Source organism: Bubalus bubalis, chromosome 9 (genome assembly GCF_019923935.1).
Source record: "Bubalus bubalis isolate 160015118507 breed Murrah chromosome 9, NDDB_SH_1, whole genome shotgun sequence".
Classification (NCBI taxonomy): domain Eukaryota; kingdom Metazoa; phylum Chordata; class Mammalia; order Artiodactyla; family Bovidae; genus Bubalus; species Bubalus bubalis.
In genome coordinates, this window is record NC_059165.1 from 10,809,992 (window position 1) to 10,882,080 (window position 72,089).

General features: G+C 37.7%; 1 protein-coding gene across 3 annotated transcripts; it reads right to left on the reverse strand.

Moving 5' to 3' along the window:
- Positions 1 to 14,618: 14,618 nt before the first annotated feature.
- On the reverse strand, positions 14,619 to 39,768 carry FAM174A (family with sequence similarity 174 member A). Of its 3 annotated transcripts, XM_025292190.3 has the most exons (4): positions 39,150 to 39,768; positions 29,366 to 29,500; positions 25,607 to 25,715; positions 14,619 to 15,172 (listed from the first exon to the last, which is right to left on the reverse strand). In XM_025292190.3, the coding sequence occupies exons 1-4, from the start codon at positions 39,590 to 39,592 to the stop codon at positions 15,128 to 15,130; spliced, it is 732 nt and encodes a 243-aa protein (XP_025147975.3). In that variant the 5' UTR covers positions 39,593 to 39,768; the 3' UTR covers positions 14,619 to 15,127. The 3 variants fall into 3 exon arrangements, with proteins under 3 accessions (XP_025147975.3, XP_025147976.3, XP_025147977.3); XM_025292191.3 differs by lacking the exon at positions 25,607 to 25,715 and having other exon boundaries at positions 39,150 to 39,754; XM_025292192.3 differs by lacking the exons at positions 14,619 to 15,172; positions 25,607 to 25,715 and having other exon boundaries at positions 29,362 to 29,500; positions 39,150 to 39,765.
- Between the last annotated feature and the right edge of the window lie 32,321 nt (positions 39,769 to 72,089).

Below are 72,089 nucleotides of genomic sequence, written 5' to 3' on the forward strand. Positions count from 1 at the left end.
TTCCTGACTCAGGGATCGAACCCAGGTTTCCCACGTTGGAGGCAGACGCTTTAACCTCTGAGCCACCAGGGAAGCCCAACTATAACATAAACAGCATAATGCCTAGATAATGGTCATTCCCCATTGCCTTTCAAACAGAAGTCTATTTATTATTACTGTTATTATTATTATCACCATACTATTCATGAGCAAGCAATTTAGGAGAGGCTGACTCAGCCCCCAGATGTAGGTTCTGGTTAGACTAAGCCACTGTGTTTCACCATTCCTCTTGCTAAGCAGTGGCTGAAGCTTGAAAATAGGACAGAATTTTGTCCAGTGAAAGAAAGTTTTCTAAGTGGTTTCCAGAAACAGTTCCTTTACTCTTTAAAAGAAATAGTGGTGCTATGGTCCGTCGTTTTTTTTGCCTAGATTGTCTGCATATGGCTCCTAGAACTGTGGCAGGCATTTTCCAACCGTGAGGGAAGCTAGTCATAGAAAATGCCAACATTTTGAGACTGGACAGAGGAAGTTGAATTAACTTTTGTTACCATAAACCACTGATTTAATCAACATTGTGACAATGCAATGTTGGGACTTTTTAACTGAGAAAATGAATCTTACTTTTTTTTTTTTTGAATTTTGTCTTGTTTGTGGTCAAACAGATTCTGAGAATTCTGAGATACTGTTAAGTAACCACATATCTGGATTCCCTTTTAAACTGTGATCAATAACTTTGAACAGACCTTATAAACTACTGAGAACTGAGCAATATCATATCCTTCCTAGAAATTTTGCTGTTCTACTGGCTCAAAATGTTATTTTATACCATTTCACCTCCCCCTTTTTCAAAGATTTCCTTATCATTTTCTTAGCTCCATCCTTACTGATCATTTTCTCAATATCAAATGTGAAATCTCTACTTTCTTGTTAATAATTTTTTGATCCCATCAGTGTTTACATCCAACTTCCCTCTTGTTATGTCTAAAGAAACCATTGTGTTCCCATAAAGTATCAAGTCTTCCCCTTGAATTCAAGATCCCCATCATGCTTGCTTTCCAAAAGATTTGATTCCTTCTCTGGGTTCCATGTCTTCACTGGGTTTTCTCTGTTGTAACTACATCTCAAATTCAGGCTTAAACTTACATTTTCTGGCTTTTATCTCCATCATTCAAATGAGACTAATCTGGTAAGGCCACCAATAAATTTCATGTTTCTAAACTCAATATATGTTTTGGTGTCATGTTATTAAAACATTCAGCAGGATCTGATTCAGTTAAACTACTCCACTTCATCTTTCCTAAAATATTTTCCATTTTCCTTTCTCAGCCTTGGTGTCATTGACTCATAGTCTTTCTCCTTTATTTTCTTTTAAAACATTCTTGTGTGTATCTTTCTCCACTAAACTGTTGTTGAAGTTTCTCTGAGCTCAGTCTGGGTCTCTCTACCCTTCTCCATCTGTACACTCTCCCTAGGTGACTGGTGACTCCACCCAACTCCAGAGCTTTTTTCCAAAATCAAACATTACTTGAACAGAAACATGCCTACATGTTTTATGCAGTCTGTAATCTAATAACTCAAGAGCACATGTAACAGAATTCTTCACAAAGTTTGTACACTGAGGTTCCTCAGACAGTGATCTCACAACTTTTCTTCTCTAAATCTATAAAATTTCCCTAGGTAATTTCATTTTGCATCGCATGATAAATGTTGTCTTTATGCACATTATATGATGCACATTATATAATGCACATTTTTGTCTTCATCCAAGAGTCATGGATTTAGATATCATTGTATTTCAGAAATGTGTTAGTTGCTCAGTCATGTCCAACTTTTTGCAACCCCGTGGCCTGTACATAGTCCACCAGGTTCCTCTGTCTATGGGATTCTCCAGATAAGAATACTGGAGTGGGTTGCCATTTCCTTCTTCAGGGGATCTTTCTGACGCAAGGATTGAACCTGGGTCTCCTGCATTGCAGACAAATTCTTTACCATCTGAGCCACCATGGAAGCCCTTCATTTTGGCAATACTCAAATGCATATTTTACTGCCTCTGTGTTCCTGACCCAGACCCACCTGTCTGTTTGAGATCCTTACTTGCTCATCTCATTGAAATATTAAAGTTAACAAGTTAATGAAAGTACTGATTTGTTGGTCATCCCCCTAAAATAGTTACTTCAAGCCTTAGTTCAGTTCAGTTCAGTCACTCAGTCGTGTCTGACTCTGCAACCCCATGGACAGCAGCACACCAGGCCTCCCTGTCCATCACCAACTCCTGGAGTTTACTCAAACTCATGTCCATTGAGTTGGTGATGCCATCCAACCATCTCATCCTCTGTTGTCCCTTTCTCCTCCCACCTTCAATCTTTCCCAGCATCAGGGTCTTTTCCAATGAGTTAGTTCTTTGCATCAGGTGACCAAAATATTGGAGTTTCAGGATGGACTGGTCGGATCTCCTTGCAGTCCAAGGGATTCTCAAGAGTCTTCTCCAACACCACAGTTCAAAAGCATCAATTCTTTGGGACTCAGCTTTCTTTATGGTTAAACTCTCACACCCATACATGACTACTGGAAAAACCATAGCCTTGACTAAACAGACCTTTGTTGGCAAAGTAATGTCTCTGCTTTTTAATATGCTGTCTAGGTTAGTCATAACTTTCCTTCCAAAGAGTAAGCATCTTTTAATTTCAAGCCTCACCTCTTTCTAATTTCCCCTATCTCAGAATACTACAACTGACCCAATCACTAAGGCAAAAAACCTGGGAGTCATTTTGACTTCACCTTTTTCTTTATCTCTCTCATCTAATCCAGGAATAGGTCCAGCTGGTTTGAATGTCTAAATTGTATCAAACATCCTTTACTTAATCCATTTCATCTCTCACCACCTTAGATCCCATAACCACCTACTTATTTCAAAAGCCTCCTAACTAGTTTCTCAGATTTTCTCTTAGCTCACTCCAGTCTAGTTTCTGTCTAAGAGCCAGAGGGATCTTTTTAAACACAAATTAGATTAGACAACATCTCTACTTTAAAAACCTTTCCATAGCTTCCCATTTGCATTTCAGTTATAATAAAACCCAAACTTCTTGCCAGGCCTTTATAGCTCTGCAAAATCTGGCCCATGTTGGCTTTCTAACTTTGCACTAGTCTCTTCTAACTCACTAAACCCCAGGCAGCCTGGTGTTCTCTGTTTCTATAATGGTTCAAATTAGTTTCCATTTAGGGAATTTGAGATTGCCATTCCCTGGAATGCTTTCCCACTGGTTTTTCACACATCTGTCTCTTTTCATTCCTCTAGGTCCCTTTTTAAATGTACCCTCTTTGGGATGCATTTCTTAAATTCCATGCTAAGTAGCTTACCCTGCCCCTACCAAAACTTTCCTAACACAACTTCTTTCTCAGGGTTTATCACAATCAGTAACCATTCTACCCACACTTGTGTACTGGTTTATTGTGTTTCTCTTGCTGTGCTGTGCTTAGTCACTCAGTTGTGTCTGACTCTTTGCGACCACATGGACTGTAGCCTGTCAGGCTCCTCTGTCCATGGGATTCTCCAGACATGAATACTGGAGTGGGGAGCCATGGCCTCCTCCAGGGGACCTTCCCAACCCAGGGATCAAACCCAGGTTTCCTGTATTGTGGGTGGATTCTTTACCCTTTACTGTCTGAGCCTGTCTCCCTTATTGGAGTATAAACTCTATGTGAGTGAAGATCCTATCAGTCTTTTCACCTTTAGGCAGAGTGACTAGCACATACTAAGTGCTTAACAAAATTTTGTAGAATTAGTGACTAAACATAAAGACTCAATAACGTTATTCATGGCCTAAAGAGAAACATGAGGTGATAAACATTTTACAGAAGACCTTTAGACCTCTCCCAGAAAAATCCTGAGATACTTTCTCATTTGTAAATCTTAGGCTTTCATGCAACTTTAAAAATATTTTAATACTCAGAATTACTTATAGTTAAGTCATGTCTCATTTCAAAAAGAAACTTCAAAACCCTGAGGCAGCTTCTCAAAATAAATATAGCAAAACTTTAAAACTGAATAAAAACTAAGTTAGGAGATTTCTTCAAAGTGGAAATAATATATAATAGCAATGACTGTTACTACTATTAAGAATTATAACTATTAGAATTGACTTCATGTAGATACTATGTTAATAACTACTTGCACTCTCCTATTAATAAATTGTTGTCACACTATGCTTATAATATGATATTATTCTCCTAGTGTTTCAAAATAGGGATACTAAGGTTTATAAAAAGTCACACCCAAGACCACACAGCTAGTGGCAGAGGGAAGCCACTGAGGTCTGAGCGCTGAACCTGCCATGTTAGATTTGTCACTCTGCTATGCTGCTTTTATAGGAAGAAGAATACAATAAAAAAAAAAAAACAAGTGTGGCTGATTCTATATATCCACTTGCATCCCCTTTTGCTTGATGTTCTATAAATTGAGGCTGTAAAGCTAAAGACTACAATCCCCAGACTGCTTTGCAACACCAAGCAGAAGTTTGGCAATAGAAAGAAGCCAAATGAGTCAGCCTCTGTGTAGGGAGATCTGATCTTCTGGCATGTATAACCAGAGAGAGCTGTTATTCTGGGGCAGCTGTAGCAGTTTCTGTTTTCAAGTGCCTAGTGTTACAAGTGTTAGGTGACAAGCCATGGGAGCAGTAATGTTTCTCTGTGAACTATTTTTTCCCTGGTTCTTCTGGGGTTTTTGTGAACTAACTGTAGCTAATTAAATTATTTAAAACACATTGTTCTGCACGTAAGCACTGCATTTAATACAGTAATTGTTACCAGATCACAAACTGGAACTAAAATATGGACTTGACTTAATGGAGAAAGTGGAAAGAGGAAAAGTCAAGTCTTAGAGGCTTGACACTGGAAAACTGGTCACACTTTATATACAATGGAAAATATTTGGTCAGATCATTATCTGATAAATTAGTTGAGCCAAACTACCCTCTGACTGATACTGAATGTTGGGAGCAGTGGGGACTGGTCAGAATGTTGGCTAGTGCTAACTCTATAGCCACCTTTAGGAAAAGTCTACAACAGCCAGATGAACCCAGATGGAAAGTAGATAGCTTGGGAGCACAGATAGGGGGAAAGGCCACTTTAGTAAGAGAAACACTCTCTCCCTACAGTGAAACATCTATATTGCGTGAGAATCCTCCAATTTGGCACCTCAGAAGGCTAAACAAACAAACGTATCTTATACCCTAAACAGAAGCCATTGCAAAGGCAGCAAAGCAGCAATAAAACTGGTAGGCAGCCAGGCAAATGGAACAGTATGAAGGCAAAAATGAGATAAGGATTTGGCCTTGGCCCAACCAGGTAGCACAGCTGGTAAAGAATCCGCCTGCAGTGCAGGAGACACTGGTTAAATTCCTGGGTTGGGAAGGTCTGCAGGAGAAGGGATAGGCTACCCACTCCAGTGTCCTTGGGCTTCCCTGGTACCTCAGCTGGTAAAGAATCCACCTGCAACATAGGAGACACCAGTCCAATCCCTGGATTGGGAAGATCCCCTGGAGAAGGGAAAGGCTACCACTCCAGTATTCTGGCCTGAAGAATGTCATGGACAGACGAGTCTGGCAGGCTACAGTACATGGGGTCACAAAGAGTTGGCCACAACTGAATGACTCTCATAGTTTAAATATATTAAATTACCTCAAGGGAATGGCCATTAAGTTAAGGGAGGAAGAGCGTGCAGAATGTAAGGGCTAGTCAGTAAAGAGGCTATTCAAAGTTAAAAGGCTACTCAGTAAAGAGAAAATTCAAGGTTAAAAACTTGGACTAGGTAATATCTTTGAAAGTGAAAGCTGTTCAGTCATGTCCGACTCTTTGTGACTCCATGGACTATATAGTCCATGGAATTCTCCAGGCCAGAACACTGGAGTGGGTAGCCTTTCCCTTCTCCAGGGGCTCTTCCAAACACAGGCATAGAACTCCGGTCTCCTGCACTACAGGCGGATTCTTTACCAGCTGAGCCACCAGGGAAGCCCAAGGTAATATCTTTGGTTACAGTTATATCTGTAGGATACTGACTGACACAGGTAATCTGCTAACATTCTGACAATAGAGTAAGTGATCAAACACCCAGTCTGGATTGCAAAGTCTTGCGACTGTCATTGCGCCACTAAAAAAGGTATGAAACAATTTCCAGTCTCCATAAACTCACGGTAATAGGCAATTGCTTTTGAAAAGTACAACAGCCTGAAGTACCAGATCTGACAGCATCTCAGGGAGCAGAGCCAGTGACCATAAAAAGAGAATGAGACCAAGACTGGCCAACCCAGAGCTTCTACTCTGCTGCTAGTTCAAGGAGTCCTTGTTGTTCCTATCAGCTAGGTTTGAAAGTTATTATGGGTATTACTTCTTGTATTTTATTAATCCTTTCTTTGCAAATGGAAGATTTCATTACAGTTCATCTATATTTTCTTCAACATTGTGCATATTTTGGGGACAATTTACCTTTTAGTGTAATAATTACCACACAAGCAGGAATTGCGTGTGGTCCTAATGGTGAAATTACCTGTCATCAAGATTACACATCTTGAACTTTGAGCTGGATGCAGCAACTAGAAGAGAATTTGGGATGTCTCCATTGGATTACAGGTGGTTCTATTCAAGATAAGTGTTAGTCACTAGGTTGTGCCCGACTCTACATAATCCAATGGACTGTAGCTGGCCAGGCTCCTCTGTCCATGGAACTCTTCAGGGAAGAATACTGGAGTAGATTGCCATTCCCTTCTCCAGGGGATCTTCCTGACCCAGGGATCAAACCTGGCACTCCTTACTTTGCAGGCAGATTCTTTACCATCTGAGCCACCAGGGAAATCCTTCTTCCTCATTGTATCTCCTGTTTGAGTTTGCAATGAATCCTGGAAAAAAAAAAAAAAAAAAAAAAAAACCACGAAAAAAAACAACCCTAAACACATTTTCTAGTGTCTGCACTATACCCGTACCAAACACTGAAACAATTCCAACCAATGAGCAAAATTAACGTGTGTTAAGGACTTCTGGGAATTTTTATTTTTCTGATGACATAGATAATCTCTAAAGATGGCCATCATAAATTCTTTCCTTTTCTTTACATGCATGCTCCTTCATATATCAAGGGGTGAAGTCTAATTCTTTTTTTCATGAATCTGGGATTGACTTAGTGACTGATTTGACTGATAGGATATAGCAGGAGTGATGTCAGGAATTTTTGAAACTAGGTCATATGAAACCTTTTAGTTGGACAAAGTTTAGTGACATGCTACGGTAATGTAGAAAATGGTCCTAATGAATTGATAAATCGGGCAAATGAGATTTCCAAGCAGAATGTTGAACGTGCTGATTGGTTTCTGTTAGATGCATAAGATAAGATACAGAGAAAGAATGAGCTTAAAAAAAATATTCAGTGTTTCATAGATGAATTTAGAGGGAAGAGAGGTAGGATTTACTGGGCTCAAAAATAGAACTGTTTATCATCTCCAGTCTTTGCAAGCAGCAAGAGGCTTCTCAAAATAAGAAATGTCCTCAGGGCAAAACTCAAATCCAGAATATTTCCAATAACACGTGGCAGGAGGATAAAGTTCGGTTCAATGGTGTCTTTAGAACTCCCTTTACTGATACTTCAGAAACATTTCTGGTAGGGCCTCAACCAAGACAGAAAGACTCCTATGATATCAAATATCAAAGTGTCTTGTAGACTTTGCTAACTAGAAAATAGGATTCCTAATAATATTAAGGATATAATTCCATAGCATCAAGTCTTTCAGCCTAAAACAAAAGAAAAAAATTGTGGGGATGGCTTTTGTCTGATGGAGTGAACACCCAACAAAATTGGCCTAAAAGGGATAGAAGCGACTCAAACTAATAGAGAGCCCTTGGGGTCTCCAACCTTCCAAAGGCAGAAAGTAGGCTGAGAAAGCTACTCAGCAGCAAACACAGGCCAGTTCTAAATGAAAAGGGAAGCATTAGAGAGCAGAGTCAAAACCTGGAAGGCAGGCCCAAGTGACACAGAAACTTTTCCTTGGGAAGCAGGACTCAGCCCAATTGAGGAACAGGTAGATTTCAGACTTCTTGCGGATGAGTGACTGCAGTGTGCCTCCTGTGAGACTCCACCCTCTTAAAACTGGAGTCGTTGTTTGCTTTGCAAATTTCCTACCTTTGAAACAACACTGTAACATAAGTGTGTTGAACAGATAACTTACTGAGTTTACTGAGCAGATAGCTTATCTCTTTAGTTCAAAGATCTTCCATTAGAGAGAAATCATGCTCAAGAAACTGCATTTGAGAAATTGGACCCTCATCATCCCATGCTCATCCTTTAAAGGATGACTCCTACACTATAAACCGGTGTCATAATGGAATACAATTTAGGACATATGGAAGAGGAATCAGTCTATTCTGCATGCAGGACAAACATGCATATTGATAGCCGGAAATGTGGTGGGCAGTCTTCAGAAATGTTCACCACAGATCTCTTGTCTCCATGCCCGCACAGGCTGTAATTTCCTTCCCTTGAATCTGAGTACACCTTAGTTCTTTTCTTGACCACTAGAATATGTGTCAGAAGCAATATTCAAAAACATCTGAGACCAGGTTATTAAAAGTCTTTGCTTCGGTCATTTTCATCAATTACTCTTGGGACATTCCATCTCAGAACCCATCTGCCAGGCTATGAGAAAGTGTAGGCATTTCAGCTGAGTTCCCAGCCAACGGGCAGCATCAACTCAGCCACGTGAGTGAGTCACCTTGGACTCTTGAGCCCAGGGAAGCCTTTGGTTGTCCACAGCACCAACCCGCCTGACTGCAATCACTCGGGAGATCCCAAGTGAGGATAGTCAGTTGAGCTTAGGCAATATACAGTGATGATATAAATTGTTTCAAGCTGCTCAGTTTGGAGGAGGCTTGATGTGAAATAATAGATGGCAGGAACATCTGTTATCAGGACCGACCATGTTTCTTCTGGTCGTTTCCTCCTTCCTTTTGCAAACAAAGGCATGACGCCTGCAGCTGGAACAATCTTAAACCCATGAAGGAAATATCGAAACATTTTTAGAGACCTTGGCCCTGAATTCCTTGATCTATAAATGAAGCACTGGGAACCATGAACTTCCTGACTTCAAGATATTAGGAAAAAGAATCTCCTAACTCGGTGTTTAGCCACACACAATCACATAAACAAACTGACACTCCAGGGATGAGATGAATATGCAAAATGATACCATAAAGTGCTGTACTTCACTAAACTGGGGCTACCAGTTCTGCTTTGAGTGTTGCGGGTTAACAAAAAGCACCAGTCATATAGTTAGAAAATTGCCCCAGTATATAAAATAAAAAATCAAACTAGCCATTCAATGGAAGCCCAAACATTTCTGATACAAAGTTCAAGCAAATATCTCTCATATAGATTCCTGTTAAAAAAAAAAAGATATGGTGTTAGGCAGTATATAACTTACTCATTGTTAACAAGTTAAATATATTATCTTTTACAGCTATATATTTTTATAAGATCTCTCTCATAATGCCAGACAGTCCAAAGCAATTCTACAAAATGAAGAACAATTAAGTCCAGTTTTACAGTTGTTGGCAGTCTGAATTAATCCAAGAATAAAATTCAGAATTTAAAGGGGTTGTTAGGGATTTCTACTAACAATCTTTATAAACACTTTGATACTAAGCTGTTGATAAACCAATCGGATAAAATTCAGCAGTGTTAAGTACTGAATATAATTAAAGATAGACACAAATGCTGATATGGAGATAGAGTGAACCATTTCTTATGGAAACTGAAGAGACTAATTAGGATATGTACCTGGATGGAAGGCTGATCAAATCTGGAGATTGGCTGAGGTAGTAATACAGTAACAGAATAAGAGTTTTCTCTTAGAACATTTCTGTTCATTTCACAATAAAGATGGCAAACTGATATATTAATGATCAGGCCCATAGCGTATTATTGTTGTTCAGTCGCTCAATGTTGATTTGGATACAAGAGGTGAAGGAAACGCTAAGGTTGATTTTCCCTTTGTTCTCTGTACTAGCAACAGGGTGACACTGGGTGACATTTATGGCGCCCTTATAGCAAAACTACATAATTTCAGAGCATAGATGTGAAGCAATTAAATCATAGTGTGACCTTATTTTCCTACCTTTTGTTTACCTGTGCCTGTTTCCTCACCTCCCCAAATTTATCTTTTTATTGTATATACATTTATAAACTACCTTTCTTTGGAAACAAACTGAGATTTACATTAATAAAAATACATTTCCTAAACTCATATTCAGTAGGCCATTCTGCTACTTTACAGTTGTTTGACTTGGAGCAAATTCTTCAATTTTTCTAAGCCTTAGTATACTCATCTGCAAAATGAAGACAATAATCTGAAAGTTATTATTAAGAGTGAATGAATTAACAAATCTAAAGCATTTAGCACATTAGCATTCAGTTAGTCTGAACTATTAGTTATATGCGGAGAATAAGAAACTGTGGAAAAAGAAATATGGAAGATAACTAAGCTGAGGAAAATGATGGAGCCAAAATCCAGTACAAATCTGTTCGTCTCTGAAGCTAATCACGATATGGTTAATCTTCAGAGGATCTCAATCTGTTACAACAGACTCATTTGTGGAGCTTCTCACTGTACAGATATTTAGGCCACTCTGCATGTCCATATAACACAAATTCTTGAGGGTCAGAACAACACGTCACATATATTTATTAAAAATTTCCATAGCCTAGGAACTGTCACACTTTTTGCAGAAAAGAAATCTTGCTTTTGAATACGTCTATGAAGAGTTCCTAGTTCCTGCTAGTAATTTTGACTTTCGGGTTCCCAGGTATATTTGATTTTTATATCATGCATATCATAAATGAGTTAAAAGTAAATAAAACTGTGAGCAGATATCCAGTGTGGGTTTTTTTTTTTCCCCTGGAAATAATGTTAAGTACCTTGATAGGCAACTAGTTCAGGAGCAATAAAGATTGGACCCTTGTGGATGCTAGAAATAAGTTTATAAACCTATCTTTATTTGTCAAAAGTCTATTTTACCATAGAGTTGAGAAAGAAAAAGAAAAAAAAATCTCAAAACTATGGTAATTTGTGAAATTAAATTCACTTATCTATATCTGGAAAATAGAACAATGAAATCCATTACAGAAGATGAGCCAGAGAATTGGGTTGGTTACTTTTTTGGAGACTAGCTTGCCATATTCCAATAAAGAATAATTATCAGCAGAAATGACACAGTTTGTCTTCTCTGAAAGACTACACCTATTGATTTTACCTTAGATTTTAGGATTTGTTCAATCCAGGCATGGTGTAACGCAAATTTGACAAACCAAGGGCAAAAAATTAAAGGTCTCATGTGTCTTGCATAGAAGTAAGTACATCTGCAGGCTTTTTGAACCTCCCTGACTACATTGGTGCTTGTTCACCTAAAATTTAGCTCAATTGTCCATAAGAAGCTATTAGCCCATGAGAAGCCTACCGGGTAAAATAAAAGTGGAATTTTAGGGCAGGAGATCAGACCCTGCATAGATGAACAGTAACAATAGAATCAGTGGGAAATAAACATAAGACAAGCAGATAAGAGCTAAAGTCTGAAGCTGAAAGATTGCCATCCTTCCCATTTGGAGTTAAAGGATTAAAAACAAAATGAAACCACCACTACCACCAAAACAGTATAATCACTCTAAAGAATCTTAGGCCAGGGGGTGAGCAGAGTTAAAGGAAAAAATAAGTTCCTAATCCTTTTAGAGTAATTAAAATAGGTGTGGGGCCAGGTTGCCCTAAAAGGACCCTGAGATTAAGAGGAATAACTATCAGAGATGTTTGCTTACTTTGCTTCAAATGCCTATTTGAGAAAAACTGAGAAACTTTGACTTATCCCTGATGACATGTCATGAGTACTGAAGGAACCTGTATAATCAGAATGGAGAGAAATCCAAGTAAAAACACATATATTTAAGAGTTAGATGAAAAATAGAGCCGGAAACCTTTCTAGAGACCCTATACTGTGTCTTTATAATAGGATCCTGTAATGAAATACACAGCATCCCTGGCTTTTCAAACAGCCAGACATAGAGGTTTGGGCAAAGATCCCTCTTCCATCTTCTTCCTTCTGCTTTTACCTTTTGCCTTGTATCATGCCATTAATATGGGCAGGCAAAATATGTTGGAAACTGTGGATTTATAAAACATTCAACTTCTGATGTAGGGACTGATGTGAAATTAAAGGAATTATCAAACCTCTATCTTAGTAAGAATCTATCAAGCATAGCATCTGTACTGAGAATCATTTTTGCTGGATTCTTGTAAGTCACTGAAGATAAAGCTGTTTATGAATGCCATCCTTGAAAACCCTGGGAAAGCTTAAGGAGTATCAGGGAAAAAAAAATTCCTATCACACATTTATGAAATGGATTGTTTTACTATATTCATCCCTTCAGTAGTTTTCCTTACAAGTTCTTTTATCTTCCAACATGACAGAAACAAACTGTTCTTCCTTTACTGTTTTACTTTAAAAAGTACATTAGATAAACTTATGTTGAATAAGCAAAAATGAACAGAACTACAACGAAAAGCGCAAAAAAGAAGGAAAAAGAGAACAGATAATAAAAGGTAGTAGATTATATCCTTGGTAAACAACTAAACTCCAGAACTAGAGAGAAGCTGACAAGGTGTAGGTTGAGTATTCAGGCCAAGGATTTGATTACATAGTAGTGTTTACTTATCTAATAATTATGAGAAATCAGGCAAAAAGTGATGTGCTTTTCCAGCCACATGTAGTGGCTGGTCAGGCTTCCAGATCAAGGGTGGAACATCTGTAAGCTACTCCAAACCTGTTCTTTTTCTCCACTTACTTCCCTCCTGAGCTATGAATGCAATTACACCAGTTTCCACTGATCTCTAATTCTTAGGTCAGGCTCTTTCTAATAAGACAGCCAAAGGAAGTACAAAAGGGAAAGGAGAATAGCTAACATGTTTTCAAACACCAGCTACTTTACAGTGTGCATTTAGTTTTGTAGGTGAAAATCTTAACCATATTATCACCATGATTGCTACACATCTAATGAAAATTTATGTACATTGTGTGCTAAATAAAATTTGGTGTACTATCTGGCACTTGAATCAAAGTAACTTATTATGATGCTTAAATAGTAGATTTGCAATTTAAGAATGACTATATGAAAGGAATGAAATACGAGCATTTTTAACAAACATGTCAGAATTTCATACTCAGATAAAAGATATCCTTTTTAAAGTAGTGACCTAGAGAAACTGTGTATTTCTAATAAAGTTGCTGCCACATATTAAAACATTTGGTAACATCCCCTTTAACGCCAACTTAGAGATCATGTATAACGATTATCATTGCTTTATCTTAATAGCTAGTTTTCTTATTTTCTGATAGATTTGATTCTTACTTCCATTTAGTTTTAATGCAAAAATCAGTTTATAAATAACAAGTATTAAATGAATTAACACTATTTCTAAGACACTACAGTAAATGATTTTCAAATATCACAAAATGTTAGGTATGATCTGGTTTTAATAACATTTTTAAATGATGAAGCTTCATATAAGAAATCTGGAGGCTTGGTTTCTTTCGGAAAATAAAACTAAAGTATTTATCAACACTGTGTAAATAGTTCCTCATAATAACTATTAGTGGGAGCTGAACAAAGGCTGATCCCTTTAGAACAGGAAATACATTTTCTCTTTAGTCTTTGTTTACATAATATACAGAATATACTGACATCAGGGGGACTTGGCTCACTGTGGTAAGCCTGTTAGCATATAGGAGAAACTAATTTGGCATTTTAAGTGGTCAAATACTCCAAGTTACCTCATTGCTAGAGGATTACCTGTCCTTGCCTTGCTGAACTCTAGAGAGGCTTCAGGGTTTGTTTTGGAATAAAATGTAGATGGAAATGAAATATACAACTTCAGGGCAGATGCTTATGAACTAGCATGCAGTTCACCGCATCTGGACATTTAGCTATGAGGCAATATTCCAAGCTGAGGTTTCTTCATCAGCTCGGCCCTGGAGAAAACACTATGAAGAGCAGAATCACCGTCCATAACAAATGGGCAGTGTGAGTGAGAGAGAAATCTCTGCTGTAACCCACCGTGATCTGGGGACCATCTGTTACTACTCTATCAACCAGCCTGTCCTGACACACACATTTAAATTACCTTCACGGCCCCTCTAGGAAAAGGAGTCTGTGACCCATACTTTCCCTGTCAGTTCTCCTCTAGTTTTTAGAATGTGAAAAACTGAAGCTCAGTAGGGTTAATTACATGTTCAGAAGACAATGAGGTCAGTCTCTGTATCTAGGTCTGACTCCAAAGTCTATGCACATACTTCAATTCCTTCCTCTTCTACGTCATAACGTGATGGGAACGTTTCCACTGGTACTTCTCTCACAATACTGTAAACAAATTAAATGGCTTTGAAATTCACTGGTTTCTGAAATATCTAATCAACGTGGTATCATAACAAGGAAGTTGTTAAAATACAATAACTTTTGACAGATTTTTAAAGAAATCATATAAAATACATATGCTAATATATAGATCTATAGCTTTGGGTTTACTGTATAAACACATCTTGTTTATACCACATTCAAAGAATTTTAAATAGTATTTATTGTTTTACACACAACACAGACACTTTTATATTTAAAAAACTCAAACTCAAGATAATAAATTTGGCTTCTTTTCCCCACAAAAACGGGAAATACATCTTGATAAAGTTACACACCAGTTGGTTGTTGGGATTTATAGTTCCAGGAAAAAAAAAACAACCCTTAACCAGCCAAAAAATAAATTATATATATATACACATATATAAATAAAATGAACTGATTAGTACATAAGCAGTTTACAATAATAAGGTAAATAAGAAAGATAAATTGATCAGAAAACACACTGCTTTAAAGTAATTTTCAGATCTCTTATAGTACAATTTACTCCCAACAACTCTGAGCCCATTAAGAGCACTTCTATACAGAGAAAAACTAACAAATGATACACATTTATTGCAACAACAAATTGAAGGTTATCATAATATATGTAACTTAAATACCCCCCAATTGATAAAGTGGCTTTTTATTCCTTAAACATAGACATTCTGCTCTTCATTGTAGAAGATGAAGTTTTCTTATCAAAAGGCACATTCTTATCTGCAAGAAAAAAAAAAAAACTATAAATGCCTATCCTGGAACAAATTCAAATACACTTGAAAATATCCCCAAAGACTTGGAGTGCCAGAAGATAATGAAAGTATTTAATTTAAGGAAATTATAATGAAGGGCACTAATAAAACAGTTACTTTGTCTACACTAATTATATCAGATACTATTCTTTAAATTATACTTCTAACTTTTTCAAACGAATTTTATACATAGAACAACTCTGACAAGTATACAATGTAATTATTTGTTTATAGTTTCTGTAAACACAATCCTTAACAGATCCTATTTCTAAACCTTCAGAAAGTAGCATTAATTGAAGCTGCAGGCCTGGAAGTATATTCAATGAAACAATCAAAAAATGCTTTTAATATTTATAATACAGTTATAAAATTTTTCCATACAGAAGATAAGGTTTTCTATAAATTATATGATGTGGCAAATATGCCTATTTTCTTACCTTATTGACTAGTTTATGGTAATATGAGGTTATATTTTCATCACACATATTTATACACCTTAATTCTATTTATACATCAGGCTTTACTGCTACTTAATCTAAACCACAGATGCTAAGGAACTTCTGCTAGTAAGAGCCACTACAACCAAAAGCATTTAATCCAACCAAAAGCAAAGGTATGCAGATTTTACTAACTTAATAAGTTGTCCTTTATAATCATCATTAACATATAGAACTTCATTGGAGATACCTATGAGAACGAGTAATACTCTCTTCCAACTTAATGTTTTATCTAAATTATAATAAGCAATCTACAATAGATCTCTAAATTATTATGTTGTTATAAGCTAAGGAAATTCCAATATATTTTGAGGGTAAATTTAAGCTTTTTAAAAAATACATATTGAAGGTTAATAAAAAACCTGCTACTCATGAACAATAATTGCCCAGAATTCATGCATTCATTCAGGGTCCCCTGCAAAACCAATTCTCTATTGCCAGCTGCCAAGTTTAACCTTCAGAAAATACTTTGAATAGTCAGAGTGACATATTTTCATTGTCTGCTCAATATCTATTATCTCCTCTTTGCTAATAAAAATACTGATTTATTTTTGTGAGCTAAGTAGGGTGACAATATGCTGGAAGGAGGGAAGGTTCTGAGAAATTCTGATTTCCTGATAAAAGGACAGATGTGACTTGGGTCTTGCCTCTCACTGTCTTCTTTTCTGGTATACAGATGTGATGGCTGAAACTGCAGCAGCCATATAACTAGGATAAAGCTTTAGGTAAACCACATACATGTAGACCCTGTCATCAAACTGCCATTGAACAGATGCCAGCAGCCAACTTCTGCAGGCTTCTCATGATATGAGAAAAACTTGAGTCTCTGTGATTCTAGATTCTCCATTACTTATATTAAAAAACAGTAAAACTAATAGAAGTAGAGAAGAGACTGGTGGTTACCAGGACTGAGGGAAGAGGGAAATGAGGAATTGCTACTCAAAGGCTATGGAGTTTCAATTATGCAAGATGAATATGTTCCAGAGATGTTAGATGTCCATCAGCAGATGAATGGATAAGAAAGCTATGGTACATATACACAATGGAGTATTACTCAGCCATTAAAAGAATACATTTGAATCAGTTCTAATGAGGTGGATGAAACTGGAGCCTATTATACAGAGTGAAGTAAGCCAGAAAGAAAAACACCAATACAGTATACTAACGCATATATATGGAATTTAGAAAGATGGTAACAATAACCCTGTGTACGAGACAGCAAACGAGACACTGATGTATAGAACAGTCTTATGGACTCTGTGGGAGAGGGAGAGGGTGGGAAGATTTGGGAGAATGGCATTGAAACATGTAAAATATCATGTATGAAACGAGTTGCCAGTCCAGGTTCGATGCATGATACTGGATGCTTGGGGCTGGTGCACTGGGACGACCCAGAGGGATGGTATGGGGAGGGAGGTGGGAGGAGGGTTCAGGATGGGGAACACATGTATACCTGTGGTGAATTCATTTTGATATTTGGCAAAACTAATACAATTATGTAAAGTTTAAAAATAAAATAAAATAAAATAAAAAAAAATTGAACCTAAGGTTAACAATACTGTATTCTGTGCCTAAACATTTTAGAGAGCAGATCTCATTTTAAGCATTTTTAAGCATTCTTACACATGCTTTTCTATGAAGTAAAGCAAATGTGTAGTAATAATACATTTTATGGAAATCTCAGTTTGGGTATTTTTCAAGCTTCAAGAACGTTCTGTCTCTGTAAACATTATGCAATGATATAGTATAAAAAAAGACATTTTCAAGGACAACCTAAGAGCTAACTCAGAAAATCCTAAACTATCAAAACAGCTATTAAACCAAATCAAGTTGGAAAGGGAAAACTGTCCTACTGTAGTCAAGAATATTGTTATTCCTTCTTCATTTAAATACACTTGCAAATATTAGATTCCTGGAGTTTTTTTTTTTTTTTCCTCCCTGGTCCTTTTTAAAGAAGATACAATGTCTTTGGATTGTACAGAATGAACACTATCTGAGAATGCTCAGGAAGGTTAATGCCTTAATAATTGTGTTTAGGACTTTTTCTTCATAAACTTGAGATCCTTGTCCCTTTACTGTCCTGCAACCCAACTCATATAAGTCAGCCTTCTGGGTGGCAAGCTCTGCCTGCATTGCCCATCCAGCCCAGCATATACCTTAGAGAGTCTGCGACCCAGACTATCACAGCTGAACACAAATCCTGAACCAAGGCAGTAAGCAAGCATTTTATTAAACAGATCAACTGTTGTATGAACAGAAACTTGTGATTCAGCTATTCTATAAGAGTTTCCATTTGACAGAATTACTTTAGATCAGTCTAGCACTTGTTCTAGCTCTGTACTGTCTAAAACAATAGCAATCTGGCAATTAAAGTTAAAATTTCAATCAGTTAAAACCCAATAAAATTAATAATGGACATGAGTTTGGTAAACTCCGGAAGTTGGCGATGGACAGGGAGGCCTGGTGTGCTCCGGCTCATGGGGTCACAAAGAGTTGGACACAACTGAGTGACTGAACTGAACTGAAAATTAAAAATTCAGTTCCTGGGTCACGCTAGTCAACTTTCAAATTTCTGAAAAGCCACATAAGGCTAGTGTGGCTACCAAATTAGACAGGGCACCTCTAGACCACGTCAAGAGATGAGAAAACAGCATTACCAAACAGTGTTTAATGTTACATAATCATTTAATAATATTCACATTTTTCATGTTCTTTACCAATAAAGACATTGTGATGATAACTGGAGCAAGGCAAAATTTCTTTCTAAGGCTCAGTGTCCACAGAAAAGTAAAACATTGAGAAGAACCCCCTAAACCCTACAACAGACATTCTCTTTAACTGTTTAAATAATAACAAAGACAGCATAGTTCCCTTAAAGTGGATAAGGTACAGACTATCCTACTAGTAACACACACTGGACATCCTCAAATACCAATTTCTAGCTAAAATAAGCATTAGTACTTTGACAGATTCCTATACATACTCTATTTACTTTGAATAACCTTAAGTGTTTATTCTGATAAAATGTTATGCTCCACGTTGAAAGCAGTGATTTAGAAATTAGAATTATTTATTATAAATTATTATTTGCAAATTGATAACTGTTTGAATAAGATCTTCTTAAATGAGAGCTTCTGGTCAACACACTTAGATCTGTTTCCTGATTCTGATATGCTGATGTTAATAACCAGAAAATATTCTGTGGCCAAGTAACACTGAGCACAAATGTAACAAACACATATAATACAGTATTAAATTTAATGACACAGAAGAGAGGAGCTAAGAAGCAAATTTAGAGTTTTTAAAATTATATACATGGCAGAAATTACTAGAATAGCCTTGAAGTGACAGAAGTACTAGCTTTTAAAAGCTGCCAACCAAGATGGTCAAAATGTCCTTTAGTGTACACCATTATAAAATAATAATAATAACTTTTCTCTTTAGCAGAAATCAAACAGAATAACAAGGTATTATTTCCACTTGTTTTGTGTTATGAAGTAATGTTTAAAACTACATTTTTGAGACTGGTTATGAGTATTTATTTCCAACATGCTTGTAAGAAAATGAAAGGTAAGTTTTGGTTAATACATAGTCATCTCTGATTTCTCATCATATTTCTATCAGAGAGAGCTAAAATGTCCTACACAATTGTTAAAACATAGGTATGTGGTTTAGTTTTATAATTCCTTTGAGTAAAATGTTTCACTAACCAAAAGAAATTATGTCTAATATACAAATAGATGTAATAGGATAACAACAGCAAATTCAAGAGAAATTATATTAACTAAACAGCTTGAGCTATGTTTTCCCACATATGTACAAATTTTCCCAATTTAATCATATTAACCTCAAAGCTTAAATTAGCAGACCTAGTGGTAATGATGGTTAACTCCCTAATATCCATTCAACCCCAGATGATAATTCTGAACTAATTATGGTATTTTCATTTTTCTTGCCACAGTTCAATTTAGCAATGATCACATAACCAATGATACAAAAAACAAAAATAAAATTCTGTTAAACAGAGTTTCTGGGGAAACTTTTCTCATTCCTAAGGAAAGAGACACAAGATAGTTGGTACCTAACTTTCACTGAAAATTACTATTCAGGGCATGATTATAGGAACTGCTGGCACCATCCTATTATTGGTCTAAAAATGAAACTCACACATGAAGACAGTCAGAATTAGGAGGATCAGGGGGAATAGAAGCCAGAGCCCTGATGTACTGTTCTTGGAGTTGGCCCTGCCTGATCTATCTTATTACATGAAAAAATAAACTTCTCTCAGGAGATTTAGATTAAACCATATAGTAGCAGTTCCATATAGCTCAATCTAATGCAAAGAAATGGTAAAAATTATTACTCCAAATTTTAACCACCAACAATCATTATTAAAATCTTTATATATTAAAAGCCACACCCATTTGTAGTCACTCAGGAAGAACTGACTACAAAAGGCTAGTTTCATACTGTGATTAAATCATAAGTAAAGAAATTAATCTACCTTTCTGAAAATGACTTGTTTCTTGTTATTTTGTAGACAGAGTTTAGAAAATAAAGGTGAAGGAATTTTAGAAAGCACTTAAACAATGAAGGAAGCATCAGTAAGAGATGCTCCAACAAGAATCACCAGCAGTTTTATTGCAGACTAATATGATTCTGTGTTGCAAATAACAAAGCAGGCAAATAATATTTATATTTCTCATTTTAGGGGTCCCATTTGATCGCTTCTCGGCCTTTTCACTAAGATCAAGTATAGGGGTCCCCATGTGAAAAACAAAAAAATAATACTGTGTGCTAGTATAGAGGACGGAATGAACAGACTTTAGAATTATTTTCATTATGGGTATAAATCATATAAATATTTAAAAAATGGAATGAGGATTGCAGTAGGAAGAGAAGCCTAGATTATTTAAACTCTCCAAGCCTCAGTTTTCCTATAATGAAGTCAAAGCAATACAAACTACTTTGCAACACAGTCTCAATGAATTCATCGTATACGTAAGGAGCTTAGTACAGCATCTGGTACATCCTGCACTAAGGTAGGCGTTTACTATTAAGTGATTATTATACCTATTATAGTTCTGCTACTCTACTCTCAGTTAGAACTGGACATGGAACAACAGGCTGGTTCCAAATAGGAAAAGGAGTATGTCAAAGCTGTATATTGTCACCCTGCTTATTTAACTTACATGCAGAGTACATCATGAGAAACGTTGGGCTGGAAGAAGCACAAGCTGGAATCAAGACTGCTGGGAGAAATATCAATAACCTCAGATATGCAGATGACACCACCCTTATGGCAGAAAGTGAAGAGGAACTCAAAAGCCTCTTGATGAAAGTGAAAGTGGAGCGTGAAAAAGTTGGCTTAAAGCTTAACATTCAGAAAACGAAGATCATGGCATCTGGTCCCATTACGTCATGGGAAATAGATGGAGAAACAGTGGAAACAGTGTCAGACTTTATTTTTCTGGGCTCCAAAATCACTGCAGATGGTGACTGCAGCCATGAAATTAAAAGACGCTTACTCCTTGGAAGGAAAGTTATGACCAACCTAGATAGCATATTCAAAAGCAGAGACATTACTTTGCCAACAAACGTCCGTCTAGTCAAGGCTATGGTTTTTCCAGTGGTCATGTATGGATGTGAGAGTTGGACTGTGAAGAAGGCTGAGAGCTGAAGAACTGATGCTTTTGAACTGTGGTGTTGGAGAAGACTCTTGAGAGTCCCTTGGACTGCAAGGAGATCCAACCAGTCCATTCTGAAGGAGATCAGCCCTGGGATTTCTTTGGAAGGAATGATGCTAAAGCTGAAACTCCAGTACTTTGGCCACCTCATGCGAAGAGTTGATTCATTGGAAAAGAGTCTGATGCTGGGAGGGATTGAGGGCAGGAGGAGACGGGGACAACAGAGGATGAGATGGCTGAATGGTATCACTGACTCGATGGACATGAGTCTGAGTGAACTCCGGGAGTTGGAGATGGACAGGGAGGCCTGGCGTGCCGCAATTTATGGGGTTGCAAAGAGTTGGACACGACTGAGCGACTGAACTGAACTCTATACTCTCTCCAGTTTTTCTCCTGGCTCAGTTACAAGATCCGTGCCTGATCTTTTCCCTCTGAAGACATTCTCTCTACCACTACCATTCATTCCCTTGGATTTTCTACTATTTATATGACTGCTCTGGGAAGCCCTTAGTAAAAATCCTCTTTGAGGGTCTACAAAGACCTTGTGATACACTCTCCATATAAGTGTTGATTTTTCCCTTTAAAAATAATGCATTATCATGGCATTAACCATGATTATCAGCCATTACTAAAGTGAGTCACAGTGGGATCTATACAGAACAGTCCCCACTTAGGACAGTTTGACTTAACAAGTCTTTGATTTTATGATGATGTGAAAACAATATGGATTCAGTTGAAGCCATACTCCTAATTTTGAATTGAAGATGATCCAACAAGATCTTTTCTCAGGCTAGCACGACCTCCTTTGTGATGCTGGGCAGTGGCAGGGAACCAGGGTTCCCAGTAAGCCATGAGATCATGAGGGTAAACAAATGATACACTTAAAACCATTCTGTACTCATACAACCAAACTTTAAGTGTAGCATTCAACAAATTACATGTGGCATTCAACACTTCACTATAAAATAGATTTGTGTTAGTTGATTTTGCCCAACTATAGGCTAATATCAGTGCTCTGGCTAATATAAGTGCTCTAAGCATGTTTAAGGTAGGCTGTGCTAAATGCTGATGTTCAGGTTAGGTGTATTAATGCATCTTCAATTTATGATATTGTCAACTTATGATGGCTTTGTCCAGACATAACTCCATAGTAAGTTGAAGGAGATCTTTTCCATGAGATAAACTGGAAATGTTGAATAAATTGATGGCATAATGCATGTTTAATATCTGACACCAACACTGGAGGGCTCCCCAGGTGTCTCAGTGGGTAAAGAATCTGCCTGCAATGCAGGAGACACAGGGGATGTGGGTTTGATTCCTGGGTCGGGAAGATCCCCTGGAGGAGGGCCTACCACCCCACTCCAGGTATTCCTGCCTGGAGAATCTCATAGATTTTGGCGGACTATAGAGAAGCCTGTCAGGCTACAGTCCCATAACATCAAAAAGAGTTGGACACAACTGAAGCAACTGATCATGTATGCATGTGCCAACATTTGAAAACCAGAGAAAGTCCTACCTATTAAATCTACTTCAAATGAACTAACAGAGTTTTTACTCTATATCTCATCAGAAAATAATCTCTATGTTACAGAAGGTAATAGAAATACAAACACACCTCTACCTACATGTTTTTGAAATTTCTGTCCAGTAGGAGAAAAGAAATGAGTCTACCTTCCTCAAAGTGAGAGACAGAAAGAGATCCATGTTTGCATAGACTTTGGGAAAAAAAATCACAGCAGATATCTAAAATCAGTGTAGGTATTATTTAACATTGTTTGAAGAAGAAAATAAAAGGAGAAAAAAAAATAGCCTTTGCTTCTTGGCACCCTGAAGTATGCATCCATCTCATTGCTCACTTCAAAAGGTACAAAAGCAGGTTGGGCCTAGAGAAGAGCCTTTCCTCTGGTTTTAGCAAGGCTGAAAAATGATAATCAGGAAACCCAACTCTAGTTCAGACTTCTTTGTTCTTTATTCCTGGCCTATGGATGTATATCTATTGTTAACTGCATGAGGCTGGGTATTTTATCCATTTTTGTTCACCGCTATCCCCAGAGCTTAGTGGAATGCTTCGGGATACATGGCAGACAGTTTATCATTGCTTTTAATAAAGAGATGAATCCATCTAATTTATTACGTCCTCTAGGATATCACAGGCACCTCCAATATTCATGGTTAAAACTGACTCCACACTCTTTGACAAAAATCCCACTCCTATAAATTTACCCTGAACATACACCTCCAACAATACAAAAATATGTATGTGCAGGGTTATTCACTTCAGGATAACTTGTAACTGCAAAATAATTGAATGAAAACTACCCAAACATGAAAGTATAGGCAACTGATTCAATAAACCATGATACATACACCATGTGGAACACTACACAGCTGTGAAAAAGAAAATCTCTATGAACTTACATAGCATGACTCACAGGAGTACTATTTAGTGCAACCAAAAAATATAAAAGTATATAAACTATAGGCTACATCTTGTGTGAGAGAGAGAAATGTAAGAAATATATATTCCAACCAACTTTCATCAAAAGAATCACAGAGGACCAACAAGAAAGTAATGAAATTGACCATCTACAATGGGTGAGGTGGGAAGAATTGTGGAAGGTATCAAGAGAGCAGTACTTCTCTGAGTGTATCCTAGAGTGAGCAGGTATGTATTCTTAAAATTTTCTGGTATAGTTTTTACTTTTGGAGGCATGCTGCTGCTGCTGCTGCTGCTGCTAAGTCAATTCAGTCGTGTCCGACTCTGTGCGACACCATAGACGGCAGCCCTCCAGGCTCCCCGATCCCTGGGATTCTCCAGGCAAGAACAACAACAACAAAAAACCCAAAACAAAACAATAAGGATGGGAAAGGCAGAAGAAAACTAGAACAGAAGCAAACAAACGACTTAAATTATATTTTAAAGGTCTACTATAAACACTGAAAAGGGAGAAAAAAAGAACTAAGCCAAATCACTTACAATACCTGACTACCCTCAGTTCTGGGCAGGATGAGGTTGTAAGGAAAAAATTGCAAACAAATCCTAAACTCTTAGTAGTACGTTTGTCTACTGTATACGCAAAGTGATTCTGACACGGGATTAATTTTATTGTAAGATTGAGCAGTAAGTAAATGTGTTGATGTTGTTGGGAGCCAGGATGTTGCTGGAAGTCATTCTTAACACAATGAACAAGAAAAATGTCATTATGGAAAAGGAAGAAAGCAAGAGAGAACCCAGTGGGGATAGACTGGAATAGCAGAATGGGAGGCGTAAAGTAATAGTATATAAAGTATGCACATATATGCAAATGTGCATGCATATTGGAGCAAGAAATGTAACCCACTCTAGTGTTCTTGCCTGGAAAATTTCATGGATAGAAGAGCCTGGTGGGTTACAGTCCATGGGGTCACAAAAAGTGGGACACCACTAAATGTGTGCACACATATACACTCATGCATGTATAAGGGCACATATGTGTGTGTGTAAGTGTTATATATACATTCATAGAATTGTCTGCTGAAGGACGTCTGGAAGCAAAGAGCTCAGCTAGTACCCAAAGGAACCAGGGCTCCTTTGAGATATGGCTAATTCCATGGCTAGTGCAGATATAAAATGAGCCTGGAACACCTTGTTAGGCCAGAATGTAAGGAAATTCTTTAAAAAAAAAATGGGAGCAAGTCACAAGGGTACAGAAGTCAGCTTGAGTAGGCCTCCACCGGCAACTACATCAATGAATTATAAACCTTCGAAGAAAGAGAAAATCATGAATCCTTACAGTCAATAAGATAGATAGTAGTATAGGGTAGTGTGAAGTTGCTCAGTCATGTCTGACTCTTTGCGACCCCATGGACTGTAGCCTACAAGGTTCCTCCATCCATGGGATTTTCCAGGCAAGAATACTGGAGTGGGTTGCCACTGATAGACAGATATATAGATAGATAAAGAAGAAACAAGGATAAGCTCTTGCTAACAGTACATGTCACTGCTAAATGGTAAATATGGAGGAAATGTTGAAGTTGGAAAATCATGATTTTACAACTATCATGGTGAAGATTAAATCAGGCAAGAATAATGACAAATGGGTACTAAATCTAGGGGGACATTTTGATGAGAAGCAGAATACTATATGATTTTAAAATGCCTTTTTAGTAGTTGCAAGGGGGAAGAAAAGCACATTTTGGAAAATTAGACAAAATTTTGAAGAGGTACATCACAATTACCACTGCTACTGAAGGACAGATGAACACTGTGTGTCTGCAGATAAGGATGTCCCGAAAAGGATGCAGAATGATGTATGGAATATTTCCACCAAGAATGCACACTCTGAATCTAATAAAGAGGAAATATCAGAAAATCACTTATATATAAAATGAGTGGGATGCATTCTTCTGTATCATGATGACTGGGAAAGAGAGAACGTAAGAGAACAAATGAAGTAAACTGTTAAAGATAGGTGACTCTAGATTAAAAGTTTAGGGTACTTTTTGTAATATTTTTATTCCTATAACTTTTCTATAGAATTGAAATTATTCCCAAGGCGGGGGGTGGAATTAAGTAATGCATATGCATAGGCTCTTTGAAGAAAAAAAAATCCAACAACATAGAAATATATAAAATGAAAAGTAAAAAATGAAAATGAAATGTCAGTCCCCAAATCTCACCTATTCTCCACTGGAAGGTAAGCTTTACAAAGTCAGGATATTTAAAATTTTTCTTTTCTGTTTTGTTGCTTTAATGTGACCCAAGCCCCTAGACTAGTGCCAAGCATTAAAAAATTGCTGTATGAACTAGCTGCTATATCACTGATTTATTGGACGGATGAGGCTTAGATGATAAAGAATCCGCCTGCAATGTGGAAGACCTGGGTTTGATCCCTGGGTTGGGAAGATCCCCTGGAGGAGGGCATTGTAACCCACTCTAGTATTCTTGCCTGGAGAATCCCATGGCGAGAGGAACCTGGTGGGCTACAGTCCATGGGGTGGCAAAGAGTCAGACACGACTGAGCGAATAAGCACAGCACACAAGCACACTTAATGATATGCCGTCCTCTTTACTTAGTCCAGACATATGTATAAGTTTTTCCCAAGTCTTTTAAGTAAATGGTATCAAAACATTAAGAAATTCAAGCTTATTTCATTATCAATCATCATTGATAATTATCATTATTCCCAAAACTTCCATCTCCATTATTATTGGGTTCTTTGTTTGGCCTGAATGAACGTCTTGGCCAATCCAGTGTTTCCATTTCTCTATCCTTCACCTTCTAAACAGAATACTTGAATCCTGTTGACAGCATCTTTCAAAGCCTCTTGAAAAATTCACTCCACTCTATTTCTCTTTTCTAAAAACACACACACACACACACACACATATATATATATATTATTTATTTGGCTACTCCAGGTCTTTATTGTGGCATGTGGGGTTTAGTTCCCTGACCAGGGATTGAACATAGGCCCCCCTGTATAGGGAGGGTGGAGTCTTAACTGCTGGGTCATCAGCGAAGTCCCTACTTCTCCAACGTATGTATACCATCTAACTGATCTTTTTCCTGGTCCCCTTGCTGTTTATCATAATCTTCCTCCAATTTATGCACAGTTATCTTCAAAATATAGCTTTCATTATGTTTTCCCTGTCTTAAAAATTTCCAAGTGGCTTTTTGCAACCTGTAGAATAATTTGTAACGGATTTAACATGGGTCACAATCTGCCTTCTTATTTATTGTTCTGCCTTTTGCATTCAAAGCTCAAAAATCATTCATTCCCCCATTCATTTCTTTCATACATACTAATATAGTATACACTTCTTTCAGTTCCCTGAATATACTTTACTCTGTTGCTTCTGATTCTCTGTGACTGCAGCTCTCTCTCCAACTCTGGCCCCTCTAGCCACCCTTCATTTAGCTAATTTTTATTCATGTTTCAAGTCTCAATTTTCCTGTCACTTCCAAGAGGTTTTTCTGGATCATTCGTTTCTGCAACCCCACTATATATTCCCACATCATCCTATTCTTCCTCTTTCTCTGTTTCTGTAACTCTGACTCATGTTTAGCTCCCTGATGGAATGCAAGCTTCATGAAAAGAGGGGTATATGAAAGATAAATAGGAGAGACAGGCCTGTGATGAGGTGAGACGCAGATAAGAGATGGCTGTGCGTGACGACTTCATGGAAACTCTCGCCTTCTTATATCCCTCCCACCTTCCCTGCTTCTGCCCCTCTTGATCTCTCCTAGGCCACTTTTCCCACTACAACAAGAGGTCTCATTCTTCAACACACATCTGATTACTGATTATATACACTCTAGCCAAATATCAGTAACAATAGCAGGATAACAACAAACTCCTTAAAAAAAAAAAAAAAGACAACAACCAAAAAAACTGGCACCTTCCCAGGACTTGTCACAGCTGATCCCCACATGCAACATGTTGCACGTATAAATACACACGCACATACAAAAGTCTGCATTCTAGACATTTTGTGCTGCTCACTTTCTGAATAAACTATCATCTGTCACAACTACAAACTCTGGGTTGTTTTTTGCTGACTGTAACAACCTTTGTCTTGAGTCAAGCACACTTGAAATAGACAAGCTAGGCTTCAAGTTCAGTTCCTCTTTGGAAACAACCCTGACTTCCTAAGTCAACAACTTCCTTTTCTGTGTTCCCTTTCTGTGTTTGTGCAGAAAGAGGTACCTCATATGCACTGCAGTTTTTAAAACATGACAAATACTATACTTTTAAAATATATTAAAAACTTTGCAGAAGATTAAAGGAAAATAATTATACAATAAAGTGAGACTCTGCCCCCCAATCCTACTCCATGAGCACCTTCTGTAGGATGAGCCCAAGAGGAGAGACAAGATGAGCTGTTTGCTCATTCTCAGTTCCCAACAGTATTTCGAAATGACTCTGTCATTCTAGTATGTAAAGATAAATATGTTACACACAATGGCTCCTAAATGCATGTGAGCAACTTCATCTGACCTAAGCCAACAGTTAATAACTGGTAATATTAGACTAAATGGGAACTGTACAGTACTTTATAGCCAATTTAAGGGCTTTTCACGGGGTATATGTGAATGTTCTAAATAAACCTTAGAATGTTCTAAATAAATACATTTTAATGTACTTTATTCATGTTTATTTTCACTAAGATACAGAATTGCTAACGAGCAAATACAGCTGTTTGGGTCACACATATATTTAGACTCTACTATTACTATGGCATTTTATGAATATATTTTTATTAAATGAATTAATTACCTGCACCCAAAAGCTCATATATACTTGAGTTAATAATCCAATTTTTGTTGAGACTTTTTTTTTAACCCCCAGATTTCTATTACTCTTTCTATGTATGTACCTGACGCTGGATGCTGGCTTTTCTTCACCCAAATAATTTCTCCTCTACTTCAACATGGCCTTCCCTATTGAGTGGAAACTTTATTGCTTCCCTTCCTCATGCCATCTGCACTGAAACTAGTCTATATCCATGTAACTCTGTTTATCCAAACCTTTTAGGAAAGCTCTTAACTCATTGAGAACAGATATAAGAACAGACATAACAGCCACAGTATCAGACCGCTGACCATTAGCCCCACAATTTTGCCAAAAACGCTGATTACAAATAGAGTAACAAAGACTAAAACCAAAATATTTTCAGAATGCAAAAAGAAAATCAAGTTTACTAATCTCCCTGTACACCTCCCAGAACCTCCCCCCGCCCCCCTCACATGCACATACACACACAGAGGATTATCTTCATGCAGCAGCAAAAGGGAAGGAAGCCCCACAGGAGCCCCACAGTGACGATTTCTCCGGGGGATGGTATTCTATCCTACACAACTATTTTAGCAAAGCAAAGCAAATGTGAGCTATTGGTTGGGTAGCACAAAAAACTTCATTAAACAGAACCCAAAACTCATCATTTAGGATAAAAACTGTTAAAAGAAATTCAATTTTAAACTGCTCAACACTTACCTTCGAGGATGATTGGCATCAAACAATGTGTTATCATCCTCCTCATCATCTTGCTCTAAAGGGGTCAATTCCATGTTTTCTATGTTAGTGTCCAAAACCCCGTATCTCCTAGTCTTTCGGTTCCTTCTTCTCATCCTATTAAATAGAAAATATTAATGAATAAAAATTATTTCTAAGTGTGGTATGGATGATTTTAATTGTACACTTATTTGTAAATTAAAAATAAATTATTCCACTTTCTGACACTGAAGGCGTTCAGTCTCAGAATGGCTACATTTCAGAAATGTAACCAGTTAACCATTTAAGATTATTTATTTATTTTCGATTACTTTTTAATCAACACCTACTCCTGTATGTCTTGTGCCATCACCATTTCTTCTGACTTCTGACTGACACACTTTCTTCTCTGTCAGCTGATAATGTTGACAGATAATCTCTTAAGTCTTTGTTCTGGTCCAATAGTTTTACTGAGGCCTTCTATTCCAGCCGTTCTCCCATCTCTTGTAGGCCTTCTTACTTCTTAACTTTCGGCCCCGCTAAGAAACTGTATGCATCAGTTCAGTTCAGTCGCTCAGTCGTGTCCGACTCTTTGCGACCCCATGAATCGCAGCATGCCAGGCCTCCCTGTCCATCACCAACTCCAGGAGTCCACCCAAACCCATGTCCATCGAGTCGATGATGCCATCCAACCATCTCATCCTCTGTCGTCCCCTTCTCCTCCTGCCCTCAATCTTTCCCAGCATCAGGGTCTTTCCCAATGAGTCATATCTTTGCATCGGGTGGCCAAAGTATTGGAGTTTCAGCCTCAACATCAGTCCTTCCAATGAACAGCCAGGACTGATCTCCTTTAGGATGGACTGGTTGGATCTCCTTGCAGTCCAAGGGACTTGGGGAGTTATAGTTCACCATCGGTCACAGTGGTAGAGAATCCACCTGCCAATGCAGGAGATATGAGACACAGATCAGATCCCTGAGTCTGGAAGATCCCCCAGAGTAGGAAATGGCAACCCACTCCAGTATTCTTGCCTGGATAATCCTATGGACAGAGGAGCCTCATGGGCTACAGTCCGTGGGGTTGCAAAGAGTCAGACATAACTGAGCGACTGAGCACACTCATTGGTCCTTTGGAACCACAGGATTTAGTAACATTTGCATGCATCACTTTGATTTTAAAAACTGAAAACTTAAGAATGAGTTAAAAATACTCAAGGTTTTACATTCTTCTCTTCTGTTTTGCCAGTCTGTTGCTCAATTTTCTAAATCATATGGCCTTCCAAACATTCTTGCAGTTTCAGCCATGTGAAATTATTTTTGGAAATAAACTAGATTCTTCCAGGTCATTAAATTGTCAATATGTTAATAACCAGGCCATCATCAGTCATAGGATACCTTAGCAAGTCTTTAAAAAGGAAATGACATGAACATCTATCTTAAGGACTTTTAATAATTATCTCAGCTGACATTCTTCTCCATTTCCAAGGTCATCATCATTCCTTGAATGATTTCTCAATCTTTCAATGAGTGGATAACCTAATCTGCCCAATAATGCTATTTTTCTCTTTCTGTGTAAAATGTAAACATTTGACTGCATTGCTATGAACTCTTTATTATTTATTCTAGTTTCTACTGTCTTTTAACATATATAAATGCTACCTTCTGAACGTGAATCCAAGCTATTTGATAAGAACCTATTTCATATGCAAAGAGAGTGCACTCTTTGGCACCAAATAAGTTGGGGAATGTAGTTCAATTAATTTTGTATTTTAGGAAATGTTACTAATTCACCTAAGAATCAGATCAGATCAGTCGCTCAGTTGTGTCCGACTCTTTGCAACCCCATGAATTGCAGCACGCCAGGCCTCCCTGTCCATCACCAACTCCCGGAGTTCACTGAGACTCATGTCCATCAAGTCAGTGATGCCATCCAGCCATCTCATCCTCTGTCGTCCCCTTCTCCTCCTGCCCCCAATCCCTCCCAGCATCAGAGTCTTTTCCAATGAGTCAACTCTTCACATGAGGTGGCCAAAGTACTGGAGTTTCAGCTTTAGCATCATTCCTTCCAAAGAAATCCCAGGGCTGATCTCCTTCAGAATGGACTGGTTGGATCTCCTTGCAGTCCAAGGGACTCTCAAGAGTCTTCTCCAACACCACAGTTCAAAAGCATCAAAGTCAAATTAAAAAAACAACTACATATTGTAAAATAGAATTTAAACTTAAAATGAGACTCCCCTAAGAATATCTTTCTTAAGTCTAAAGATATATGCAATGGCTACGTGATCATGGCAGCTTTATGGCCATAAAAACATCAAATACAATACACCCATATGCAGTGATTTTTTTTTTTTCCCCTGTCCTCAGGGAAAGCCAGAAACACTTATGAAGCCTTAATATTGGGCTGATTCAAGGGGCCATCTGCTTAAAATATTAATAAACATTAAGTGTAAAATATAATACATATAAAAAATGCATTGAAATCTTAAGTAAAAGGCTACTTCTAATATGCAGTGTACATTATTTTTGAACAAAAGAGCAAAGGAGGATTTAAAATTCATGCAATTTTAACAGCTGTGGTTCTCTCCACAAATTATTATTTTCATTAAGCTTGTGATGCTCAAACTTTCTATGTATGTTAATAATTACATATATAGCATTATATATGTGTACCTTATTTTACCAGAGTAAATGCATATTGCAATCTGAAAACAAATTTTGTTGGGTCTTAAAAAATGGAACTTTAAATATGTAGAGAGGAAAATATGTAAGCCTAAGAAAGCAAGAGAAAGTAGCAGTATGGTTTATATTATTGAATTATATTCCTTTATCACATGGCAATCACAGGTCAGATACCTTCTAGATATTGATCTTGATCAGATACCTTCTAGGTATTCAAGTTATTATTCAAATAGTTGTCTCAACTGAATGCAGATTCCTCAATGTTTCATTATACTCAGGTTGGTAAGAATCATTTCTGTTTAAATAACATGTAAAAGCTACAGTAGAAAAATAAAGCTAAAGTACTAAAGTAAGGTTGATAAAGTTTTATGTAAAAATGTATGATGCCACATAAAATAAACACAACAGAATAAAACTTCATTTCGTTTTACTACTCTGTGAAAGGGAGACAAGCAATCATCGTAACTTGCTACAACTTGCTGCACTGATCTGATTTTCCTGTTTTAACTGAATGCCTGTAGGATATTATTAAGTAATTTCTTCTATTTATCATTCAAAACTAGACTGAGGAATACAGTATTTAATGGATATTTTACATACATACACTCTCCTATGTGATCAGGTACAATGATAAGGCTGAGTAAATCTTAATAAAGATACAACTCATGATATAAAATTTACCTTGAGTATTTTGGGGCAAAAAGGTGAATTAGTAACCAACAATGATTTTTGGAACTCATTTTGTTTTTGTACTGAGACAAAGCTATATAAAAACTGGTGAGCCACAATTTCAGTTGTCCATGACAACACAGTATACAGCACATAGCAAAAATTATTTTATCTGAAATTTCTCTTATCTTCATCTCCCATTCTTTTTTCTCCCTGCCCCCACCCCATCTCTAGCCTTGTCAGACCTAACCTCTTGCAGATTAGTTTCAGAGTTCATATATTATAAGAATATGGTATGGGGGAGATTTTAGAAAATACCATGAACACTCCCAACAAAATATTACAGTTGAAATTGCAGCTACAAAAAGAATTCACTAAAAATAATTACTATTTCTTGGGTGTGCATATAAGTCAGGCAATTGAAGTAAGCAGCTTACAAGCACTAGCTGAGGTAATCCTCACCACAAGCCTTTAAGTACCCTTATTCTAAACATAGAAAAGTCAGACCTTAGAAAAAATTAAATTTGGGACTGTAAATAGTAGAGCAAGTAATCAAGCAATTTTATTCCCAAGTCTGGGTTCTTAAACATTAGGCTGTATTATCTTCCTATATGATTCAAAGTAATTTTAACCAAGATCCAAGGTTAGCTACCAGTCTTCTGATCTCTAACACAATCATCTTACATTATACTAGACTGGATATATTGTTTTAAGTGAATTGCATTTTCTAGTTCATCCTTACCTGGTAAAAAGTACGAATTTGGTAGCCACTAGCAGTAACAAGTGCATTTATGTTCTTCTGGTTAGGCCATTTCTTAGTTTTGAACACTGCAACAGTTACCAGCTTTTTATGTATCCTGAAGGAAACTTCTGCCTTAATGGAACCATGATTTTGCTTAGACAGCAACTGATCCCAGCCCTGTTGTTGCTTAGTTGCTTAGTCTTGTCCAGCTCTTTTGCAACCACATGGACTGTAGCCAAACCAGGCCCTTCTTTCCCAGGACTTAATTCACCTCTCCTTCTGTGGAATATGACTCCTAAACTAAGGGACAAAGAGACTGAAAACTACTGCATACCTTCACAGTGGATTGTTCCTGCCAAGAAACCTCTGTGATATTTTAGTGTCTCCTCTACTAAACTGGCTTAGTTTCTGTGAATCTCCAGTTGCTCTTTGACTTTGTTGTTGTTCAGTTCCTCAGCTGTGTGTGACTCTTTGCAACCCACGGACTGCAGCACACCAGGCTTCCCTGTCCTTCACTCTCTCAGAGTTTGCTCACACTCATGTCCATTGTGTCAGTGATGCCATCCAACCATCTCATCCTCTGTCGCCCCCTTCTCCTCCTGCCTTCACTCTTTCCCAGCATCAACGTCTTTTCTGATGAGTCAGCTCTTCACATCAGGTGGCCAAAGTATCGGAGGTTCAGCTTCAGCATCAGTCCCTCCAATGAATATTTAGGAATGCTTTCCTTTAGGATGGACAAGTTGATCCCCTTTAAGTCCAAGGGACTTTCAAGAGTCTTCTCCAACACCACAGTTCAAAAGCATCAATTTTTCGGTGCTCAGCCTTCTTTATGGTCCAACTGTCACAGCCATATATAACTACTGGAAATGCCATAGCTTTGACTAGACAGACCTTTGTCAGAATGTCTCTGCTTTTTAATATGCTGTCTAGGTTTGTCATAGCTTTTCTTCTAAGGAGCAGATGTCTCATAATCTCATGGCTGCAGTCACCATCTGCAGTGATTATGGAGCCCAAGAAAATAAAAGTCTCTCACTGTTTCCCCATCTATTTGCCATGGAGTGATGGAACTGGATACCATGATCTTAGTTTTCGGAATGTTGAATTTTAAGCCAGCTTTTTCTCTCTCCTCTTTCACCTTCGTCAAGAGGCTCTTTAGTTCCTCTTCACTTTCTGCCAGAAGGGTGTGTCATCAGCATATCTGAGGTTATTGACATTTCTCTCCGCAATCTTGATTCCAGCTTGTGATTCAGCATTTTGCCTAATGTACTCTGCATGTAAGTTAAATAAGCAGGGTGACAATATACATCCTTGACATAATCCTTTCCCAATTTTGAACCAGTCTGTTGTTCCATGTCTGGTTCTAATTGTTGCATTTTGACTTTCTGAGATTTCAATATTCTTCCAGGAAATCCCCTTTAGTTTAAGTTAGCCAGGGTCATTCTATGTGTTTAATTAAAATAGTAACTAATAGAAGTAGTAATCTAATATTCCTTTAATATTGGAAGGAAGTGTTAAAGGAAAAATACACAGGAGATGGAAAATGTTATTTCCTTTGACAAGTCTAATAAAATAACGGTTTTATCTACCTGAACATTTCTCAGTGTAATCAAACCCAGTTCATTTAGTTAATGCCTGAATGCAAACACTGTACTTAGCCTTAGCGAAATAATGATTTGTAAATAGCCTTTGTTCTGAGGTTTTTGAGTCTTCCCTAGACCCACACTGATCCTTGATTAAGAAGCAAGAATGCTTATATATTAGGCAACTGCTTACCCAATGCCTACCACATTTTGTACATAATGTTCAGCACTGGGGATATAATAGAGAATAAGACATACAACGAGTCTCTTTTCATAAAGACTATATACTAATCTTAGGAAGCCTACTTTATTTCTTCTATATATATATATATATATTTCAATTTCTACAGAAAGAATCTAACTTTTCTTTAGAATAGTTCTAGACTCAGAGGGGAAGTTACTTCTAGTTACACATTTATAATAACTGAATTAGATTAAAAACAGTATGGAAGTTTTATGGAGTTCAAGTACTTTACAAGTAAAATATTCTCAGTGTTTTCTCATATCAGTTAACGAAAGGAGAATTTTTGGCCCGTTCTTCCCTGTTGGCACAAATAAATAATGCTGCTGTGCTGCCACACCTATTTTGGAAGTGGAGAGTCAAAATGGATATTCACCAAAATAAATGATTTTCATAATCTGGAAGCAAAAAGAATGAGTTCTGTTCTGAACATTGCCCAGACATTGTTAGCATCAATCAAGTTGGACATCAGGTGGCCAACTATATTTAGGAGTTGGCCTGAATGAATGTACTAGATACTGGTTAAAGAGTCCAATTTTTCTTAGCCATAGATTCAGAATTTTGCTGTTAACAGACAATGTTAGTGACTCATCCAATAGAATCAGACTGAAAAGACTGTACCCTTATAAGCTTTACAGAAATGAAGATGGAAAATCCATGGCAAGAAATATTTATATGTTAAGATTACAAATAAGGTGAAAGCAAAATGAAAAAAGATCATCCCCAAAAAGTTATCATCAGACTCATCACTTATTTTGTGTATGAAACAATACTTAGGGTACTCCAATGCTATATGGGAAATATACAGCATTAAATAACAATTACATGGTGAAAAGAATAATTACTGCTCAATTTTCTTCTAATATTTTTTCATATCAAGAAGAAAGTTTCAGTTTGGTGGTTATATGCCTGTAACACCTCATGAACATTTTCTAGCTTTCTCTTTAATAAAAAGTGGGCCTGGATTTGCTGGGTTTTGTGAACCAATACTATGCAGCTCAAATAATGTTTCCACCGGTGATTTTCAAACATTTGATCATAAATTGCTTTACATTCTTAGAAATTATTTAAGACCCTGAATAGACTATAATTATGTGATTATATCAATTATTAATATATTAATTAAACCTAAGAAAATTTTAAATACCATTTGCTTTTTAAAATTATAATAAATCCACTACAGATTAACATAGCTTTTTGTGAAAAATATATTGTCAAAAAGAAAACCAACAAAGGTGAAAAAATGGCATAGATTTAGATTTTTTTTTCAAATCTTGTTAATGTCTGGCTTAAATAGATAGAACGAGATAGAAAATGAAAAGAGAGAAATTAGAAAAATAGAAAACTGCTAGATTTTCATATCTGTTTCAGCCTTCAATCATTTGCTATGCGTTGTCTATTTGAAGGATATGAAGAAAATCCAGGTACAGTAGATATGAACTTGGAAAATGGAGGTACATTTTAATAGCTTTTCAGATTCTGGTGTTAACGTTTTTTTTTTGATAGAACACCAAAACTCAACAAGAGGTAGTTTCTTATGAGTTGGCTGCACTGTGGAATTTGAAACTATTATCAATGAACTTCTTGGGTCCTATAAACTTATGGTGAAGTTGCTCAGTCATATCCGACTCTTTGCAACCCCATGGATTGTAGCCTACCAGGCTCCTCTGTCCATGGGATTTTCCACGCATGAATATTGGAGTGGGTTGCCATTTCCTTCTCCAGGAGATCTTCCCAACTCAGGGATTGAACCCAGGTCTCCCGCATTGTAGGCAGATGCTTTACCGTCTGAACCACCAGGGAAGTCATAAACTTATAAGGGAATGTATTATTTTGAAAATAGTTTCAATATTGCAGATACCTGAACAGGTCTCAGAGATCCCTCCCACCCTCCAGGGTTCCCTGTTATGCTGTACTTTATCAGTTAGTTATTTAAGCCAAGGAATGTTGGCTTAAATAATGTTTTTCACTCACAAAATAATAAACAGATATGTTTAAAAGGAAACTTTTTTTAAGTAAATCCATTTAAAGAAATATATGAAATGGTTGAGGGTAGGCAGTTACAGGAAAAAAAAAAAAAAAAAAAACGTGAAATAATTTGGAGAACAAACCAGTGCATTCCCACACAACTACCTCTACTGCAGTAAATAGGAGGGAACTACCTAGTGCTTCCTTAGCTCTTCTCTTGGCTGGCTTCTTCTAACAGTGAGTTCTTAGCTCCGCATTTCAGCTCTTCAGAGAGGTGGTCCCCAACTCAGTTAAAGAGGCTTTATTATGATTTTTCCAAATCGGTCTCATTACATAGTTGGAATGTTATAATACCATGATTCATGCCATAAAATAACTTTACTTCTATAACAATAGAACGTATCAAGTGGAAGTTACTTACTACAATGTAAAATATCACTAATTGAACTATATAATTCCTTTTCTACTTGATAAGGCATTAAACAGTGTAGAAAAATAAGTGATAGTCATTTACTTATTCATAACCTGGTACTTAATCAAAAGGTTGATCACAGATTTGGACACAGACATCATGGAAAAAAAAAAATTTCAAAGCAAATGATGGATTGTACAATCAGTGATGATTATTATATACTGTGGGACATCACTTTATTCTCCTAGGTCAGTTTTATCGTAGGTAAAGTGAAAGATGTCATTTAAGTGTCCATATTTGTAACAAATCTGAAATTTAAGTAATTCTCTAATCTAACATTCTATAGTAAGAATACGGAGAAGGCAATGACAATCCACTCCAGTAATCTTGCTTGGGAAACCCCATGGATGGAGGAGCCTGGTAGGTTACAGTCCATGGAGTCGCGAAGAGTCGGACACGACTGAGCAACTTCACTGTCACTTTTCACTTTCCTGCATTGGAGAAGGAAATGGCAACCCTGTCCAGTATGCTTGCCTGGAGAATCCCAGGAACGGGGGAGCCTGGTGGGCCGCCGTCTATGGGGTCGCACAGAGTCGGACACGAGTGACATGACTTAGCAGCAGCAGTAAGAATAAGTTCAAAAAACTATTCATTTGTAACTTTAAGCTTCTGAATGACTTAGAATTATTTACAGATGAATTCATTTTAGAAAAGTTTTTTGGAAGATTAAAAAAAAGTAAATCTATCCATTTACTAATTCAAATTTTGTAAAGTTAAAATCATATATAGTTGTTAAGATATTAAACATACTCTCCAACATTATAATGGGATCATATTTATGACATTTTTCTTCCTTTGCTGCATAGGTATCAGTTTTCCATCTTATCAAGAAATCGGTAACATTTCACACCATATTGTTTCAGTTCAGTCGCTCGGTCGTGTCCGACTCTTTGCGACCCCATGGACTGCAGCACGCCAGGCCTCCCTGTCAATCACCAACTCCCGGAGTATACTCAAGCTCATGTCCATTATTTAGTGTCATGCAAGATGAATGCTAGATGTTTCTAATGCGGACTCTTAACAACGATCGAAACATACGCAGTTGTCAGTTTTCCAGGTTCAGAAAAGGTGGAAAGCAAGAAACTTCATAAGGTACACTCGATGGTGGCGAGTTAAAAGTCAACAGCAGGAAATTGCTGTTAAAAGAACTTCTTTTTTACATTTTATAAAATAAATCATCCTTAAAGATCATTCTGCATTACTATCAATTTACTCAAATAAATATTGATATAGAGGTTCGGTGCTAATTTATAGTTTACACATGAAAGGGAGGCAGCAGGGACTTGGCAGTCTGAACACTCCCAAAGGTACCACCGGCTTTCAAGACCGTCCTCGTCACAATCTCACTCAGCAGGCACCGTGACTGAGGGGGTGGGAGGAGGTCGGCAGATAAGCGCGCATCAGGCCTGCCGGGGACGCTCGTGGAGGCTTCGCCTCACCTGACCGTCCTGACGACGAAGTACACCAGCACCGCGCCGCTCACCACCATCAGCACGGTCAGGGCCCGCTGGGTCATGGGCTTGTCGCCGGGGTCGGGGCTCACGGCCAGGACGCCGCCCGCCGGGCCCCCGGCCCCCGCCTTCCCGCCGGGGTCGTCGGCGGCCGGCCCCGCCCCGGGCGTGCTGCCATTGCCGCCCTCGGCTCCCCGCGCGCCCGCGGCTTCCAAGGCCGGAGCGCGGCCCGCGGGCCGGGCGGCGGAGGACCCGGGTGGCGGAGGGGGCCGGGTGCGCGGACCGCGCGCCGCACGCTGGAGGTCGGGCGCGGCCCGCGCTGCCGGCGGCCGTCCCGCGGAGGGCCCGCTCAACTCGGGCAGCAGCAGCGACAGCAGGAGCGCCGAGGCCAGGGCGCGGCTGAGGCAGCAGCTGCAGAGCGTCGGCTGCATGGTCCGCGGCCGGGTCCCTCACCGCGCACGAGCTCCGGCGCCCGCCGCCCTGGCTCCAGGCGGGACCATGGGCGTGTTAACTGAAGAGACGGAGGAGAAACGCTGACGGAAGCCCGGGCGAAGACCTGGCCTGCTGCAGGTGGCGGAGGCGGCAGCCGCGGCTGCTGCCGTCGACAACCGGAAGTTCGTACATCTCAGCGGCCCCCTGCTACTAGGGACGCTCCCGGTTGCTAACCTTCCAGGGCTGGCGCGTTCCGTGACGTCAGGAGCGCGAGGCGGTCTGCGCCCCGCGCACTTCCGGAAGGCGAGGGGAAGGATCCTGCGGTTGGCTCCCTACAAGGAAAGCAAACCGGAAGAGAGTTGTGTCAAGTGTACAGCAACGCTTTGCAGGAAGAATCCGGGAGAGAGTGGAAGCTCGTGATTTGAGTTCGTTGGTGCAAAACTGAAGAAACACAGCCAGTTATTTATTAAAGACCGCCTTGACGTTTCCCTCAGCTCAGGTACATATTTTACTAGACTGGGTTGTTAGGTCACTAGAAAGAAAGTAAACAGTTGTGTCAGGTGTGCAGCAACTCTTTGCAGGAACAAACCAGGAGAGATTGGAAGTTCATCATTTCAGTTCGTTGGTGCAAAACTGCAGAAACACAGCCAATCATTTATTAAAGACCGCCTTGACGTTTACCTCAGCTCAGGTACACATTTTACTAGACAGGGAGGTTGGCTCACTAGAAAGAAAGGAAACAGAGTTGTGTCAAGTGTGCAGCAACTCTTTGCAGGAAGAAACCAGGAAAGATTGGAAGCTCATATTTTGAGTTTTTTGGTGCAAAACTGCATAAACACAACTAATCATTTATTAAAGAGCTCCTTGACGTTTCCCTCACCTCAGGTACACATTTTATTAGACAGGTATTTTTTTCCTGCCTCTAGGTCCTTGACCTCCCTTTCCTTAGAGCATTACGTTAGAAAACTGGTAACTATACCAATAATTGGTACAGGTATTGGTAACTGGTAATTGATTCTCTGCATTTTGGGGATATAAATCTTTTTAAAAGTTCTTTCCCGTGTTACAACCCAGGGCTGTCTTTCTTAAGGAACTAGGAGTCATCCTTTTAAAATGTCAGAAAAGGAGACAGCACCCGTATCTCCCAGTCTCCTTGGAAGCATAGAAGCCTAAGTTAGGCAGGCGCTTTGTTTCAAGTTGTAAAACTGCCTCCAGTCACGAAGCTTAGAGAAATTTTACATTTTCTATGTGAAGGCTTCCCTGGTAGCTCAGATGGTAAAGCATCCGCCTGCAGTGCAGGAGATCCGGATTCAACCCCTGCGTTGGGAAAATCCCCTGAAAAAGGACATGGCAACCCACCCAAGTATCCTTTGCCTGGAAAATCCCATGGACAGAGGAGCCTGGTGGGCTACAGTACATGGGGTCAAAAAGAGTCGGAATTTCCTTTGGGTAAACAGAACTGACCTAAGAGTTTTCCTACTCTTAAAATATCTTAAGCTTTCTGTTGAGTTGAGTTCAGACAGAGTCCTGGCCCCCCTTTTCTGTTGTGATCATCTTGAATAAGTCTCTGCCTGTTTTAACTTTGACATCAGTAATGTGGAACTTTGGGGTGAGCAGATATAAACAAAAACAACAGACCAGAAATTGAAGTTAGTATCTGTTCTTTTAAAAACTTCCTCATTCAACAAATTTTTTACATTTTCTACTCCTTCAGAACTGTTTGAGTATTGAACAGAAGACAAGATATCATTCTTGCTCTCATAGTCCTTAGGGTCAAATGGAAATAACACAATAGTCACATTCATTCTTATTTTGAAGTGCATGTTAAAAATGACAAGCACAGAGTCTATAGTAAAAATTGTGTAAAGGACTATTGTAGGTAAGGTGGTCAGTATAGTGTCTTCTAGCTGCTTGTGGGTAATAGACTCATGCAAACCCATGTAGAATTGCCGGGACTAGGCATCTTAATGCTGGGTTCCAGTGTGAGAAAGACCATTGGTGACACACACTAATTTTAGTTTCCAACCTGGACATTTATCCATAATGAAGTGGCTCCTTGGGTTTCTTCTCTCCCTTATCCACAATCTTATTCAGAGCCTTACATGGAAGGTTAGTATTTAATGCTACTCCTTTCCACTCCTCAAAAAAAATCCAATATTCAGCACACCAAAAAACAAAACAAAACAAAAGCACCATCTTTCCTTCCTTACAATATCTCATTTTACCATTGTGTTCCTCATCTTGATTAATGGCATTATTCTTTACTCAGGTGTTCAGATGTAAAATCTTGGAGTCATCATTTATCCTTAGCTTTCTATCTGCAACATGCTTACTGGTTATGGCAATGTACTAAATAATTCTGAAATAGCAGAGTTAAACTAATGATTCCAAATGATTAAAACATTCTAATCATTTTAGTGTTTCTGCAGCTAGCTACTTGAATCAGAATCAGAAACGGAATTTGTTAAAAATGTTAGTTCTAGGTCACTATTCTAGAAATTCTGAGCCAGAATTTTGGGGATTGGGAACATGGATTCTGTATGCATTTTTACTAAGCTCTCAGGGTAAGTTTTATTTGCACTAACATTTAAGAATCTCTCCATTCCCTCACCACCTATATCCAAATGTTATCAACTTTTCCCTATTTCCCTAATGTCTCTGTCGTTAATCAGTTCTTTTCTGTTCCCTGCTGCTGACAAAGAATTATTTTTAAATTGCTTGAGATCTTAAGCAGGCAGAGAAGCTGGAAATTATTGTGATTTTTGCATAATACTGTGTTATTTGTAAACTGTCATGAAACATTTTTAATTCCATCACAGGAACTAGAAACCAGTTTGCTGGGAGAAAATATTGTATTTTGCTTGTATAATATAAAATGACAATTTGGGGCACACATGCCTATTTAAAAGACAGAATGCCCAACTAATTGGTGTTTTTGAATTTTTTCTGTTAATAATAATGCTACTTGTTCATTTACATGTTTTTGTCTTGCAAACAAGTTGTATCAATCAGGAGAGATTTAAAAACATAAAAGAGAAGAAAAGTTATACTTACTTAAATTAACCTGCATACTAGGAAAAGACCCCTATTATTCTGATTTATCAGGGAACACCCCAGCTGACAGAACAGGAGTCTTCCACGGAAGTGTGTAAAATACCACTGGCTTATTAAGTAAAATCTAATTGTCCCTCCCTGGTCACATATTGAATAATAATATTGCATATTAATTATCTGTTGTGTACCAGATCTCATGTTATGAAATGCTAAACAATTCTGCCATTATTGTTCCTAATTTACAATTAAGAAACCGCAATAAAGGGTAATCAAGTTGGTGAAAATCAGCGTGAGTAAAAGCAATAGAGCTGGGCAATAAACTCAGGCACTATAGCCGCAGAGGTCAATATTGCCTCTTACATTTTGTCTTCTCCTAGTTGTAGGCTTCCATGATTTGAGTCTAGCTTATTGTCTCAATCAGCTATTGTTAGAATAATGCTGCATAACCACTATTGAAAAATACATCAGTGGCATACAGCAAATAAGCATTTATTTTTCACATGTTTTTGGTCAAGGTGAGAGTTACAAATTTAAGTTGGCCTTATGGATAAGTAGAAAGGGGATGGGGGATAGGCATAAAGAGAAATGAGCAGCCATGCATGTCTTTTTTCTTTTTAAACAGTTACTGGTTACCCAAAGTCCTACCTGATGGCCTTGACACATATCTCATTGGAGAGAGAGATGTCACGTGGCTTCTTCTAGCTTCTGGTAATCTGAGAATTGTGGTATTAAAATGGGCGTATTCTACTCCCTATAGAAATTTATGTTAGTAAGGAAAAAGAAGACAACTCATATTGATAGGGATTTCATTTATATTGATGTGTGTATGTGAAAGTCGCTCAGTCGTGTCTGACTTGTTGCGACCCCATGGACTGCAGTCTCCCAGATTTCTCTGTCCATGGATTTCTTCAGGCAAGAATACTGGAGTGGGTTGCTGTTCCCAACCCAGGGATTGAACCCAGGTCTCCCACGTTACAGGCAGATTCTTTACTGTCTAAGCCATTTATATTGATAGGCATATCAATTTTAGCTCCGTCAATGGCACCCCACTCCAGTACTCTTGCCTGGAAAATCCCATGGACGGAGGAACCTGGTGTGCTGCAGTCCCTGGGGTCTCTAAGAGTCGGACACGACTGAATGACTTCACTTTCACTTTTCCCTTTCATGCATTGGAGAAGGCAATGGCAACCCACTCCAGTGTTCTTGCCTGGAGAGTCCCAGGGATGGCGGAGCCTGGTGGGCTGCCCTCTATGGGGTCGTACAGAGTCGGACACTACTGAAGCGACTTAGCAGCAGTAGCAGCAGCAGTAGAGAACAAGGCTCAAATAAATGTTCTCTGGTGGCAAAATTTCCTTGCTTGCCCATTAAGGAAGAGGGAATGTAGGAGGTTGTCTCAACTGTAATGGTCATTCATAGTGACATCTGATAGAAGGAGTCTCTCATACTTTTAAATGGCAGGATACTGCCACATCAGGTGGATTGTGTATACCCTAAGGTCCAAAAGGAAAAAGTTCAATAGTCAGGAAAAGGGACTATGAACTGATCACAAAACCAGAAAGTGGAGAGAAAGCACTAAAAATCTTGAAGGTGAAGGAAGAGTTGGAATTTCAGAGGACCACTAAAGAACAATAATTCAAGATAAGAAGGAACAGTGTTGTCGGACTAGGCACTGCATAAACAAGTAGGAATCTGAATAAATGTTAAGGTTAACTATCTAAAACACACAAACAAACAAACACCAACTATATAAATGGGCTGTGGTTCCTGAGAGGAAAGAAACGAGGTGAGTATTTCTGGAGCTCTGCCTGTGGAAAATTTCCCAGCTATAGTGCATGAACCTGGAGTTCAGTCAGAATATGGGAGTCTCTCTTATCTGAAGAGGCAGAGATCAGAGTTCTAGGCTTTTAATGGTTGGGGTCTGTGGGCCAGAGCGTTAAGAAAAAAGTCTGTGGAGGTCATGATGTTCATATAGAGGTTCCCCACACATCCTTGACTGAAAGCTGGATAGTACTACCAGACATGGCCACACGAAGTTAATAAGAAACTTGCTGTTACAGAGGTGGGAGCAGAACAGAGACATTAGATATTAAACAGTGCTGGGGACTTTGGAATTAGGGCCCAGACATACTGAATAGATCTCTTTAACACCTCCTAACATAGTGGAAATCAAATGGAATCACTGCTGTATGATAAAGACCACACCCAGAGAAAGGCCCTCTTTATACTCACTTTAACAAAGCTTAGAAACTAAGCCCTAACAAGATTCTTAGAGGAGAAAGAGTTTGAGATTGGATCTCACCAGTTTACTAAGGGGCTTCCCAGTAGCACTAGTGGTGAAAAATCTGCCTGCCAGTGAAGCAGACAAAAGAGACGGGTTTGATCCCTGGGTTGGGAAGATCCTCTAGAGTAGGAAATGGCAATCCATTCCAGTATTCTTGCCTGGAAAATCCCATAAACAGAGGAGCCTGGCAGGCTGAAGTCCATGGAGTCACAGAATCAAACATGACTGAATACACAGCACACAGTTTACAGGGACTTGCAAATAGATAAACAGAAATTATACAGTCTCTAAAAAGGTGTGGTGCAATCCATGAGGTCTCAAAGAGTCATACACGACTGAGTTACTGAACTGAACTGATTAATTAAAATTTTCATGTATCTTACAGGGTCTGTGTGAGAAAACATCACTAAATGAAGACAGTTACAGGAAGTACAAACTGGGAATTCCATTATTTAGTATCTGCACAGTTCCTATCTTTTTTTAGAACAAATGACTTTGTTCAGCTTGAATTACTGGAGGATGCTAATAAATAGAACAGTTCTAAAAACATACACTGAACATCCTGTCATGTGAAAACTGCATATTCTCTCACAGCAAAAGAAACGATGATGAAAAGCCAGTTCTGTACTTTACAGTTAAAGCAAATACAGCAGAGGAAAAGGAAAGAAAACTAGTATCCAAGAATGATGTCAATCTCAAGATACTGATTTAATTATTATGTTGCTTATCACCAGGGGAAAAATGCTTTAACCCTCATGAATGTATCAATCAGAGCTTATGGAAGAGAACTTTTAAAGTAGATTTTATGCTTTAGTGTGATTCATTCATGTGTTCATTCATTCATCCTTTGAATTGATCAAACCTGTATGAGCACTAAATGAACATCTTCAATATCCCCTCTTTGAGAGATGTTCACATTCACACTCCCATGGTCATCGGCAGGCTGACCCTTTTCATCCACGGCTGGCAAGCTTCAGGTGGGCACCTGACCCAAGGTAAGCCGTTCACAATTCATTGCAATGAATTTGGAACTAGCACTAAGATTGCACTCAGACCTGGGAATGTTTTTTGAATGGTTAAAATGTAAAAACACACTCAGGTTTTCTCCCATGTCATCTAGGGTGTAGCTGAAGCTGATACAAATGCTGAAAAAAAAAAAAAAAAAGAAAGAAACCAAGTGGATAGTGACAGTAAGTTTTGTTTCATTTTTTGCTTTTCTAGGTTTGTTTGCTTTCATTCATTTGGTTGTTTTGTTTTTCTTTTAAATAACTGCATTTTATTTTCCAGTTGTGGAATTTTTCCAAGATATTTTCATACCGTTCTGTTTTCTGATACTGTGCTCTTACATTTTCCCTTAGTTGTTTTCTTATACTGATATGCTGTCCTTTACTTGCTTTTCAAACAATCTCAAATAATATTAGCTCTGTGGATGAGCTATTGTGTTAACACACTGATATGATAACCAAGACATAGTCCCAACCTTTAGGCCCTCACAGTGAAATGAAGGAACTGATATAATAACATAGACTCAGTAAAACTAAAGTTGGACTACATTTTTAAAAAAGAGGAATTCCTGTATGAAAATAAATGATAACTATGCTGTTGTACAACATTGGGTTAAAAATTTACAGATGGCTAAAATAAATAAAATCCATTTTTTGATCTCTTCACCCATCTGATTAAATAACTAATAAAACTATTTCATGTAATCTGTATTAGCTAACTTCAACTGCGTTACTGGATTTTATTTGACTCGAATTTGCATACTTCTCTACCAAACTCTATAAAGAAAAACAGTAAATAGTAATAGTAATAATAATGTATATGGATCACAAAGAGTCAGATATGACTGAGCAACTGAGAACACACATGGCGGCTACATACAACAAGGGTACAAAATCACCAATGCTATAATGAAAACCAATAAACAAAATTACTGAATGAATACAGGATCTTAATTTTATTTTCTTAAATCTAAATCCCACATGTCTAGTATAGATTTCTCCTTAGAACAATTTCCCCAAACAGATTAAAACAATAATGCCTAATTGTGTGAAATGCTTCTGTGTTATATATTGACAAATCCGAGTGTTAGGTAATTTTACACAAAAATACTGCCTTCACAGAATACTTTTAACAAAGCAGGACAATATTATATGAGTCAGATTTTTGTGTTTCTAAAATTCTCTGTTCTTAAGAGTTTTAAATTGAAAGATAAAATTTTTAAATGAGATGTGAACAAGAATGCCTATGAGAGTAAATGCAGCTTCTAGTTAAGCTAGGTTTTTAAATATTTTGAATATTTGAATTTTCAAATATTTAATATCTGAGATAACCATTAAGAACTTTATTTTTTGTAAAGCACAATGAGTTTAAAGTTCTTTGTAAAACATAGTGATGAAAAGTCTTTCCCAGAAATACTATATATATATTTAGTGAAAAGTGATATGAAGGAGGAAATACTTGAGTCTAGGAAATTTAATCTCATTCTGGAAAAGAATCTTGCAGAATTATACTTTGGAGAGACAGATCTTAAGTGTCTGCAAACTTCAGATTCTTGGCATATTAAAATTAAAGCTAAGTGTTAAAAATTCATCTGAGGTCACTAGAGAGAGAGCTTCTGTTAAAGGTAAAAGTATATGTCTAGGGAATACATTAGGAGAATTTTAGAATTAGAATTTAGTTCACTCAGTAATAAAAAGGCCAATGCAGAAAACTGTTCATCAGAAAGCATACAAGAAATAGTGAAATATATATATTTGAAAAATATATATTATCAAGTGATTTCAATTTTTAAATGTTCAATTGTAAATCTGATTTATTAAAGTACAAAGAAGATATATTAGTTTAAGAAATGTACAAAGTTTGTGCTGGTTTTCTATTTCCCTGATAAGCCAAAAGATAATTTTTTTTAATAAGTAAGGAGAGAAAGTCTAGAGCTGACAATAGTCTTTTGGGGCTTTAACGCTTGGGAACAGCCAGTGAGCCCCAAGTCACCCCCACTTCCCCATCTGTGTCTGTGAGTTTGTCATATTCAGGAATATGAAAATGACATTCATATTGTCATGAATAGTCTTGTCCAACTTGTCATTGTCCAGTCTTGTCATTGTCATGAAGAGTCACTCCCATTCTTCCCCATCTGTCTCTTCCACCATGTTCAGGAAAAGAAATACTTTGATTTTAGAGATAGCGCTATTGGAAGTGGAGAGGGGGCACTAGGAAGTTAAATTGTTAGCAGCCAATCTGAAAGAATCTGAGGTTTTATCTCTGGATCCTCCTCTCACCTCCATATTCGTTCTGTTAATCCTGACGTAGTCTTCTCTTTGGTACTTCTCCAAAGAGATCACACCAGGTTTAAATTCTTCCTTGAGCCTATTCCTCCCTTCGAATCTAAGACGTTCTTCCTCTAGCATATCTTCACTAATTAGTCTTTAGGCGACTTATGTCTCTGGCTCAAGTTTTATCAGTTTAACTGCAAATTTATAAATATAAACACACACGATCTGTGTCCTATGTAATATACTAAAGTTTCCCACAATTCTGAAAATTCATTATGTGATGTTTAAAGTCTCTATCATCCAGATGGCTCTACAGAAAACTAGATTTGTTGCAAGCATTTGTTACAATAAATAAAATTCTTTTTTTTCCTGTTTTTGTTTGTTTTTGATTTTCGGAACAGAGAACATTGATAAGCTCTTTGTGTTGATGGACTTCCCTGGTGGCTCAGATGGTAAAGTGTCTGCCTACAATGCAGGAGACCTGGGTTCAATCCCTGGGTTGGAAAGATCCCCTGGAGAAGGCAATGGCAACCCACTCCAGTACTCTTGCCTGGGAAATCCCGTGGATGGAGGAGTGTGGTGGGCTACAACCCATGGGGTCCCAAAGAGTTGGACAAGACTAAGCGACTTCACTTTCACTTTCACTTTGTGCTGATAGGGACAGGGGAAATGGGGGAAACTCAAACACTCAAATGAGCTCGTTTTCTAAATAACTTTAAACTGCAAAAAAAAAAAAAAAAAAAAAAAAAATTGATTCATGTATTTCAGAAAACATTTTTTGAACTTTAAACAGATTTATTTCAGAAAAAGATTGGCTTTAAAGGATAGATTTCTCAGTTAAAAGAAACAATAATTGCATTAAGAATTTTATACTGTGAGGTTAGTATGATTGCTTTTCAAAAACTAATATTCCAGGGTGGTGATTGGTCTTACTTGTAACTGGCAATAGGTTACTAATTTTATTCATAATTTCCATGTTTTCACATCAGAATTGGAACCAAAAGTGAGGGCAGAGAGGCTTAAGTACTGTGTATTCAGGGAGAGCTGAGGACAAATGAAGATAAGACACTTCTTCAGGTTTATTTAGAGCACACTATTGCTCCTGTCCTGCTGTGGACTCAAAGATGTCCTTAAAGACAAAGGTAGAGAATGACAGACTTGAGAGAGGATAGTTGAAGGCAAAAAGCAGAAATAAAAAGTCATTTCAAGTTTCTAACCCACTAAGTTTGAATTCGGTGAAATGATTTACACTGTCTCGGCAGTTTTCATTACCTTTTTTGGACTGCCTTGTGTGAAAGCATGATTTTCAGCAGTGAAATGCTATGTGCCTACTTGTTAGGCTTCTGTGTGAGAATGACTTATGTGCAGAATTCCTCTTTGAAAAATGGAAGTTGTATAGATTGTAGTTTAGAAGCTTTTGCCTCACATAGCATAGAAATATAAAAAGTACATGATTAGGCAATAGGGCCGTTGTCATATCTAAAGTATTTAATTATCCTTAGCATTTTAAAACTTTTAGATATAAAATATAATAATACACAGTGTTAAAGTACATCACACAAATCTGTATCATGTGATCTGAAACAATATATTATGCAAATTAATTTATGGTTTAGCATTATTAGAATTATGTGATCTAATAGAACAAAAAAAGGACTTCCCTGGTGGTTCAGTGGCAAAGAATCTGCTGGTAGTACAGGAGATGCAAGAGACTTGAGATTCAATACCTGGGTCGGGGAGATGTCCAGAGGAGGGCATGGAAACCCACTCCAGTATTCTTGCCTGGAAAATTCAGTAGACAGTGGAGTCTGAAAGGCTACCGTCCAAGGGGTCGCAAATAGACACAACTGAAGTGGCAAAGCATGCACACACAATAGAACAAAAAACTATTATATTTCCAAGGTGATTTAATAAACTCTCCATATATGTTGGTCCAGGCATAATCCTCATGAAAAATTATTTAAAGTGATTATATTGGGCTTATGTAATGTAGAAAATCAAGTCAAAATATAATAGCTGAAACTTTGATTATTACAACAAGCTTAAAATTTATCTTTCACTGAAGTTTGTGCTTCTTCCAACCCAGTGTTTCTCATGATGTACTCTGCATATAAGTTAAATGAGCAGGGTGACAATATACAGCCTTGACGTACTCCTTTTCCTATTTGGAACAAGTCTGTTATTCCATGTCCAGTTCTAACTGTTGCTTCCTGACCTGCATATAGGTTTCTCAAGAGGCGGGTCAGGTGGTCTGGTATTCCTATCTCTTTCAGAATTTTCAACAGTTTATTGTGATCCACACAATCAAAAGCTTTGGCATAGTCAATAAAGCAGAAATATATATATTTTATGGAACTCTCTTGCTTTTTTGATGATCCAGCAGATGTTAGCAATTTGATCTCTTGTTCCTCTGCCTTTTCTAAAACTAGCTTGAACATCAGGAAGTTCACGTTTCACGTATTGCTGAAGCCTGCCTTGGAGAATTTTGAGCATTACTTTACTAGTGTGTGAGATGAATGCAATTGTGCAGTAGTTTGAGCATTCTTTGGCATTGCCTTTCTTTGGGATTGGAATGAAAATTGACCTTTTCCAGTCCTGTGGCCACTGCTGTGTTTTCCAAATTTACTGGCATATTGCGTCAAGGCTGTATATCGTCACCCTGCTTATTTAACTTATATGCAGAGTACATCATGAGAAATTCTGAGCTGGAAGAAGCACAAGCTGGAATCAAGATGCCGGGAGAAATATCAATAACCTCAGGTATGCAGATGACACCACCCTTATGGCAGAAAGTGAAGAGGAACTAAAAAGCCTCTTGATGAAAGTGAAAGAGGAGAGTGAAAAAGTTGGCTTAAAGCTCAACATTCAGAAAACTAAGCATGGCATCTGGTCCCATCACTTCATGGGAAATAGATGGGGAAACAGTGGAAACAGTGTCAGACTTTATTTTTTTGGTCTCCAAAGTCACTGCAGATGGTGAATCCAGCCATGAAATTAAAAGATGCTTGCTCCTTGGAAGAAAAGCTAAGACAAACTTAGATAGCATATTAAAAAAGCAGAGATTTCACTTTGTCAACAAAAGTCTGTCTAGTCAAAGCTATGGTTTGTCCAGTAGCCATGTATGGATGTGAGAGACAACACTGAAGAATTGATGATTTTTAACTGTGGTGTTGGAGAAAACTCTTGAGAGGCCCTTGGACTGCAAGGAGATCCAACCAGTCCATCCTAAAGGAAATCAGTCCTGAATATTCATTGGAAGGACTGATGCTGAAGCTGAAGCTCCAATACTTTGGTCCCCTGATACAAAGAACTGACTCATTGTATAAGGTGCTGATGCTGGGAAAGATTGAAGGTGGAAGGAGAAGGGGATGACTGAGGATAAGATAGTTGGATGACATCACCAACTCAATGGACATGAATTTGAACAAACCCTGGGAGATAGTGAAGGACAGGGAACATTGCTATGCTGCAGTCCATAGGGTCACAAAGAGTTGAACGCGACTTAGCGACTGAATAACAGCAACACATTTTGCAGTAAGCTCTTATAATATTAGTGCCCTGTGACAGCTATAAAGTTATTTTCTAAATACCAATGCCACCTTTTGAGAGGATAGCAAGTGAAGGTAGTTGAATACAGAGATATCATAGGTACCTTCTCCCTTGGTCACTCTACATCCTTCAAACCACATACAGTGCCCAAAGTTAGCGCATTCCTACATTTTTCTCCACCTCCCAGAATTTACTGAAGGAAAAAAACAAAAACAACACCAGAAATTTAACACAGTTAAAAAGAAAGAATACACTATGTTAGACAACCCAGAATTAATAGAGGTGGTAGTTCAGTAATTTAAAATAAATGTAATAAATATCCTTAGAAAACAGAATGTTGGTAGCGTGAAGGAGGAACAAGAAATTATAAAGATGAAGTGAAAATACTAAATACTAATAAAAAAAAAACACCTGTTGCCTCATTCTGTTCTTTCCCATCACTGCCAATGTTTCTCTGGAATGTTATATGGATGGATCATATTTTTAGTTCTACCGTATTTAGAAGTTGCCTTTCTTTCTTCTGTCCATCTTTCCTTCCACTTCCAACTTTGATGTTTGCTTTGTCTTCACTAATGGCTTTAATCAAATTAATTATTCACTGTTGCTTCTTATATATCTGTTCAATATAATGAAGAAAAAAGAAAATGAAAGACAGTGTCTAGTAGGCATTATGTCTTTATGCCTGCCCTTTAATCCTAAGTGGCAGTAGCAACCCCTCCATCTGTAGTGACAACCTAGAATGCATCTGGAGATTCTCAGATGTCCCACTGGGTACAAATTCAGCCTCAGTTGACAACCAGTGGTAAACACGCTTCTAGTTTCTCTCACCATAGATTGATTTTTGCTGTTGCTGAATTTCATGTGATTGGGATTAGATGGTATGCATTTTGTCTAATCAACTTACTGCTGTCCTTGAGGGTGGATCTATTTATGCTGTTAGCATCGATGTTTTAGCTAGTTTGAAGATTAATCTCTACTGTTGTATTTGGCTGAATTTCTTTTTTCTTTAGGAAAATTTATTTAGAGGATTGGCTTTTTAAAAATTCTGGTTTATATTAATTTAACAGAGGATGAGATGGTTGGATGGTATCACCCACTCAATGAACATGAGTTTGAGTAACCTCCGGGAGTTGGTGATGGACAGGGAGGCCTGGCATGCTGCGGTCCATGGGGTTGCAAGAGTCATACACGACTGAGCGACTGAACTGACTGACATTACAGTTCCTATTTGGAAAGTGTATTGAGTTTTTTGTGGCAAAAGATAAAACTGATTTTATAAATAATGTTTGTCAATTTTAAAAGAATATATATGTTGATGTATGGCAAAAACCAATACAATATTGTAAAATAAAAAAATTAAAATAAAAGAATATATATTCAGGATATAGTATAAAATTCTAGGAATATTAAGGGTGGTTCTTAAATCTTTTGTATCATTAGTTTGTCTCCTTAGCCTACTGAATTCTGAGGTAAAGTGGTTCTTGTCTCCTAACATGAATTCTTTTTGGAGGGAGGAAGGAAGCATGGCACAGTCTTTGTTTCTAATACTTTTACTTTGTATATTTTGCTGCTCTGTTAAAAGAATGTATGTTTATAAATGCTCATAGTATTGTAGCTTCTCAACACTCTGACCGATTCACATTTGTTCTGTTAAAACAAAGTAAGATGTTTTTCTTGAGTACTGTGTCATCTAATATAAAGCTGCCATCTTACAATATTTTTTGTTTGCCTTTGTTATACTTTTGCCTATTATTTACTGGCTTATTTTTTATTTTTCTAGTCTAAGTTACATGTACCTAGATTTCCTTTCCTCTTTTTTCTTTAATAATACATTAAATTTTTAAAGTCTTAATTTATTCTTATTATAATAACCTGTGACTTGCCTTATTTACCCTCGTTGACTTTACATTTTATGTTTATTAGTCTTTCTTAAGAGTTCTTTTCTTGTCTTTTATTAATTTTGCTAAAATGAAACTTGTTTTCATTTTCCCCTTTCATGATTTAAATGTTTTTGTGTCAAATTTGTATTCTCCTTCTGGTGTCCCTCTCTGGTGGCTCAGCTGGTAAAGAATCTGCCCGCAATGCAGGAGACCTGGGTTCATCCCTGGGTTGGGAAGATCCCCTGGAAAAGAGAAAGGCTACCCACTCCAGTATTCTGACATGGAGAATTCCATGGACTATATAGTGCATGGGATTGCAAAGAGTCGGACACGACGGAGCGACTTTCACTTTTACTTTTCTGGTGTCCCTAATTTTTAAGAAACATAAATAGCTATAGATTTTGAGACATGTGATGCTTCCCTGATCTCCCATTGTTTGTATATAATCAGCTTTTCTATATCTAATCATTTTTTTAAAAGATCAATTTCATTTGTTATACATGTTCTGAATGTTATTGTAAGTTTAATGGTGGGTTTTCTTTTGTATGCCATTGCCACATGTAATTTATTTAAAAAGTAGTTATTATGATTATTTTCAATTTTATAAACTCAGGATCTCAAAAGTTCATATATTTTGAATATTTCGAATGTTGAAATTTTCTCTTATGATCCCACTGTAGCTGTGAAACAATGATTTCAGCCTGAGCCCTTGTCTGCAAGAAGTTCTAGATGACGAGGTCTCCAGGGGGAAAAGAGGAAAGCTGTGGAAATGAATACTTTACTCGTGGTGCCCTGAAAACCTGTCAGTTTATTTTGGGAGATAGACATGTAGCCGAACTATTCAAATCCAAACTTATCAGTGATGAATAGTGATGACTGGGATTTCTAACCAGGAAAGAGAATGAGGACAGAAGAAAGAGTGTGAGCAAACGAATAAGGGGAGGTGTGAGAGTGACTGGCATATGCACAGACCCAGTGACAATGGCATGAATGCAAAGTCAAAAGGCACGGAACTCAGTGGCAAGGGATACAGCTAGAGATAATAAAAGATATGTGAATGAGAGGATTTGGGGTATGGACTTTATCCTGTTGGCAATTAAAATAATTGAAATATTTTCCTCAAGGAAAACTATGAAAAGGTTTACATTTATAAATGATAAGTCAGGTAGTCAACGATGATTTAGAAAGAGCTGAGATTAGAAAGTATTGAACAAGTGGTACCAGAAAAGGAAATGGAAACAGGAAATTTATTCATTTGGGGTAGCTTTTTATCAGAAATCATAAATAAATGGTGTGCAGGTATTGTTAGAGACAGGGATTCCCAGATGGCTCAGTGGTAAAGAACCTGCCTGCAAAGCAGGGGCCGCAGGTTCAATCCCTGGGTCAGGAAGATCCTTTGGAGAAAGAAATGGCAACCCACTCCAGTATTCTTGCCTGGGAAATCCCATGGACAGAGGAGCCTTGTGGGCTGTGGTTCATGGGGTCACAAAAGAGTAGGACATGATTTAGCAACTAAGCAACAACAATTATTAGAGATGGCATGGTCAGAGCTGTCTCTTAGATTTCAAGTATTAGTGACTGGTGGATGCTGAAGTCATTAAGCTTTAAGCAAGGTGGAAAAGCACATCCCATTGTATATAAACTTTGTTTGGGAAAGCAGTGGAATATTGCAGTTAGATAGGGTTGAATTAAAATCACTGTACTTACCTTTACTTTTCTTTTTTTTTTAACACTGTGCATGCTACTTAATCATTTGCATTATTGTGTTCACGGTAAAACATGTAGAGTAATTCTACTCAAGAATTTTTGTAGAGATTAAAAGAAAAAAAAAAAAAAAACAAGAAAAAACAGTTAATGTATGAAATGGATTGCTCATTTTATCATAACATTTTTATTGGATTGGCCAAAAGGTTCATTTGTTTTTTTTTTTTCCTATAATATGGCTCCAGTGACACTTACTTGACTTTAAATTCATTTGAAACAATTTTGTTAGATTGTATTATGACAGCTGTCATATCAGCATTCATTAAAAAAATCAAAATTGGTGAATTTTTGTGTAGCCATTTTAATATTGAAGATGAAAGGAAAAAAGCAACATTTTCAGCATATAATGCTTTATTATTTTAAGAAAGGTAGAAATGCAACTGAAATGCAAAAAAGATGTGTGCAGTGCTTAGAGAAGGTCCTGTGACTAATCGAATGTGTCAAAAATGGTTTGGGAACTTTTGCACTGGAAATATCTTCCTGGACGATACTCCATGGTTGGGTAGACCAGTTGAAATTATAGTGATCAAATCAAGACATTAATTGAAAACAATCAGTGTTACACCACATCAGAGATAGCTGACATACTCAAAATATCCGAATCAAATGTTGAAAATCATTTGCACCCCCTTGGTTATGTTCAGCACTTTTATGTTTAAGTGAAAAAAAAATAATAATAACAAAAGCCTTCTTGACTGTATTTCCGATTGAGATCCTCTACTGAAACACAACAAAAATATTCTGTTTTTAAAACAAATTGTGATGGGCAATAAAAATGAAAAGTGGATACTGTATGTAATGTGGAATGCAAGAGATCATGGAGCAAGCAAAAGGAACTACCGCCAGCCACACCAAAAGCGGGTCTTTATCCAAAGAAGGTGACACTGTGCATATGGTGGGGTTGGAAGTGAATCCTCAATTATGATCTCCTTCTGGAAAACCAAATGATTACTTCCAACATCTATTGCTCTCAGTTAGACCAACTGAAGGCAGCATTTGACAAAAAGCATCCAGAATTAGTCAACAGAGAATGCATAATCTTCCCTCAGGATAACATAGACTGCATGTTTCTTTGATGACCAGGCAAAAACTGTTCAAGCTTGTCTGGGAAGTTCTGATTCATCTGTCTTTTCACCAGATATTGCACCTTCAAATGTCTGTTTATTTTGGTCTTTACAAAATTCTTTTAAATGGGAAAATTTTCAATTCCCTGGAAGACTATAAAAAGCACCTGGAACAGTTCTTTGCTCAAAAGGATAAAAAGTTTGGGGAAGATGGAATTATGAATTTGCCTGAAAGATGGCAAAATTGAGTAGAACAAAATGCTAAATATGTTGCTCAATAAAGCTCCTGGTGAAAGTGAAAAAAGTGTGTCTTTTATTTTTACTTTAAAACCAAAGGAACTCTTTGGCAAACCCAATATTATTGTTGTTGTAGTTAATATTTTTGTTAATAACATACTTGAAATTTCTGTTGGTGAACTATATATAGATGTTCAGAATTTGGTAAGTGGATTAAAATGAGCTTTGTGCTTAGGAGAATGTTCAACATTGGAGAAATAATTTTGCATTTTTGGTATCATGAAAGGACCTGTAGAAAAACCATAATTGGAACAAAGATATTGCTCATCTCTGCACAGGAGAACAGATGAAACACTATTGCTAAACCAGTCGGATAAATAATAGTGATAAGAAGGAAAATCAAAATAGTGCTGCCAGTTAAGCTGAAGAAGAGAGAATGTCCAAAAAGACAGATATCACAAAGAAATAGCGGCAGTCAGAAAAATAAAGTCTATTTGATCATTCAGAGGTCAATTTTAGATAGTTTCTCTGGAGTGCTAGAGGAAAAAAATAATAGTACAATGGATTCAAGGCAGTGAAAGGCATAAGCATGAAAAAAAGAGGATGATTGCTCTTGAGAGTCTCTGTCAGAAGAGAGGAAAGAATGGAAACTGAAATACATTAAATCTTTCCTATATTTTCTAAGTGGAAAGGACTGACCATGTTCGAAGCTAAGGGGAAGGTGATAGTCAAGGGGGCAGGTTATCAGGTGTATACATCTTTCTGAGGCTCTCATAAATGTGACAGAAACCTTAGAATACTCTTGGAGCTTTATATTTCACTTTAGTTTATTCTTTCTTATGCCTCACCCATCCTGTATCCATCTATGTTTCAAAGGCATGCACATTTCACACAGGTTTTATTTTTATTTTCTGCTACAAGCACACATTCTTTAGAATATGTTATAATTCAAATGTGACCTTTGGGGACAAAGGGAGTCAGTAAGTAACTCCTGTAGGTCACAGAAGCAGGTTAGAGAACAGTGGATGTAATACACAATTATCATCTGTTTTCGGCTGCTCAGTACTGACAGAGTGGGCTAAATAACGGTCATTATCCTTGAGAACATTGGACTTGTCAAACGTAGCATCTAAAAAAGAAAAAAGCAGATAAAATCTGTGTTTTCTTTGGTTTGTTTATTCAATGGCCAGTAGTGACAATATAGGATTAATTTTATTTTTACGGTTCTAAGTAGAATAAAAATCCCAGTGAATAAACATAGATATTCATTAAATACAGTGATGTTTGTGGAAGCTCCATTTAATTCTAGATATGCAAAATTATTGTGTGTATAGTATAAGCAGAGATATAAACTGTGATTGTATTATTGGACATTTTTATAATGATTTTGTCCTCGCTGGTCCTTATGTTTTTTAATGCTATAGGCAGAGATAATTTGGAGGGTATAAAACTGCATTTACCAGTATTGAGCTGCAGTGATGTAAAAAGTTTTGATTCAATAGTCATGTCATATTTGGTCAATAGCCAGCTATCGCCATTAGTGAGAAGTGAAACACCTACACAAAGTGCCAAGTCGGTAAGAGAGACAAATCAAAAGAAGATGAAGTGATCCATGATGAGCAGGGAAAATCAATAAGATTAAAAAAAAAAAAAAAAAGAGCCTATCTCTTAAAGTAAATGAAGAAGAAACTGGCTGATGTTTGAACTACATTTGTCCCATGTAAACAGTCACTCAGAGCAGTGAAGTTTAGCATAAAAATACTTATTTGTTTGAATTCTCCCTGATTGTGAACCTATTCTGAAACTGTATACAGTGATTGTACCTGGTAATACATTGAAAAAATGTATGTCTTATTTAAAAAAAATAATGTTTAAAGAAGCAATTAAAGTAAGGTCTACACTATGCAAAACCCTCTCTGTGCAATAATAAGCCACATGCCTGATTGTCATTCTAGACATTACTCCTACTGGTCTAATCAGATTGAATAAAGAACAGCATGTGAATAGTGTGTAGGTTGGCCTTGAGGCTAACTTAATTCAATATTCTATCTCGAAGCATACAGAAAATGTCTTAAGAAAACATCAAAGAGGAATTCATAAGTCCTTGAAGAGCTTAACTATTTCATGAATCATAGGAGGATAAATGGGAACTTTTGACAAGAATGGAGACTTGTGTAGGTACAGGTGTAGATACAGCTGCTCTGATACTACCCTGTTGAGCTTCTTCTTGGAAGAAAACTGTCTCAGCTTCTGATTAACAGTAGGCTTTTCTAGTAAATCCATTGCTTTAACTGGAGAACACACCAAAGTAGGAGAATTCAGGATTTTAGGGGGGCATTCAGCACATTACTTCACAACTCAAATATAGTATTGCTTAATGTCTCCCAATGATGACTCATCCTTGGATGAGACAAAATCAGGAGGCTATCCAGTGCCTCTAAAATCAAAAGGCAAGGGTCATCCTTTCTAATCATGGAGCTTTTGGGAAGGGTAAGGAAAGAGTGGGTTTTCATCTTCCTCTACTACCCAAATGACTTTATTAATTCCAATCTTTGCATTCCAAGTCAAGGACTCTGTGGTAAGCAGCCTTAAAGATCTCCCCTAATGCCTCCTGATATCCAAATCCATTCTGTCAATTGACTAGGGATAGGTTATTTGATGAATTAGATATGGCAAAAAGGATGGGATGTCACTTCTGAGCTTAAGTTATCAGGCACAGCTTCCAACTAGATTTCTCTTCCTCTATTTCCCTCCCTCCCTTCCACCCCTCTCTTTCCCTCCCCTTTCTCTTTCTCTTCACTGGAATTGGAGTAGCCTTATTCATGGTGAGACACTGAAATCTCTTACTAATGGCCATAGCAGTGAGCTTGGAAACAGATTCTCCAGGCCCAGTGAACCTGTAGAGATGCAGACCAGCCAACAGCTTGACTGCAAACTCGAGAGAGACCCCGAGCCAAAAGCATATGGCTAAGGATTCCTGACCCTCAGAAACTATAAGCTTTTTGTCTTAAGCCACCAAATTTTGCAGTAATTTGTTATGCAACAATAGATAGTGTAGGCTATTTCCATCTACACTGGGATAAACCTTTCCATTTATGAAGCGACTTAAAAAAAAGTGATGTCAAAAATTCTTTCACATTATGAATGTCACTGAGTTGACTGTAGCCACCCCCTTTCAGTAACCATGATCCAGGAGATTCAATAGGAAAAAAAAAAGGTTCTATTCTTGTTTTCAGAATTTTAGTCATCTTATTTAGCTCATGGAGTTTAGCACACATGTCAAGCACTAAAGTTAGGAACAATTTCTATAAAATATTGTAAAGGTTTTTACAATCTACAATTATTCATATTTATTATCATTCACTCTTCAAGTAATTCTTGCTGCTTGCAGTAATCTACTGGATTGTTGAAGAGATAAAATGAATAAATATATATTAAAATTCATGTTGATATATGGCAAAACCAATACAATATTGTAAAGTTAAAAAATAAAAATTCAAAAAATATTTTTTATTAAAAAAATTCAAATGGTCCCTGAATTTTTATAATTCCTATACATGTGCTCCTTCCTGTGTTATTTTGTTCTCTTCATCCTGACAAATAGGGATCTCAACCTGTCAACCTGTCACTGTGATCCTTACTTCTAATCCAGATTGTATTGGCCCAGAATTGTTCTCCTGAATTCTTATCATGATATTCTTCCTTAAAATATTGCATTTAATATTTAATATTAAATCTGAATTAAACTCAAGATTTTGGGCCTATCCTTCAATCAGGATCAATTTAGTGGAAAATATTCCAACTTAAATATAGCCTGCCTCTTAACTAAGATCATTTCAAAGCATTTTAACCACAAAGAGGAAATGTCAATAGTTGTCAGTCCTTTTATGAAAAAAGAAGCACTAATTGACTTAAGATCTACAGTGTCAATTAACCCGAGGGTGATAGAGAAGAAATATTAGCAAACTAGATTTGAATGTGGACTCAGTCATGTTAGCAAAAAGTCCAGAATATACCACCAGTACACATTTTGAATTACTGTACATTGTTTTTTAAAAAAATAGATTTTCTTATTGTAAAAATTTAACAGTATTTTAACATTATAATGATTCAATCAGAAAGTATTAAGGAAGCAAAGTTATAAAGGAACTAAAAAGTCATAAATCTCTACATTGAACTTGGAAATAATCTTCCTAGTGTTTGGTCTGTACATATGTTATATTCCATTCAATCTAAGGTACCATCAATTATAGGATGCTTCTTTATGTTATGATACATTAAGAAAGATAAAAATATACTATGTTAAAACTATGATATGCTAGTTAAAACTATGATATATTAGGTTCTGGAGAAGGAAATGGCAACCCACTCCAGTGTTCTTGCCTGGAGAATCCCAGGGATGGGGGAGCCTTGTGGGCTGCCGTCTATGGGGTCACAGAGTCGGACACAACTGAAGTGACTTAGCTTAGCTTATACTAGTTTAACATACTAGTTGAATCCATGATAAAATCCTTGCCTATGACATTTTTATTTTTATATATTGAAAGGGACTTTTAGACATTTAGCAAATACTTTAACCACTTATCAGATTTGTATATGCAGAAAAAATATAAGTAAACAAATGGATTAAGATACTCCTAAAAAGTTTTAAATGAAATTGTATCTTAATTTTTTGTCTCAGAGCGGTCAATGTACGTGTTTTACCCCATAATATCTGTTGCAACTTCAAAAGTAAGATTATGCAGTGTTTCTTATAAGATGTCTATTATCTCCCTATAAGTTATTGACACTCATTCTACAAAATTTGATCCACACATACAGGCAACTGTAAATAAGTCAATTTTGCAATCTCATAAAAAAATGAAAAGATCCATTCTAATTTCAGAGATGTTAGGACATCAAAACAATGTATCATTAGTGTACAGTCAGGAAATATAAAATAATGCCAGGGAATTCAACAGAAAGAACCTAATAGATAACTACTTAGAAAAATGTAAGAGAGCATAAAAAGCAAATATATAGGTAAGACACCTAAAATGTTTTGTAAACTCTGTTCTTGACAGCTAGTAATGTAGTATTCATGGGCTTCTCCAGTGGCTCAGTGGTAAAGAATTTGCCTGTAGTGTGGAGCATAAGAGTTTGATCCCTGGGTCAGGAGGATCCCCTGGAAAGGGAAATGGCACCCACTGCAGTATTCTTGTCTGGGAAATCTCATGGACAGAGGAGCCTGGTGGTCTGTAGTCCATGGGTTTTGCAAAGAGTCAGACACAACTTAGTGACTAAACAACAGCAACTCAATCTGGTATGCTTATATCAGCTTTTCTATTTGGAAGAGCAGGCTAACTTAAAGTATGATGGTTTCACTATCAAACTCCATATTATTCATTGTTGTTACTGCTGTTCAGTCGCTCAGTAGAGTCCAACCCTGCGATCCCACAGACCCCAGCACTCCAGTGCCGGGGTCCAGCCCCGGTGGATCCAGGGAAATTCGAAGGGGAGACAGCTTTGGTTAACTGGATACAGTAGCTTTAATTAAATATTAATTAGAGATATAAAGAGTAATAGAATAAGGATAGCTCAGCAGGAAAATTCAGCAGAGAAAAGAGGCTGAATAACTTGGTTTACGTGGAAAGCTAATAAAATTCCAAAGCAAGGAATTTACATCACCTACGTAGGCCGCAGGCATCCTCCCATTCTCCCGAAGGAGAGGAGACACTAAGGCCTCCCCAGTCAGATCTTAGAAGCCCAGGCATAATTAGTAGGCTTGACGAGCCTCCATGTTCCAGATGGGAACTCAGCCAGAGGTTGAGAGAAAGAATGACATGGGGAGACCAGTCTTTCAAGGAACTGATCCTGTTCTTTATTTTCCAGGGTCTGTTTTTATACACTGAGATGTTATACAGAAGTCACGCGGGGACAGCAGTCCTGACTTTTATTAAAGTCAGGTGCTTTATACAAATGTATACAAAGGTCTTAGGGGTGTTACATCATCTTCAGGCCAGGGGGCCTGCTGACAATTTATGACCCTCTCCTTGTGACAGCGGTCAGTCAACCAGAACACTTATTTCTCCAGGGGTGATTATTCTTAAAACAGACGCCACCTTCCGAAGGTACCAGATAAAGTTACATTCCTATAGGGTGAGGGTGTAGTGGGTTTTAATTAAGAAAAGAATTTACTTAGCCTAAGGTCCAACGTGATTAACATCAAAGGTTAATACTTATTTCTTCTATATATTCCTTAATGTGTATAAGGGCAGGGGATGTGGAGATTTAGCAGTAAACATTGGCTCAACAAACCCAAAACCCTTCACCAATACAATTTCTAATCAGCCCACTATACTACACTAATAATTTTCTAACTTCTCAAAAGAATCTGTTTTTAGAAGGTTTAAAGCATCTCGTGTCTCTCACGATTGGGAGGCTGTGAACAATCACATGTGGCCAGACAAGCCTGTCAGGCAGGCTAGAGAACCTTCAGAGGAGTTTGTAGATTGAAACACTCCTGTTACACCCAGGAATTATTATTGACTGGAGCTCTAAGTTAACTCCTTCTCCAAAAGAGGTGGTGGGGGACAGCCCCCTGTAAAGTCAGAGGTGTAGGTGAGAGCACAAAGTAGTAAAGTAGGCAGACTCTGGTTTTGGGGGTAGATGCTCGAGAATTTCCAGGGGGACTCCTGAGGCTCGATCCCGCCTTTGCATATGCTGAGCCTCCTTCCTCATGACCTTTGCCACGGGCGGAGTTCCTCACACCGACTCCCGGCACTCCAGGTTTCCCTGTCCTTCACTAGCTCCCAGAGTTTGCTCAAACTCATGTCCTTTGAGTCGGTGATGTCATCTAAAAATCTCATCCTCTGTCACCCTTCTCCTCCTGCCCTCAATCTTTCCTAGCATCAAGGTCTTTTACAATGAGTTGGCTTTTCAGATCAGGAGGACAAAGTATTGGAGCTTCAGCTTCAGAATCAGTCCTTTCAAAGAATATTCTGGCTGATTTCCTTTAAGATTGACACCTTTGATCTCCTTGCAGTCCAAGGGGCTCTCAAGAGTCTTCTGCACAACCACAGTTTGAAATCATCAATTCTTCAGTGCTCAACCTTTATGGTCCAACTTTCACATCATACGTGACTACTGGACAAACCAAAGCTTTGACTAGATGAACCTTTGTTGGCAGAGTGATGTCTCTGCTTTTTAATACCTTGTCTAGGTTTGTCATAGCTTTTCTTCCAAGGAGCAAATGTCTTTTAATTACATAGCTGCATTCACCATCTGCAACGATTTTGGAGCCCAAGAAAATAAAATCTATCATTGTTTTCATTTTACTCCCATTTGTTTGCCATGAAGTGATGGGACCAGATGCCATGATCTTAGGTTTTTGAATGTTGAGTTTTAAGCCAGCTTTTTCACGCTCCTCTTTCATCTTCATCAAAAGGTTCTTTAGTTCCTCTTCACTTTCTGCCATAACAGTGGTGTCATCTGCATATCTGAGATTATTGATACTATTCCTAGCAATTTTGATTACTTTGTGGAAATATTTGTTAAGGATAATATTCATTATGGAACATTTTTTGACCTTATCTGGTCTTTATTTCAGTGATTTGGACTCAATTTTGGCTGCATATGCCTTTACTATTTGGTTAAAAGTGACCAAAACTAAAAATATGTTACATATAAAAGGATTTATTGGCCTATGTAAGTCAAAAGTCTATTTTTATATATAATTCTTTAGTGGATGAATCTCAGTACTTAATATGTTGTTGGAATACTCTCTAAATTTATCTAACACTTATACAATACCTGAGATGAGAGCTATTTGGAATCAAAGCAGGCACCTCTTTATTGATTTTTATATAGTAGTCATAGTTTAATTCTTTTTTAAAGCTTCAAATTTGGTAGGAAAAATCTTGACTTGCTGCTACTTTCACTTCAACTGGAAATGTGTCCCTCATTTTAAAAAAAAATAGAAAGATACATACTCTCTTCTCTGAAGTTGACAAAAATGTATATTGTTAAGTTTGGAGCCATTCATTATATAATCAAAAGTCAGAAAGAATGACTTTACAGCAGCTATTCCAAAATCAAAGGCATTTTTGATATTTGGTGCCTGGTGGATTAGTCGCTAAGTCATGTCCAACTCTTGCAACCCCATGGACAGAAGTCTGCCAGGATCCTCTGTCCATGGGATTCTCCAGGAAAGAATACAAGAGTGCATTGCCATTTCCTTCTCTGGGAGATCTTCCTGAACCAGGAATCTAACCTGAACCAGGTTTCCTGCATTGCAGGCAGATTCTTTACAGACTGAGGTAGGAAGGAAGCCCTTCCAACAATTTACTGATTTCAGTTCAGTTCAGTTCAGTGGCTCAGTCATGTCTGACTCTGCGACCCCATGCACTGCAGCATGCCAAGCTTCCCTGTCCATCACCAACCCCGGGAGCTTGTTCAAACTCATGTCCATCGAGTCAGCGATGGCATCCAATGATCTCATCCTCTGTCATGCCCTTCTCCTCCCACCTTCAATCTTTCCCAGCATTAGGGTCTTTTCCAATGAGTCAGTTCTTCACATCAGTGGCCAAAGTATTGGAGTTCAGCTTCAGCATCAGTCCTTCCAATGAATATTCAGGACTGATTTCCTTTAGGATGGGCTGCTTGGATCTCCTTGCTGTCCAAGGGTTATCAAGAGTCTTCTCCAAAACCATAGTCCAAAAGCATAAATTCTTGGGAGTTCAGCTTTCTTTATAGTCCAACTCTTACATGCATACATGACCACTGGAAAAGCCATTATTTTGACTAGGTGGACCTTTGTTGGCTAAGTAATGTCTCTGCTTTTTAATACCTTGTCTTGGTTGGTCATAACTTTACTTCCAAGGAGTAAGCATCTTTTAATTTCATGGCTGCACTCACCATCTGCAGTGATTTTGGAGACAAAAAAAGTAGTCTCTCACTGTTTCCATTGTTTCCCCATCTATTTACCATAAAGTGATGGGACTGGATGCCATGATCTTAGTTTTCTGAATGTTGAATTTTAAGCCAGCTTTTTCACTCTCCTCCTTCACTTTCATCAAGAGGCTTTTAGTTCTTCACTTTCTGTTATAAGTGTAGTGCCATCTGCATATCTGAGGTTATTGATATTTCTCCCAGCAATCTTGATTCCAGCTTGTGCTTTACCCAGCTCAGGATTTCTCATGATGTACTCTGCATATAAGTTAAATAAGCAGGGTGACAATATACAGCCTTGACGTACTCCTTTCCCAATTTGGAACCAGTCTGTTGTTCCATGGCCAGTTCTAACTGTTGCTTCCTGACCTGCATATAGGTTTCTCAAGAGGCAGGTCAGGTGGTCTGGGATTCCCATCTCTTTCAGACTTTTCCACAGTTTATTGTGATCCACACAGTCAAAGGCTTTGGCATAGTCAATAAAGCAGAAATAGATGTTTTTCTGGAACTCTTGCTTTTTTGATGATATTGGCAATTTGATCTCTGGTTTCCCTGCCTTTTCTAAAACCAGCTTGAACATCTGGAAGTTCACAGTTCACATACTGTTGAAGTCTAGCTTGGAGAATTTTGAGCATTACTTTGCTAGTGTGTGAGATGAGTGCAATTGTGTGGTAGTTTGAGCATTCTTTGGCATTGTCTTTCTTTGGGATTTAAATGAAAACTAACCTTTTCCAGTCCTGTGGCCACTGCTGAGTTTTCCAAATATTGAGTGCAGGCCATTCACAGTATCATCTTTCAGGATTTGAGATAGCTCAACTGGAATTCCATCACCTCCACTAGCTTTGTTTGTAGTGACGCTTCCTAAGGCACACCTGGCTTCACATTCCAGGATGTCTGGCTCTAGGTGAGTGTGAGTGATCACACCTTTGTGATTATCTCAGTCACGAAGATCTTTTTTCTATAGCTCTTTTGTGTATCTTGCAAGCTGTTCTTAATATCTTCTGCTTCTGTTAGGTCCATATTATTTCTGTCCTTTATTGTGCCCATCTTTGCATGAAATGTTCCCTTGGTATATCTAATTTTGTTGAAGAGATCTCTAGTCTTTCCCATCGTATTGTTTTCCTCTATTTCTTTGCATTGATCACTGAGGAAGGCTTTCTTATGTCTCTTTGCTATTCTTTGGAACTCTGCATTCAAAGTATATCTTTGCTTTTCTCCTTTGCCTTTAGCTTCTCTTCTTTTTACAGCTGTTTGTAAAGCTGCCTCAGATTTCCATTTTGCCTTTTTTCATTTCTTTTTCTTGGGGATGGTCCTGATCACTGCCTCCTGTACAATGTCATGAACCTCCATCCATAGTTCATCAGGCACTCTATCAGATCTAATCCCTTGAATCTATTTCTCACTTCTATTATATAATCGTAAGGGATTTGATTAAGGTCATACGTGAATTGTCTAGTGGTTTTCCCTACTTTATTAAATTTCAGTCTGAATTTGGCAATAAGGAGTTCATGATCTGAGCCACAGTCAGCTCCCAGTGTTGTTCTTGCTGACCGTATAGAGCTTCTCCATATTTGGCTGCAAAGAATATAATCAATCTGATTTTAGTATTGACCATCTGGTGATGTCCATGTGTAGAGTCTTCTCTTGTGTTGTTCGAAGAGGGTTAGGTTTAGGATTATATCCAGCAATTGGCATGTATATTGGAACACTTACTTTGCCTTTTAAGATTAAATACTTGTGGGTACCTTACTTCCTTACACATACATGGACACACCCTTTTTTAAAAATCAGAAAGTATTACTGAAATGAGCTGCCCATGTTTTCTAGATTAACATTTTTGTTGCCATCATTTTAGCTACAGACCTTTTCAACTTTCACTATCTGTGCATTCCTTTGATGGTATGACTTCCTGTGGAAATCCCTGTGGAGACCTTAGTGTCTTCTTTCAGGAGTTCCTCTATGCCCTATCTCTGTGTAGAGGAAGAAAGACCTTCTATTAAATTAGACATTCACATTAGACATTCACATACACACATTAGACATGTGTGTATCATTTTAAATTTCTTTCTTTCTTTCATAAAGGGCTGTCCTTTCTCCCCGTTGCCTAAACTGTTAGCTACTGCTTGGCTTTGGTTTAAGCCACAGAACATAACACATACACTAGAGGCTTGTCTGGAGAAGGAAATGACAACCCACTCCAGTACTCTTGCCTGGAAAATCCCATGGACAGAGGAGCCTGGTAGCCTACAGTGCATGGGGTCGCAAATAGTTGGACATGAGTGAGCGACTTCACTTCACTCACTTCATACTTCCTCACTGGAGAAGGAAATGACAACCCACTCCAGTATTCTTGCCTGGAGAAGCCCACAGACAGATGAGCCTGGTGGGCCATGGTCCATGTGGTCACAGAGAGTCAGACAAGACCGGGGTGACTAAGCATGCACAGAGGCTTGTCAGGGAGAATGACCTCAAACTCACTACTGCTCAGTATTTCAGAATCTTTGTGGAAATCATATCTACAAAAGATTTCCTGAAAAATTAAGTAGTCCACCCATTTTTATTGCTAAGAGATTCTTAAACTTGGATAAGGAGGCTTTTAAGAGCACCTTATAATTGCACATAACCTTTATGTATATGAATTTTAATGTGTGTCTGTTATTTTCGCCAGGTGTTCAGAGTGGTCTATAACAAAGAATTGGTTAAGAATCTTCCCTGTTGATATTTTCAGAGCTATAATTGGATTAGTTAGTACAAAAAGACCAGAAGGCTACATTCTGTATACCTGGACTTTAGTATTCCAGAATTATTGCATATAATTAATTATCCCTAAATTGAGTGTTAAATTTTCATTTATATTTTAAAAACAATACCAGAAACATATCATACCACTTTGTCTAGTGAAGATATTTATCTTTGGCATCTGTATAAGCAATAAATGTGATTCTTTGAGAAACTGGCCTTTCTTCTGATTTTGGAAGCGATGACTCAAAGAACTGGATGTCTTTCCTCTGGCGTTACTGTTACTGAGAGTGCACTGCCAGCTTGCATGCTCTGTGCCAGCTGTTGTACTCCAGGGCATACATTTTGCATAATTCTTAAATTTGTTCTACTGTCTCTACCCTTATTTACCTTTGCCACAAATTCCTCACTTCTTTTTGATGTGTATTTTGTTTTACTACATATTTTTATAAGTTGTCCTAAATCATTTCCAAGAATACCAAGTGTACAAATATAGATGAATAAATAAATAATAATAGTGACTGAGGCAGCATGTAAATCTTTTTGTTTATTTTATATATTTTTCACAGTCCACAGTTTTAAAGTGCTTTCAGAGATGCTTCTTTAATAAAATTTTGTAGGTTTTGTTATAAATATTATTATTAAAGTTTAAAAGCTACTAATGTATCCTTAATAAAGTAAAAACAGCTAAAGTAGCCAACATTGAAAAATGAATCCAAAGTATTTTAACCTGAATGGTAAAGTAGGGAAGCTCTTTTATCCCCCTTCAGTTGTAAAAATATGTTTTAGACATCATTGCTTTTGGTAGATTTATTTTTTTCAGTAACTAGTTCAGAAAATCTAAAAAATTGAATACTTTTCAGAACATGTCTACTCTGTTTTCTTCTTATAAACATAATTATGAGTTTGTACTTTGGGATACATTTTATTGCACACAAGTGTGCTATTTTGTGTGTTTGTATGTATGTGTAACTAAGCTTTGTCTTTTAGTAAAATTACAGTTCCTCATATGGTCTCTGTTTTGCTTCCTTTGGTTTTATACTTGCATTTGTAAAAAGTTAACAGTACATACTGCTTTTTTGTTGCTGTTTGTCAAATATGGGTTGCCAACTACTGTTTGATTGTATTGTGGTGAGATTTACTGATGAATGGAAGGAAAATAAAAAAGGAAATTGATTTTTCTTCTTATGTTCTGAGTAGGACTCCCCAGCCTACAATGCAATCTACAGAACAATCATCTAAACATATATTTAGTGGGTAAGACAAAGCCCAAGCCTAAGGCATAGCATATCTAATAAGCAAACCCTAAAGATCACTTGTAAACCATTTCTTCCCAGTCGCATGATAATTGTGCTGTAATGGAAACACTGAGGCTTAGCTTAGAGAAAAGAATGGGAATCCTATTCCTATTATATAAAACTTCAGCAGTGACAGGTTAGATAAAATGTTTAAAGCAGCATAAAATACAAGCATATGTATTTTTAAAAAAGAAAATTAGAGATGCCAAGGGAAAATTTCATGCAGAGATGGGCACAACAAAGGACAGAAGTGGTAGGGACCTAACAGAAGCAGAAGATATTAAGAAAAGGTGGCAAGATACACAGGAGAACTATACAAAAAAGATCTTAATGACCCAGCTAACCATGAAGGTGTGATCACTCACCTAGAGCCAGATATTCTGGAGTGTGAAATCAAGTGGGCTTTAGGAAGCATCACTATGAACAAAGCTAGTGGAGGTGATGGAGTTCCAGCTAAGCTATTTCAAATCCTAAAAGATTATGCTATGAAAGTGGTGCACTCAATATGTCAGCAAATTTGGAAAACTCAGCAATCACCACATGACTGGAAAAGGTCAGTTTTCATTCCAATCCCAAAGAAAGACAATGCCAAAGAATGTTCAGACTACCTCACAATTGCACTCATCACACACACTAGCAAAGTAATGCTCAAAATCTCCAAGCTAGGCTTCAACATTACATGAACCAGAAACTTCCAGATATAAAAGCTGGATTTAGAAAAGGCAGAGGAACCAGAGATCAAATTGCCAACATCCTTTGGATTAGAGAAAAAACAAGAGAATTTCAGAAAAAAACCTCTACTTCTTCATTGATTATGTGAAGGCCCTTGACTGTGTGGATCACAACAAACTGTGACAAATTCTTAAAGAGAGGGAAATACCAGACCACCTTACCTGCCTTCTCAGGAATCTGTATGCAGGTCAAAAAGCAACAGTTAGAACCGAAAATGGAACAATGGACTGGTTCCAAATTGGGAAAAAGAGTACATCAAGGCTGTTTATTGTCACCCTGCTTATTTAACTTATGTGCAGTATACATCATTTGAAATTCCAAACTGTATGAAACCCAAGCTGGAGTCAAGATTTCAGGGAGATATCCAATGGGAATTTGCTATATGTCTTAGGGAACTCAAACAGGAGCTCTAACCTATCTCATACCAACCTAAATAGGTAGATTTGTGGGCTACAGTCCATGGGGTCTCCTAGAGTCAGACACGACTGACTAAACCACCACCAACCAATGTAGGCCTAGGCCAGGTTCAGTGCCTATTACCTGGAAAGTGCTCAGTAAATACTTACAATCTTGAATATTTGATGACACTCTTACAAAACAGAAAGGCCATGCATGTTGAGTGTGTGATTCAGAAACAGTTGTCAGGGAAGGAAAAATGAAGGGCCCAGGTTGCCAGAAACCAATTCTGCTGGAATATAAGGAAATGGCTGTGTGGTAGCTACTACTCAGAGAGCTGATATTCGTGGCTCCCTTTTATATCAGGGCTGATTTAGCGCCATCATTGTTCTACTCAGGTTTTGCTAGACGTATCAGAGCTAGGCTGACTCCTACAGAAAGAAAAGGAAACGTGAGACAGTGTCACTTTCTTCACGAGTCTGCAGTGAACTGCTGAAGTATAAAGATTTCATTCTCAATACACGAAGCGAAAAATCTGTGGATTTTTAAGGACTGCTAACGTAGCCTCAGGGACAAACTCTCCAAGTAGTCATCAACTAGGCAGGGAAAAATGGAACAAAGACACTTCAGGCTGAAGAGTTTTGTTGGCTTGAGAGTGACTATTTGAAGGAAGAGATAGCTACTAGGAGCCATGTTCTTTCTACCTCAGGAGAAACTCAGTGTTACTGTATAAAGAAATCTCCAAAATAAAGTAAAAACTATAGAGGTATGCATTTAGGGATATGGAATCAAATCAAAGAAGGTAAAAGTATACTTCTAGGTTCTTCTACTAATTCCCTTTGAGAATGTTTGATAATTAATCCCTTTGATTAATTTCTTCATGTCTCTGATTTACTATTTAACCTGTCAGGATTTGGCCTGAGAAATAGAATAATTATGAGTGATGTAGAGTAGAGATTTGTTGTAGAGGTTTTCACCTTACACAGTTGTGGCTGGTGCAGAAGTCTACACAGGCTATTGCCTGTGGAGCTTGTACCAGCCTTCAGATCTCAAAAGGTCAGGTAGTCCAACAGTTTGGGAGAAAATGTTAATGTGTGGTAGGGAAGAACTGAGAAAATTTGGAACCTAAGAGGAAAGACTGTAACCCATGAATCTGTTTTATTATTCCAAATCTATAATGCATGTAACCTATAAGATAAGCTGGTACCATTTTCCATAGTGTGTGTGTTCAGTCATTCAGCCATGTCTGACTCTGCAACCACATGGACTGTAACCCACCAGGTTCCTCTGTCCATG

Excerpts from the sequence above, each read along its gene's own strand:
- FAM174A (XM_025292190.3), bottom strand. The coding sequence starts at position 39,592 with ATGCAGCCGACGCTCTGCAGCTGCTGCCTCAGCCGCGCCCTGGCCTCG. Across the intron at positions 25,716-29,365 it reads GATGCCAATCATCCTCGAAG|ATTCAGAGTGTGCATTCTTG; the intron begins GTAAGTGTTGAG and ends CCTCTTTATTAG. Across the intron at positions 15,173-25,606 it reads TCTGTCCTTCAGTAGCAGTG|ATAAGAATGTGCCTTTTGAT; the intron begins GTAATTGTGATG and ends TTTTTCTTGCAG.